General features: G+C 52.7%; 1 long non-coding RNA gene across 1 annotated transcript; it reads left to right on the top strand.

The window, feature by feature from the left end:
* Positions 1-23,493: 23,493 nt before the first annotated feature.
* On the top strand, positions 23,494-24,844 carry LOC136006767 (uncharacterized). The gene is made up of 3 exons (XR_010609255.1): positions 23,494-23,646; positions 23,810-23,904; positions 24,372-24,844. It is a non-coding gene; the product is annotated as an uncharacterized LOC136006767 (long non-coding RNA).
* The last annotated feature ends 46,265 nt before the right edge of the window (positions 24,845-71,109 follow it).

Raw genomic sequence — 71,109 nt, 5'->3', positions numbered from 1 at the left:
CCCACTTGCTTGCCATCAGCCCATGCGCTGGCACAGCACAGCTATGGGGCACCCCATAGGGTCCTTTGTCCTGCAGCACCCTAGGAGGCAGGATGATGCTCATCTCTGGGACACTGCGTAGGGTCCCTTTTCCCTGCAGCACCCAATGGGGCGGGACAATGCTCGCCCTTCAGCCCTAACCATCAAGTGTTGGGCTTCTGCTTCAAGAGGGACCTGCGGTACCCGTCCCATGGCTGATTCTTACGGGATGTCGCGCATCGTCGGAGGCACGGATGCGCAGCGGGGCGCCTGGCCACGGATGCTCAGCATCCAGTTCCCCACAGCCACCGCATTCCCGCACATCTGCGGGGGGTCCCTCATCCCGTATGAAGACAGGCTGAGGAAGTTGGGGCTTTTCAGCCCGGAGAAGAGAAGGCTGCGTGGAGACCTAAGAGCAGCCTTCCAGTACCTGAAGGGGGCCTATAGGGATGCTGGGGAGGGACTCTTTGTCAGGGCCTGTAGTGACAGGACAAGGGGTAATGGGTTAAAACTTAAACAGGGGAAGTTTCAATTGGATATAAGGAGGAAATTCTTTCCTGTTAGGGTGGTGAGACACTGCAATCGCTTGCCCAGGGAGGTTGTGAGTGCTCCATCGCTGGCGGTGTTCAAGGCCAGGTTGGATGAAGCCTTGTGTGGGATGGTTTAGTGAGAGGTGTCCCTGTCCATGGCAGGGGGGTTGGAACTAGATGATCTTAAGGTCCTTTCCAACCCTAACTATTCTATGATTCTATGATCACCCCTCAATGGGTCCTCACAGCCGCTCACTGCTGCGTCGGGCAAAAGTAAGGGGGAGAAGGGATTCCAGCCATCGGGAATAGGCAAGGAGCAGCTCCCATCCCGTCCCCTTCCCCATCCTGGATGCACTGGGAAGAGCGCTCAGGAGAAGGCTGCTTCCAGCTTGACAGCCCTTGAGCCTAAGGCACGCTGCTTTCCTTTGAGAAGCAGCCGCAATGTGGCTCCTTCCCATCCCTCTTCTCCATAGAATGCATTAGAATAGATTAAAATGGAATGGTATGGAATGCAATGCTTATGGATCATGGAGTGGGGTGGGTTGGAAAGGAGCTTGAGATCATCCACTTCCAACCCCTTGCCATGGGCAGGGATGCCTTCCATAGAGCAGCTTGCTCCAAGCTGGCCTGCAGCACTGCAGCCAGGGATGGAGCAGCCAAACCTTCTCCATCCATGCCATCCCAGTGCCCCAGCACCCTCTTAGGGAATCCCTTCCTTATCTCCAGCCTGCAATTCCCTCTCGGAACCCATCAGCCCTTGTCGTATGGCTCCAATCCCTGCTCTTCCACTCCCTCCCAGCTTCACCACGGATTGCTTCATGATGCTCAGAATCATGGACGTGGCTTGGGCCAATGCCGAGACCCACAAGTGTTGGATACGGCAGGTCGTGGTCCATGAATATTATCCGGCTTAGGATCACGGTTAGGGTTAGGTTTAGAATTAGGGTTAGGTTTAGGGTTAGGGTCAGGGTCAGGGTTAGGTACAGGATTAGGTTTAGGGTTATGTGTTAGGTTTAGGGATAGGGTTAGGTTTAGGGTTACGTGTTAAGAGTAGGGATAGGGTTAGGGTTAGGGTTAGGGTTAGCCGTAACCGGAGTTAACCCTAGGGGCGGAGTTAACCCCAGGGTTACGGTTAGGATTACGGTCAGGATTAAGTTAGGGTTATGGTTAGGCTGGGTTAGGATTAGGGTTAGTGTTAGGTCTTAGGGTTAGGGTCAGGGTTACGGTTAGTGGTTATGATTGGGGTTAGGGTTACGGTTAGGGTTAGGGTTAAGGTTAGGGTTGCCTCTAACCGGAGTTAACCCTAGGGGTGGTGTTAACCCCAGGGTTAGGGTTAGGCTTAGGGTTAGCATTAACCCTAATCGGAATTAACCCTAGGGGCGGGTTTAATCCCAGGTTTAGGGTTAGGGTTAGGGTTAGGGTTATGGTTAGGGTTGCCTCTAACCGGAGTTAACCCTAGGGGTTAACTGCCCAAGGTTCCTGCCCAAAAATCCCAAGTGCTGGAGCTCACCCACGTCAGCCCCGGGAGCAGGGTCAGGCCCCACAGCTCTGCTCCTGCCAGCGCTGCCGAGCCCTGCACTCCCTTGATGGTGCCATCAGAGCGCCCCACACACCGCAGCACGGGCTGGGCCGTTGCTCTGGCTCCGGCAGAGGCACAAGTGCCTTTGGAAGCTGCCAGCGAACAACAAGAGCTGAGAAGCGGCTGCAGAAGGGCTCTGCTGTGGGGCTGAAAGCCAAGGGTGGTGCAGGGGAAAGGAGAGACTGCAGAGCCTCAGCCCTTGGGCTTCCTTCAGAGGAGGTGGCGCTGCTGCCCTTGATCCTGGCTGTTCTCCAGCCCTGACCTGCCCTCAGCGGTCTCCAGTGGCCTCTGGCCAGGCCAGCAGCAGAGGCAGGATGTTCTGCACAAATGTCTGCACCTGCTCCTGGGCCTGACTCAGTGCCGAGAGCTCTTCTGCAGCCAAATGCAGATCGTACTTTACAGTCAGACAGCGTGGTGTGGGGTGGAAGGGACCTTAAATCCCCATAGGGATTCAGAGCATCCCACAGGCAGAGCATCCCATAGGTGTTTAGAGCATCCCCCAAGCAGGGCATCCCACAGGGATTCACAGCATCCCACAAGCAGAGCATCCCATAGGGATTCAGAGCATTCCACAGGCAGAGTATCCCATAGGGATTCAGAGCATCCCATAAGCAGAGCATCCCGTAGGGGTTCAGAGCATCCCATAGACATCCACAGCATCCCAGAGGGATTCACAGCATCCCACAAGCAGAGCATCCCATAAGGAATCAGAGCACCCCACAAGGATTCAAGACTACATGCCTTAGTCGTCGTGGGGGACTTTAACTACCCCGATATTTGCTGGAAGACTCACACAGCCAGTCATTCACAGTCTAGGAGGTTCCTCGAGTGCATTGATGATAATTTCTTAATGCAAATGGTGGACGTACCAACTAGGAGAGCAGCGCTGCTAGATTTAGTACTCGCCTACAAGGAGGGTTTGGTCGAAGTGGTGATGGTCAATGGCAGCCTTGGCTGCAGTGACCATGGGATGGTGGAGTTTAGGATCCTGTGTGGGAGGAATAGAATACCTAGCAAAGCCACAGTTCTGGATTTCCGAAGGGCCAACTTTGGCCTCTTCAGTCAACTGCTAAGGGAAGTCTCATGGGAAAGTGTATTAGGCGGTAAAGGGGCTCAAGATAGTTGGTTAGCATTCAAGGACCGCTTCTTCCAAGCTCAGGATCGGAGCGTCCCAATGAGTAGGTAGTCAAGTAAGGGATCTAGGAGACCGGCGTGGTTAAACAAGGAGCTGCTGGGCAAACTCAAGTGGAAAAGGAGAATCTATGGATTATGTAAGGAGGGGCTGGCCGCTTGGGAGGAATATAGGACAGTTGTTAGAGGATGTAGGGAGGCAATTAGGACAGCTAAGGCCTCCTTGGAACTCAGTCTTGCTAGTCGGGTTAAAGACAATAGAAAGGGCTTCTTCAAATACATAGCAAATAAAACTAACACAAGAGGCAATATAGGCCCGCTGCTGAACGAAGTGGGTGCCCTGGAGACAGAGGATATAAAGAAGGCAGAGGTGCTGAATGCCTTCTTTGCCTCTGTCTTTACTCCTGCAGACTCTCGCCGAGGGCCCCGGATTTCTATAGCCCCAGAAGGAGTCAGGACAAAGGAGGAGTTTGCTTTGGTAGATGAGGATTGGGTTAGGGATCAGCTATGCAATCTGGACATCTGTAAATCGATGGGTCCGGATGGAATGCACCCACGGGTGCTGAGGGAGCTGGCGGAGGTCATTGCTAGGCCACTTTCCATCATCTTTGGTAAGTCATGGGAAACGGGAGAGGTGCCTGAGGATTGGCGGATGGCAAAGGTCACACCAATCTATAAGAAGGGCAAGAAGGAGGACCCGGGTAATTATAGACCGGTCAGCCTTACCTCCATCCCTGGAAAGATGATGGAACAACTTATTCTTGACTCCATCACTAGGCATATCAAGGATGAGGGGGTCATTAAGAACAGCCAACATGGTTTTATGAGGGGGAAGTCATGTATGACCAACCTTATAGCCTTCTATGAGGAAGTGACTAGGTGGAGGGATGATGGTAGAGCGGTAGATGTAGTTTTTCTTGATTTCAGTAAGGCATTTGATACTGTCTCCCACAGCATCCTCATAGATAAGCTAAAGAAGTGTGGGCTTGACGATCAAGTAGTGAGGTGGATCGAGAACTGGTTGAAAGGAAGAAGGCAGAGAGTTGTGGTCAATGGCGCAGAATCTAGCTGGAGGTCTGTGACTAGTGGAGTTCCTCAGGGGTCAGTGCTGGGACCGGTGCTGTTTAATATTTTCATCAATGACCTGGATGAGGGAACTGAGTGCACCCTCAGCAAGTTTGCTGATGACACAAAACTGGGAGGAGTGGCTGACACACCAGAGGACTGTGCTGCCATTCAGCGAGACCTGGACAGGCTGGAGAGTTGGGTGGGGAGAAACTTGATGAAATTTAACAAGGGCAAGTGTAGAGTCTTGCATCTGGGGAAGAACAACCCCATGTACCAGTACAGGTTGGGGGTTGACCTGCTGGAAAGTAGCGAAGGGGAAAGGGACCTGGGGGTCCTGGTGGATAGGAGGATGACCATGAGCCAGCAATGTGCTCTTGTGGCCAAGAAGGCAAATGGCATCTTAGGGTGCATTAGAAAGGGAGTGGTTAGTAGGTCAAGAGAGGTTCTCCTCCCCCTCTACTCAGCCTTGGTGAGGCCGCATCTGGAATATTGCGTCCAGTTCTGGGCCCCTCTGTTCAAGAAGGACAGGGAATTGCTTGAAGGAGTCCAGCGCAGAGCCACAAAGATGATTAAGGGAGTGGAACATCTCCCTTATGAGGAGAGGCTGAGGGAGCTGGGTCTCTTTAGCTTGGAGAAGAGGAGACTGAGGGGTGACCTCATCAATGTTTACAAACATGTGAAGGGTAGGTGTCAGAATGATGGAGCGAGGCTTTTTTCAGTGATATCCAGTGATAGGACAAGGGGCAATGGGTGTAAACTGGAGCATAGGAAGTTCCACGTTAACATCAGGAAGAACTTCTTTACTGTAAGAGTGACAGAGCACTGGAACAGGTTGCCAAGGGGGGTTGTGGAGTCTCCTACACTGGAGATATTCAAGGCCCGCCTGGACAAGTTCCTGTGTGATGTACTGTAGGTTACCCTGCTCTTGCAGGGGGGTTGGACTAGATGATCTTTTGAGGTCCCTTAAACCCTTGGGATTCTGTGATTCTGTGATTCAGAGCATCCCACAAGGAAGCAGAGCATGCCAGAGGGATTCAGAGCATCCCACAAGGAGAGCATCCCACAAGGATTAAGAGCATCCCACAAGCAGAGCATGCCAGAGGGATTCAGAGCATCCCACAGGGCTCCAGAGCATCCCACAAAGCAGAGCACCCCACAGAGATTCACAGCATCCCACAACCACAGCATCATACAGAGCTCCAGAGCATCCCATAGGGATTCAGAGCACCCCAAGCGCATCAGAACCCCCCCATCTCCCCATGGAAGCCCCCATTGACACCCCTGACCCACCCCCCTCCCCATGGAGCTCCCCCCATGGAACCTGCCTCTCTATGACATCAGCCCCAGCTCCAAGGGACCTGCATCCAGCACCTGTATCCGCGGGGCAGTTGCACTTTGGGTGCAGTGGTGCTTGCAGCTCCTTGCTTGCAGCTCCTTGCTTGCAGCTCCTTGGTGTCACTCTTAGCGGTGGTGGCAGCGATGGCTTTGCTCCGTGTCATCATCCTGCTGGCCTCGGCCTGGCTGGTGCAAGGCTCCTGGGACAGCTGTGGGTGAGTGGCTCCGGGCTCCAGGGTTCCTGGTATTCCACAGGGAGATGCTGCTGATCCCAGCCACGGTCACACCAATGGGGAGTGGGATTTGAGGAGCCCCACTTGCTTGCCATCAGCCCATGCGGTGGCACAGCACAGCTATGGGGCACCCCATAGGGTCCTTTGTCCTGCAGCACCCTAGGAGGCAGGATGACGCTCATCTCTGGGACACTGCGTAGGGTCCCTTTTCCCTGCAGCACCCAATGGGGCGGGACAATGCTCACCCTTCAGCCCTAACCATCAAGTGTTGAGCTTCTGCTTCAAGAGGGACCTGCGGTACCCGTCCCATGGCTGATTCTTACGGGATGTCGCGCATCGTCGGAGGCACGGATGCGCAGCGGGGCGCCTGGCCACGGATGCTCAGCATCCAGTTCCCCACAGCCACCGCATTCCCGCACATCTGCGGGGGGTCCCTCATCCCGTGTGAAGACAGGCTGAGGAAGTTGGGGCTTTTCAGCGTGGAGAAGAGAAGGCTGCGTGGAGACCTAAGAGCAGCCTTCCAGTACCTGAAGGGGGCCTATAGGGATGCTGGGGAGGGACTCTTTGTCAGGGCCTGTAGTGACAGGACAAGGGGTAATGGGTTAAAACTTAAACAGGGGAAGTTTAAATTGGATATAAGAAGGAAATTCTTTCCTGTTAGGGTGGTGAGACACTGCAATCGCTTGCCCAGGGAGGTTGTGAGTGCTCCATCCCTGGTGGTGTTCAAGGCCAGGTTGGATGAAGCCTTGTGTGGGATGGTTTAGTGAGAGGTGTCCCTGTCCATGGCAGGGGGGTTGGAACTAGATGATCTTAAGGTCCTTTCCAACCCTAACTATTCTATGATTCTATGATCACCCCTCAATGGGTCCTCACAGCCGCTCACTGCTGCGTCGGGCAAAAGTAAGGGGGAGAAGGAATTCCAGCCATCGGGAATAGGCAAGGAGCAGCTCCCATCCCGTCCCCTTCCCCATCCTGGATGCACTGGGAAGAGCGCTCAGGAGAAGGCTGCTTCCAGCTTGACAGCCCTTGAGCCTAAGGCACGCTGCTTTCCTTTGCGAAGCAGCCGCAATGTGGCTCCTTCCCATCCCTCTTCTCCATAGAATGGATTAGAATAGATTAAAATGGAATGGTATGGAATGCAATGGTTATGGATCATGGAGTGGGGTGGCTTGGAAAGGAGCTTGAGATCATCCACTTCCAACCCCTTGCCATGGGCAGGGATGCCTTCCATAGAGCAGCTTGCTCCAAGCTGGCCTGCAGCACTGCAGCCAGGGATGGAGCAGCCAAACCTTCTCCATCCATGCCATCCCAGTGCCCCAGCACCCTCTTAGGGAATCCCTTCCTTATCTCCAGCCTGCAATTCCCTCTCGGAACCCATCAGCCCTTGTCCTATGGCTCCAATCCCTGCTCTTCCACTCCCTCCCAGCTTCACCACGGATTGGTTCATGAGGCTCAGAATCATGGACGTGGCTTGGGCCAATGCCGAGACCCAGAAGTGCTGGATACGGCAGGTTGTGGTCCATGAATATTATACGGCTTAGGATCACGGGTAGGGTTAGGTTCCGAATTTGGGTTAGGTTTAGGGTTAGAGTCAGGGTAAGGGTTAGGTACAGGGTTAGGTGTTAGGGTTAGGTGTTAGGGTTAGGGATAGGGTTAGGGTTAGCGTTAACCGTAACCGGAGTCAACCCTAGGGGTGGAGTTAACACCAGGTTGAGCCTTAGGGTTAGGGTTAGGGTTCCAATTAGGATTAGGTTTAGGTTTAGGGTTAGGGTAAGGTTTAGGGTTAACCTTCACCAGAGTTAACCCTAGGGGCGGAGTTAACCCTAGGATTAGGGTTAGGATTAGGGTTACGGTCAGGATTAAGTTAGGGTTATGGTTAGGCTGGGTTAGGATTAGGGTTAGTGTTAGGTCTTAGGGTTAAGGTCCGGGTTACGGTTAGGGGTTAGGGTTGGGATTAGGGTTACGGTTCGGGTTAGGGTTAAGGTTAGGGTTACCTCTAACCGGAGTTAACCCTAGGGGTGGAGTTAACCCCAGGGTTAGGGTTAGGTTTAGGCTTAGGGTTAGCATTAACCCTAATCGGAATTAACCCTAGGGGCGGGTTTAATCCCAGGCTTAGGGTTAGGGTTAGGGTTAGGCTTAGGGTTAGACTTCAGTTTAGGGTTAGGTTAACCCTAACCGGAGTTAACTAGGGTTGGGGTTAGGGTTAGGGTTACCTCTAACCGGAGTTAACCCTAGGGGTTAACTGCCCAAGGTTCCTGCCCCAAAACCCCAAGTGCTGGAGCTCACCCACCTCTGCCCCAGGAGCAGGGTCAGGCCCCACAGCTCTGCTCCTGCCAGCGCTGCCGAGCCCTGCACTCCCTTGATGGTGCCATCAGAGCGCCCCACACACCGCAGCACGGGCTGGGCCGTTGCTCTGGCTCCGGCAGAGGCACAAGTGCCTTTGGAAGCTGCCAGCGAACAACAAGAGCTGAGAAGCGGCTGCAGAAGGGCTCTGCTGTGGGGCTGAAAGCCAAGGGTGGTGCAGGGGAAAGGAGAGACTGCAGAGCCTCAGCCCTTGGGCTTCCTTCAGAGGAGGTGGCGGTGCTGCCCTTGATCCTGGCTGTTCTCCAGCCCTGACCTGCCCTCAGCGGTCTCCAGTGGCCTCTGGCCAGGCCAGCAGCAGAGACAGGATGTTCTGCACAAATGTCTGCACCTGCTCCTGGGCCTGACTCAGTGCTGAGAGCTCTTCTGCAGCCAAATGCAGATCGTACTTTACAGTCAGACAGCGTGGTGTGGGGTGGAAGGGATCTTAAATCCCCATAGGGATTCAGAGCATCCCACAAGCAGAGCATCCCATAGGGATTCAGAGCATTCCACAGGCAGAGTATCCCATAGGGATTCAGAGCATCCCATAAGCAGAGCATCCCGTAGAGGTTCAGAGCATCCCATAGACATCCAGAGCATCCCAGAGGGATTCACAGCATCCCACAAGCAGAGCATCCCAGAGGGATTCACAGCATCCCACAGTCAGAGCATCCCATAAGGAATCAGAGCATCCCACAAGGATTCAGAGCATCCCACAAGGAAGCAGAGCATGCCAGAGGGATTCAGAGCATCCCACAAGGAGAGCATCCCACAAGGATTCAGAGCATCCCACAAGCAGAGCATGCCAGAGGGATTCAGAGCATCCCACAGGGCTCCAGAGCATGCCACAAAGCAGAGCACCCCACAGAGATTCACAGCATCCCAAAACCACAGCATCATACAGAGCTCCAGAGCATCCCATAGGGATTCAGAGCACCCCAAGCGCATCAGAACCCCCCCATCTCCCCATGGAAGCCCCCATTGACACCCCTGACCCACCCCCCTCCCCATGGAGCTCCCCCCATGGAACCTGCCTCTCTATGACATCAGCCCCAGCTCCAAGGGACCTGCATCCAGCACCCGTATCCCAGGGGCAGTTGCGCTTTGGGTGCAGTGGTGCTTGCAGCTCCTTGCTTGCAGCTCCTTGCTTGCAGCTCCTTGCTTGCAGCTCCTTGGTGTCACTCTTAGTGGTGGTGGCAGCGATGGCTTTGCTCCGTGTCATCATCCTGCTGGCCTCGGCCTGGCTGGTGCAAGGCTCCTGGGACAGCTGTGGGTGAGTGGCACCAGGCTCCGGGGCTCCTGGTATTCCATAGGGAGATGCTGCTGCTCCCATCCACGGTCACACCAATGGGGAGGTGGGATTTGGGGAGCCCAGTTGCCATTACCCCATGCCGTGGCACAGCACTTTCAAGCCTATGTCTTCTTGCCATGGAAGCGCAGCCTGCTTGGGGAAAGCAGGTGGCTGCTTTTCTGTTCCAGAATGGTTGTTTCCACGTGATGTACAAATATAGTCTATTTTTGGCCCAAAGTATTCGATAAATTTTTCTATTAGAGGCTCTAGTCTTTTTCTTGCTTCCAGTTTTACAGGATGCTCTTTCTGTCTTAGTGGTGTGATATTTGTTTTCAGAGGAATAGTTACTGCTTCTGCATCTCCTGATCGTCCCAGTGCTTTGGCAGCCCATACTTGCGGCTATACCCACTTCCTCTGGGAGATCCGGCTCAGTGCCTGGTTTCTGTAACATAAAAACTCGGGCCTTCACAGCCTTTTCATCAGGAACATGTACCTGAATTTTCTTTCTTTAACCCTAATTGATGCATGTCATTTACTCAGTACATCTCTCTCCAATAACAGCATGGGGCACTCGAGCATGCAGAGAAATTGATGGGTCAGCATCTGTTTGCCAATTTCTCAAATGTAAAGGAAGGCCGGGTTCCTGTCCACTCTGTGGCACCAAGGCCCGAAGCTGTTTGTTTGCTTAATTGCCCTTTACAAGTATTTATAACAGAATAAGTAGCTTCTGTTTCTACAAGAAATTTTACCTTCTCATTCCCCAACCTAGCTGTAGCCAGGGGCTCTGCTGGGGAGGGATTCAAATCTTCCCCCGCGCCTCCTCAGTCTTCATCTGAAGTAAGAATTCTCTCTGCCTGTCCCGACGGTCCACTAAACCCCCTGTGTTTATTTTGATTCTGAGGGCATTTTCCGTTGGGGTGCAACCTGTGGAGTCTGTTCACAACCCTTTCCATGTAATCCTTGTTTCCTCTCCTCCTGGGCCACACCCCCCTCTCCTGGTTTCTTGTGGGAAAGCTACAGGCAGCAATTATTTTTGGTGTATTTTTTTTTCCCCCTCAAGAGTCCAGTTTTACTCTGGAGCTTATCTTATGCCCCCACGTATACATGAACAAATTCCCAGTTGAAACCTGACACACTATAACCCACAAAACACAATATTGTATTATATTAATAATTATATTCTATTAATAATATATATATTAATAATCAGGGACTCAAAACACTTCCCAGTATCATTGAACCATTTGAACCATTTCCGAGAACTTGCCGCAGAGCAATATTGGTCCGATGGTGGTAGGTCTCCAAGGCCACATCCATTATTTTTACCAAATCACATTGGTCCTCCCCCTTAAGGTTTGGTATCTTTTTCCTTATGTCTTCCATGGATTGACTTCTTCTTAACTGGCCTAACTCTTATCTTCCTTCCTCTGATTCAGGAGCAATATGAGTATATTTATGCACCACCTCTTTTAATCTTCCCATGAATCCAGAAGGTGATCCATTTACATCTGGCTTTATTTCATATATAGCTTAGACCAGTTCACTGTCTTGGGGACCGCATTCCTAATACCGAATAAAATCCACCTCCGATATTGTTTCAAAGCTTGCCTGTCCCAGTTAGGGCCCCAGTTAGGATTGGGGATAGGTACGTGAAGATTCCCTGTACCTGCTGCTGTGCCTGCTGTTATTTGTCGCTTTAATGAGGTCCGAGCCATATGAATAATTATATTTCTGTGAACACTCTCGAAAGCATGGTGCGTAATCACCAGCCACTTGTTTCCAACTATTCAGATCTATAACGGTAAAGGGGATCTCCATCATGAGCAGACCATCATTACACACAGCTTGACTTAAAGTTGCAATCACAGTTTCCCCTCGTTTTCCCCTCATTTTCCCCTAGTTTGCCCTGCTGTAGGGCTAAATCCTTCAGCCTGCCCCCCCAGTATCTCTGGGGCCTGTGCTGGTGCTTGTGCTTGATTCTCATTTTCAGCACCTTCAACCCCATTATTCACAATACCTCTTCTCCAGGGGGCTGCCATTAAATCCATATCCTTCTCCACATTCCTTAGATGTTTAGTGCCCTATGGTGCACAAAGAGCAACAGCGTTTAAGCAAATTTTACTGTCTTTCTCCAAGGACAATGCTAACAGGTCCTGGAGTGCAAAATTAAATCCACAATCCTTTTGCCATACCAGGTGATATCTCAAAGTGAAAAACATTTCTGCGTAAGCTACTCCATCCTACTTTCCTTCTCGTCTCAAGAATAACATCCAGCATTGATGCCAGTATTTTAGCAGAGTCTCCTGAGTAACCGAACCCCTCAGGGGTCCACCACTTTGTTCCAAAGTCTCCTGAGTGACTGAACCACCTGGGGGTTCAGCGATTTGTTTCCAGTGTTGTGAAATGCAACCTAATGGGGATTTCTTCAAACCCCCCTGTGGAGGCAGTGGTCCTGACCTCCGCCCAGACGGTTGCAAAATGCAACCCAATGGGGCCCTTTTCAGGATCCCCTCTTTGGAGGATCCTGACCTCCACCGCATACCAAAGTCCAGACAACCAAAACCAAACTACCATCGCGTGTTGGGAGAGGCTGGGGGAGCTGGGCTTGTCCAGCCCGGAGAAGGGAAGGCTGATGTGCACCTGAGATCTTGGGAAGGGAAGGCTGTGGGGGACTGGCTGCCTGTACAGGCAAGGAGGATGTGGAGAACACAGTGCCTGGCTCCTCACCATGGTGCCTGGTGGGAGGACAGAAGGCAATGGGGATAGTGACAGAGGGGAGGTTCAGCCAGGACAGAAGGAAACCTTGTTCCCACGGGCTCAGGCAAGCGCTGCATCAGGTCACCCAGAGAGGCTGTGCAGTCTCTGGCCTTGGGGATTTCCAACTCAGACTGAATCAAGCCTTGAACCACTTGCTCTGGCCCTGTTCCTGACGGGTTGGACATGAGACCTCCCTTCCAACCTCTCTTCTCTTAAGATCCTGTGATGATGTTGGGCCCTATTGCTAACTGGAGCAGAGCAGATGTTGATGGGACATGAATCCTCTAGTAGGTGACCATCTCAACTGACATCCTCACCAGCAAAGAGACTCTGACACTTCAGCAACCCGCTCTCTGCAAAGGGAGGAGTCCTGGGCAAGGTTTTCAGGGCACACAGCTTTCTCTGTGCAGGACACAAATGATCTTGTTTTAATGCCTGGAGGCCTGTCAGTCATCAGTTGATGTCTGTGTAAATGAAATATGCACACAAATATACAAGCACATTTCCATCAGCTCAATCACTTGTGTACATTCAAGACCTGGCAATATTTTCCCACCATAACAGAATGAGAAATTCCAGGCAGTGTATTAATGGCAAGAGTAGAAATCTTGATCTCCCTGCTGTACTTGTATTGCACGTACTGTGTCTATAATTTCATCACCCTCATCATTAAGGTTTTTCCTCCACTCCTGATCAAATGGCCATGTCTAAGGACATCTTCCCAGCAGACTATCCGGACATGTGGCCTTCCCATTGCTCTCAGGTTTCCTCCTCCACTTGCTCTTTGGTCATTCAGATCCTCTCAGCTCTGGTTCCTGCTTTGAGCTGCAGGGAGTTGGGAACTGGTCCCTTTTCTCAGAAGTCTCATTAACCCTTTGGTCAACACCTTCATCGTGTTTATGTCTCTCGTTTCATAACTCTCATTTTGAAACTGTTCTGTGCAAAACTCTTATGGAAGGGTGATCACGTTAGACGCTGCTTGGACTTGTCATAAAGCGGAGGAGTTATTATATAGTGTGTAACTTGTGTTTGTAGGCACTGAAGAGAGAGCTTCTCTGTGCCTGGTGCAGCCCAGTTCCCCAAGGAAAGCAGGAGGGAGCTGGTGCAAAGGAGCTGCCCCATCCAGCTGCAGAGCTCAGTGGAGGAGTCGCATGTGAGGTAAAGCGCAGCAAGTGCCAGGGCCACTGAAGGCACAGTCTCTGCACACCCCAGAACACGGCTGCCCAGTGGTGGGGACACATACAATTGGGTAAGTTATAGAACTGTAGTCCTCTTGTCCTACTGCTACTAACCCCTGACTTGGGTTAGGGCTACAGTGACAGTCTGTTGGTTACCTTTGAGCTTTCAACTGCTAATACCTGTGAGCTACTTGCTTAGTTCTTTGTTGAGATTGTTATCATGCCTTACCATTAGGAATGTCCCTGCTTAGAAGCAATTTCTGGAAGCAGATGCAAGGTGCCCACAGGCCAGAATTCTAATGCATTGTTTATCATGCCCCACCAGAAGGGCAGGTTCCCACCCTCAGAGGGGCCCCCTGTTGAGCGAGCATTCATGTTTCGGTGCTAAGTCACACTCCTGCTAAAAAGTCAAGTTATTTCAGCTAAGGCCTAATGGCTTGCTCTCAGTTTCCCCCCTTTTCTTTCAAACAGTGCAAATTCTTTTGCACAGTCCATAGTATGCACACTTGTTGAGCTACCGTATGAACTTTCCACCACGTCCACAAATTAACAACTGTTAATAAAGCCGTAGTCAGTAGTAGCACAAGCACAGGGTGGACCAGTATCTTCAAAAGTTGAGTTGCTGTAGGAGATTGCCATTTTGTCCCTACCAAGAAAATTTCCTACTAGTGGTGCTCTCCGGTTTTCTTGGTGTCGGTGATGATTTCTTTAATTTCTTCTACATTATGCGTAACAGTCCATACTGCTTGGTGAGAAGTTTCATTGGCCTTCCGTATCATCTTCTCGAGGTCTGGGTGATAGAACACTTTCTTTAGCATTTCTATTTTCATCCCAATCTGTAGGGCAGATATATCATGGTGTAACACATAGGTATCGTGTAGTAGTTGATTAGTAGTTACAGGGATGGTATAGTTAAAATCGCATCCAATGATTTTGGTAAGATTACACACACAAAAGTTAGTAGCATTTGTTTCTTCAATACAGCTATCAATTGTTACATTCTCACACACGGTTCTTACACAAGCACATCCTTGTCCAATATAATACACTTGGGATCTTGCATGAGTGACGGGTGATTTAGAAAATGCAAGTACTATCCTCAGTATCGAGACAAAGATCTTTGTTTTCAGTTCTAGGATTTTCACAGGTAAACCCTAAGTGTTCTCTTGAGGTACATGGTTCTGTACTTCCCGTTTGTCAATTTTGGGTCCTAGTGTTAAATCTTGCCCATACATTGTGGCCCATCATCCCGGTGTATCTTCCCTAGAGACAATACAGGAAATATGTCTAATATTTTGGCATGCTCAATTGTCAATACAAAAGCAGTGATTTGTCTTTGAAATGGGTTATACATGAAATTTACTAGTTTCCAGCATGCTTGAAATGTTTTCTTGAACTTTGTGGTAGCATGATTTCTGGCAATAATTGTTTGTACCTGTTGTGCAGAAGTCCTGTTTCTCCTTCCCTAATAATAGCCACTGCAACAGACTGTAACCGAAGTTGTGACTGAATACAGCTTAAGGCTAGGGGCACTTTTCCTCGCAAATTCCCTAGGAAGGTAGTAACACGATATAGGTCCTGGGAAGGTCCTGGGAGGTGTGTTCTGCTAACCCTGTTGTAAGATCACTTACCAGCCGCTGTGTTTCAGCAATGGTAAGGAGAGACGATCTGAGTGGAATTTCTAGATTTCCCAGCTCTGAGGTGACTGTACTTAATTTATTTCCTAAGACTTCTTGATCAGTGGAGTTCAAGACCACGTCTAATCCCTTCTAGGTGTAGTACGGGGTGTTCTAGACTGAATCCAGGTTCCCCATCCTATAAGGCTTTGATTACTAAAGGATTTACATTCTGATTTTATGGTTGAGATATAAGCTTGTAGCTTTACCACCACTTTCTTTAAAGAGTATTTGGGGTCTAGCATGAATTTTTGTTCATTTGATTGCCTTACCACATAAGGTCCTGCAAATGAGAGGTTGTGATATTTGACTGAGCATTCTAAAGGGGAGAAGTGTGTAGGAGAGAAGGGAGTAGGTGTAGCATGTGTGGAGACTTCCACTCTCAGCCTGATTGTTATTCTGTCAAGTCCTTGTTTCCAGTTAAATGCTAGAGTACTTGGTTCGGCAACTGCAAGACCAAGTCGGCAAGTTTCCTTCTGAGAACAGTTAATTAAAATTTGATTTTGATCTGGTCTTATTTGGGATATTGTTATCTCAGGGGTATAGTTTTTAGGCCCCTTAAAGAAAAGTTTAGGATAGAATACGCTTCCATACCTTTGGGCACAGATCAGAATCTGGGTGTTATTTTTCCCAGATATTGTTGTGGGGTATTTCCCCCAGCGAGGTCTTACATGTATCTTACAGGTTTTATCTTGAGTACCGGCTCCAACTGTGTGTTCTCAATAAATTCCCCCTTCCCTCTTTCCCCTGAAGGAAAGGTTCAAATTACATTTTTTAGAGGATTGATCTTCTGGTATTTTAATGTTAATTTGCCTACAGGCTCATCTCTATCTGTGGTTCTCTACTACATATCGTACACAAGATAAAGCACTGTCTTCCTGGATATTAAAAGAGTAGGAACACTGCACTCATGCAAGACATAGATAGGGTACAGTCTGGATTTAGGCTAGGTATCTGGTAAAGATTTGCCATAATGACTGGCCATGCAGTCGATTTTATTTCGAATTGGCATGCCAGAGTGACAGGTTGGGAACACTTCTTGATAAATATCGGCACGAGCTGTCATTTTTCCCGTTCTTTAGAAGTGGTTGTGTGACTGTTTACGATCAGGAGAATATTGGCTGTTTTCGTGACCTCACTCTTGTCATCTATGTAATCAGTCCAATGTTTCTGTTGTACGCAGTGGTCCAACCTAGGGAGTCGTCGTATTCTATATCAAAGCGCTTTTTACATACCCTGGAAGTCTCAGCAGTTCTCCCTGTTCCAAAGGTGAATACGGTCACCTTTATATAAGATCTGATTGTTCCCCAGCCCTGCCACTGCTGCTGGCTCTGTGTGGCAACCGCCCACCACTGAGCTCTCGAACACGTCAGGGAGAGCACTGAGTGATTCAGTCAAATCACAGACGTTCGGGACGGTGTCCTCACTGCTGTCCAGCCCTGCCACTGCTGCTGGCTCCTTGGGGAGCTGCTGGACCTGGGCAGGCTCAGTGGAGACCGGCAGCCGCAGGACAGAGGGCAGCGCACAGGCACGCACAGGAGGCGGCATGGCCGGAGCAGTGAAGCACACTCTGGGCACCTCCGATGCCATGGGCAGCTGGAGAGGGAGCCTCTCTGTTGGGAGAAGCAGAGAGGTGCTGGGGTGAGAGCTTGGCAGGCAGAGGCGGCTGGGGGTTACCTGGAGGGCAGGAGGAGCAGGAGCTGCTGCTGTACCTGCCATGGCAGTTGGTCAGTGTTGCTTGGGCGGGGGCCAACTGCCCCCTCCCTCGGGTTCCGCCCCAGTTCCACCAGTCCTGGCTGCTTCAGCAGCCCCTCAGGCCTTTGGTTTGTCAGACACAGCAGCTGCCCCTCGCAATGCTTTCCTGCCCTGCTGGTGATCTCCTGTCTTAAACGATGGTTTCCCATCCCAGCTGTGGTTTTTGGGAAGGTGAATTTCATGTCCAAGAGGAAGGGATGGGGCCGGCACCTCTGGCTCTGCAATGCTGACGTGCATGCTTCCCAATCTTCCCCAGTGGTGGAAGTGGGAAGGGGACTTGTGGCATTTTTGGGTTGTTTTTTCCTCCCCCCTCTCAGGAGACTGATCCCCCTGGGATGGCATCTTTGCTGCCTCTCGTCACCTTGTCACTGGTGTTTGGGACCCTGGTTGGTGGGACCCACAAGGTATGTTACGAAGACTCTCTTCCCCCTAACTACTAGATCAGCCAGTCTTTAAAGTATTAATAGGTCTTTTAAGTATGTATGTATATATATTTGTATGTACACTGTCATCTGATGCGATAGTAGACTTTTACTGGAAACTTCAACCCAGCCCTGGAACTAGGACTTTTCTTGAGGGTATCTTAGAGCTGTCTGTGAAGGAGAAGGGGTATTGCAGCACAGCAGAAGTAGTGGCAGAATCCCATCCCCTCCAGCATGTCTTTGAAACCCTCGCAATATCCCGCACACCATTACTCGGTATCTCTTGCAGGACTGGCTCCAGGGACATCTGCATCAGTAGGCAAGAGCAGGACTGCAGCAGAAGTAGCATGAGCGCCTGGCAGAGTTTGACTGGGACTAGTAATTGGTAGTGAGGGTGCTAGTGCTTGGTCCAAGTGTGTGGTACGTGACTGTTTGAAGGGTGTGAGACCCCTGTGTAAAACCACATTTGGGGTTCACCAGTGTGTCTGGGTGTCGTGGTTTAAACCCAACCACAAACCTCGTCCACTCACTCCCCCCCTTCTTGCCCTCCCCCTGCTCCTGGAGGGATGGAGAGGAGAATCAAAAAGAATGCAACTCCCACGGGTTGAGATAAGAACAGTGCAGTAACTAAGGTATAACACAAATCACTACTGCTACCACCAATAATAATAGTGCTAAAGGAAATAACAAGAGGAAAGAATACAACACCTCAGTACCAGCTGACTGATAACTCGCCCCACTCCCCCCAGCCGAGCACCAACCGATACCTCCTCCAACCCTGCAGTCCCAACCCTTCCGGGTAACTCCCGGTTACATCCTGGCCATGACGTGCTGTGGTATGGAATACCTCTTTGGCTAGCTTGGGTCAGGTGTCCTGTCTCTGCTTCCTCCCAGCTTCCCCTCCTTCCTAGCAGAGCATGAGGCTCAGAAAGTCTTTGGCCAGACCAAACATTCGAGCAGCAACTGAAAACATGGGCGTTATCAGCACTGTTCCCAGGCCAAAAGATCAAAACACAGCACTGTACTAGCTCCTAAGAAGGAGAAAAATGACTGCTGCTGCTCAACCCAGGACACTGGGATACTCCACTGTCAGGGCAGTAGGATCTCCGTGAAGGTTTCATACAACCCTAAGATAATACTGCACAAGAATTGGGAAAAAACAAATCAAAAAGAAAAAACAAAAAAAACCCAAGCACCAAAATGTAAGACAATGAAGAATCAAAGCTTTTGTGCATCCTTTATAAAAATTCTGAACTCATTTTAAGTTGGTGGCTAAGAAGGAGAAAAAGAACTGTTAGAGCTGAACCCAGAACAACTGGGCAGCAATAATTGGCAAGCTTTCCAGGGATTTATTCCACCACGCTAAGATCCAGGTTCTTCTCTGAAACACATCCAGAAATACATTTATTAGAAAAAAAAGCAACAAAGCCCAACCCCCCCACTTCAGGCCGGATTTAAGCTGGCTTTAAGAATCTCACTAAGTGTGGCCCTGACACCAGAAGCACCTGAAGCTACGGTGCTTTTACAGCAAGAGAGACAACACTTGTAAAGAGAGATGCAAGGCTTCCACCTATGGGTACCCACAGCCCAAACCAGGTACCATCGGAGCAGACAAGAAGGGGATTCTTTTGCTCTGCCTTTAATTTGCTTTATCCAGCTCTAACTGTGTCTTCCCTCTGACTCAAGAGTTTTTCCTTTTTTTCAGGTTGGGTTTTTTTTTGGAGATATCTATGTCACCTTATGGCAAGATGCGACTTAGAAAAGTAATGCAGGCATGCCAGGGAATCCACAAGGCTAAATGAATGCTTACTTTGTTTATGAACACTGGTTTGAGTTTATACACGTGCTGGTAAACAAAGAGAAGCAGAACTGTTGTCAGGATCTAAAACCCCAGGGAGGCGCTGATCTCTTCTCCCTGGGATCTAGGGACAGGACAGCTGGGAGTCAGGGGAGGCTCACAATTCATAGAAGGAAGCATTTCTTCACAGGGAGGGTGTTCAGGGGCTGGCACAGGCTTCCTGGAGAGGTGGTTGGTGCCCCAAGGCTGTCAGTGTTGAAGAGGCGTTTATTTGGACAATGCTTTGACTTTTGGTCAGCCCTGAATTAGTCAGGCAGTTGGACTAGTCGGTGGTTGTAGGTCCCTTCCCAATGAGCTATTCTGTGCTATGCTGTTCTGTGCTGTGCTACGCTCTACTGTGCTGTGCTATGTGGTGCTATACCATGCTATGCCACCCCATGCGATGCTATGCTGTGCTATTCCATGCCATGCCATGCCATCCGATGCTGTGGTATGCTGTGCTATTCTGTGCTGTATTGTGCTGTGCTACAGCACATGTTGGTGTCCTCAACATGAAAAGTACATGAAGCTGTTGGAGCAAGTCCAGAGGAGGGCCGTGAGGATGATCAGGGGCTGGAGCACCTCCTGTATGAAGGCAGGCTGAGAAAGGTGGGGCTGTTGAGCCTGGAGAAGAGAAACTGCATAGTTGTAAGCCCTGTACTTGAGTTCCTCCTTAGGGATGGCAACTTCAGTCATGGCAAGAAGTGCAGAACAAGGTTCTTGTTCTGGAGGTGCAGTAAAGTCAGTGAGGGCCCCAGCTGAGGAGTGTGCCTGGTGATGTCTCCCCATCTTTCTCAGCATGGAGTTATCCATGGAACTTGCCAGGAAAGTTCTGAGTAATTTTTCTTCAGTCTAAAACGATTTGATGTGAAAATTCTCAAAATGCATCTTAACTCTGTATCCTGACTGTGCTGCTGTGCTCTGTTCCCATTGCTTCAGGTACAGAAAGGCAACTGCCTTTGCTTCAGAATTGCGACTGAAAGTGGAGAAAGCAGTTAACAAATGAGCACTGCATTTCAGTTTGGAGTTGAAATCTACTTCTCTGAATCTGAAGTAGCTGTGGCTTGCTAGGTTTTCATTAGAGCTGCATCCCTGGTTTCTCTCCCAGTGGATTTTAGCTTTCTATTGCAACTGTAATCCAAAGAGCACTGGATCAGCTTGGCAGCTGTCCTATTTGCCACCAGCTCTTTGTGATCAATATAGCCCTAAAAAGTGTTTTTCTTGTCTCGGAGCAGGATTTCTAGTGTGATTTTCAAGCACTTGGTGAGGTTGGGCACTAAGCTGTGTGAGTGCATCTTTCTGAGGTGTTACTTCATGGGATTTCTGACCATCTCTGTGAGCAGTTTTCACTGAGAAGTGACCTTAGAGAGCTCTGTATTTATCCGCCGCTGTACAAAATAGCTGTGTGAAAAGACTCTCCTCTTGTTTGCCTGCTTTCAGCTTGCCCACTGCCTTGAGTGTCTTGTTTCTGGGCAGACCTGGCTCCTGACCTGCCAGCTCCTGACTGCTCAGAGGTTTTTGGGTGTCAGTGCCATCCTGCCTCCTCCCTGGCTCCCCATGCTGGCTGCCATGGGCTATGCTTGAGGAAAACCACTGCTATCAGTGAGCTGTCTGGAATGAGGAAGAACACACGAGGGAAGAGAGGCTTAAATGGCAAAGCTGATTCTGGTCGTCTTGTTTGCGGAGCAAGGGAGTACAAATACATTGCTGGAAGTGGCCCGTTCCAGCTCTCCAGTGTGTTGGCAATGATGCTGAGAGCATCCTTTCTCAACGTGACACAAAGAGCTGCCGCTAGTCCCAGCGTCTGCATCAGCAGGCAGCTCTGAAGGGGCCCTGCAGCAGTGTGGGGGCTGCCTCTGGCTCCTCGTGTCTAAAGGATGAGAAAAGTCCAGGCAAGCAGCTACCCTTTTTAGTCTCAATGATATTCAGTACTGAAAGACCATCTCCTTCACGGGGTTTTTCCACAAAACACACCTGAAATAAAAGCATTTACTTGGTATGAGGAACACAGTTCTTTTTGATAATGGATGACCATATCCCTTTCAGTATTTTATAGACAGAGAAGCTGTATAATGATTAGTATTTTTTTCCGGTGTATCTGCTGTTATGGTTCTTACATCTGATAGTAAATATCATGCCTAACGGAAGAGTCTTTGAAACAGATGGTCCACTTGTCTTGCACAGGCACGCTCTACTTGCACTGTTGAACATGCATCCCCAGCTCTCCCAGTCGTTACTCTTAATCCAACATAAAGTCCAGGAGTTCTTCCTCTCCAGAACTGGGCAGTCTCTCGTTTCCAGGTTGTCCCAGTGCTCTGTGGACAGGCTCCTGGCTGTGTGTTGTCTGTGCAGGGGTCCGGCAGGCTCTGTGCTTCATCACGGAGTCGTGTCCTGCACTGAGGTGACTCTTAGTTCCTGTTGTAGCTCAAGCACAGGCCCTCGCTAATGGCTGCAGTCGCTGTGAGTGCTGGGTTTTGTACATACGTTTTTTTGCAGGGGGTTGTCTCTTCTGTGAAACACTTGTGTGGGATTTCTATAGTTCTATAAGGGATAGGGCTCCCTTACATCCGTTACATCTATAAACCCATGTTGGGTTAGGGATAGCGATAGGTGTTAGAATCAGGATTATAGTTAGGGTTAGGGTTTGGGGTTACTGTTAAGGTTAGGGGTTATGGTTAGTGTTAGGGTTATTGTTAGGGGTTAGTGTTAGGGTTGAGATCGGGTGGCGGAGTCATGCTTGTGGTTCTGGCTAACCCTATGTGGCCAGAGTTAGGTTTAGGCTTAGTGTTAGGGGTTAGGGTTAGCGTTAGAGTTAGGGTTACAGTTAGGGGTTGGGGTTACAGTTAGGGATTAGGATTACGGTTAGGGATTAGGGTTAGGTTTAGGGTTAGTGTTAGGGGTTAGGGTTAGGTGTTACGGTTAGGGTTGACCTCAGGTGGCAGAATCACGTTCGTGGGTGTGGCTAATCCAAAGTGGGCAGAGATAGGGGTAGGGTTAGGGTTACGGTTAGGGTTAAGGTGAGTAGGAGGGTTAGTGTGAGGGTTAATGTTAGGTTTAGCATGTGGGTTATGGTTTGGGGTGGGGTGAGGCTTAGGGTTAGCATTAGGATGAGGGTTTGGGTTAGGTTTTGGGTTCGTGTTAGGGTTACCGTGAGGTTTGCTGTTAGGGTTAGGGTGAGGGTTATGTTTATTATTAGGGTTAGGGGTTAGGTTTAGGGTTAGGATTAGAGCTAGGGGATAGAGTTAGGGTTAGTATTAGGGTTTAAGGTCAGAGTTATGGCTATGGTTATGGTTAGATTATGGTTGAGAGTTAGGGGTTAGTGTTCACATTAGTAGTTAGGATTAGGGGGTTAGGGTTTAGGGTTAAGGTTTGGGCTAGGGGTTAGGCTTAGGGCTCCTTTACATATATTAGGGTTAGGGATTATGGTTCAGAGTCTCAGCCAGTCTCATCCCTAAAGTCTGAATCTTAGAGTCTTAGCAATGGTTTTAGGAACAGTCTCAGCACAAGAGTCTCATCTGCAGTGCATCAGTCAGTCCCTTCTCGGAGTCTTAGCCACAGTCTGAGCCACAGCGTCTAAGCTTCAGTCTATTCCCCTAATTCTGTATCCCAGAGTCTTAGCCACAAAATTTCAGCTGCAGGCTCATCCCCAAAGTCTGAATTTTATGGTTTTAGCCACAGTCTCAGTTACAGCCTCAGCTCCAAAGTCTGAATCCCAGAGTCTTAGCTGAAGAGTCTCAGCCACAGTCTGAATTCCAGTCTTCTCCACAGTCTCTGCCCCAGAGTCTGAATTGCATAGTTTTAGCCATGGAGTGTCAGCAACAGTCTCAGCCACAGAGCTTGAGTCCAACAGCATCAGCTCCAAAGTCTGCGGCCCAGAGTCTCAGTCACAATCTTACCCACAGAGTTTCAGCCACAGTTTCAGCCACAGTCTTAGCCACAGAGTCTGAGTCCTAGATTCTCAGCCCCAGTCTCAGCCCTTGAGTTTCAGTCCCCGAGCCTCAGCCCCAAAGTCTGAATCTCCAAGTCTCACCTATCTGAACCAGAGAAAACGCAACAGAAAATCAAAGCCAAGGAATACCCACGGAAAAAACAGCAAGAAATTGCAGAACAAGCAGGGCACTCACCAAACAGCCAGGGATCAGCTTTGGTACAACCAGGGAGCAGCCACAGAACCAGAGCCAGGTAATACAAAGACCAAGCTGTGGCTTATCAGGGTGCTTTTATCCCAGGTGGTGGTTTGCCACTCACCTGCCCCAGCCCATTGAGGGAGGAGCTGCGGGTGGGGCTTGTGGTATATGAGGCACAGTCTTTGCTCAGGGAGCTCATTTGGGGTTCAGCTCTCATCAGGGTGTGTTCTCTGGTGTTAGCTCAGGTTTTTTGGCTTTAGAGCTTTGTGGTTTGTTTCAGGTGGGTTTTTTTGGGGGTAGGCTTGAATTGGTCTTGTTTCAGTGAAGACCTTCAGCTCATGTTAAGGCTTACCAGTGTGTGCATTAGTAAGTGTCTTTGTGTAGAGTTTTTTTTAGGTGCTATATTTGTAAGTGGTGGTGGTGAGGCAAGAAGAAACCTGCAGCTGTTCTCAGGGGGAGGAGTTGTGACAAAGGTAATCTTTGCTTGATGTCCTGGTTAACGGTGTATCATTCCCGTTCTTCTTTGCAGATGAAGAAAAGGTATATGGCTAGAAAAGGAATGTACCGGTGAGTCAAAAAGGGGTTTGTCTCAAGTGTGGCTTTGGACCTCTGCCCTCGTGAAAAGTGAGTAAAAAGGGCATGCCCAGAGAGGGGCAGGAAGGAGTTGTAAGGTCGGTGGGGAAGAAAGGCTGTTAAAGAGGCAGTGTCTTTGGGCAGGTAAAGGGAGCAGGTTATTATTCAGTTTGAGCTTTTATGGCTTTATAAAGCTAAAGCACAGCTGGGGGTCGTGCCTCAGAGTCTCAAATTCAGTAATCTCTCAGGGCATAGCTCCAGGTTGTTTTTACAGCTCTGTTCTTTCAATGTATGTCTGCCCAGAGCTGACTCTGTCCAGCCCCCTTGCCAGTTAAAGTGAGAGGCCATTAACCGGCTGAAGCAGCAGCTCAATGCAAAATAGTTTTTAGTATCGGAAGGCATTTTTTTATTTGAAACGTCAAAGGGTGACGTAACTCAGCGGCAGGAGGGCTTAGCACGGAGAAGGCCGACATTTCGAGCACTGTATCGGCAGACATTCATTTCTATTTATTTCTCAGGTTTCACATCCGCATCGGGAGAGGCGAAGCCGCACAGTTAGAGGGGATGTACGAAGCTAAGAGGGTTTTATACTGGGCTGGCGACTGACACCATAGCCCAGTACGATGGCAGGGTTCACAGTCTTTCTCGCAGCTGCTGTGCAGTCGCCTTTGGTGCCGGATGAGTACTCGCAGGGAGTCGGGGAGGTAAGGAGAATGACTGCAGGGTCAGTCACTTCTCCCCAGAGTGACGGTCACTCGTCTCTACTCTCTCAGGTCTTGCAGGGGAGGGGAGCCCCAGAGCACCACTTGGAAACTTTTTTGGGACTGTGACATGGGAGCTCCGAGCCATGAGGCTGGCTCAAGACCCACACCACTACGGAACCTGAATAGATGGACTCCTTTTTGGAGCCGGAGGGCAGGAGATGAGGTCAGGATGGCAGGCAAGAGTTTGAAAGGTAGCACGGGGGAGAGGGAAAGGGAGGGTGTTTCATCGCAACAATTACAGTTTCAGAGTCGGGCTCACAGCCGGACCGTCACAGCAGTTTCGGCGGTCGGTGTTGGAATCGCACGGTTAGGTCAGACTTCGTTCTGGGGCTCTGCGGGAGCCTCACTGTCTCTGTCCCATCGACCCACTGGCGATTGAGACAGACAGAGCATTCCATCTTGGGAGTGGTCTTCCACGAGAGAGTTTGTCTTTTTGGTGTCACAGAGTCTATAGTGTTCTCTTGGCGTGTGTGTATATGTGTTTGCTTAGGAAATGTTGTGACCATGGCATGTAGTTGTGGGAGGTGGCATGGAGTTGGAGGGCGATGCGTTCGGTGTAAGCTTAGTGCTTTACTTGTGTGTGGGGAGTGTGTTGTAGACTGAAAGAGTTCTCCTTTTTGGATTTTTAGGGGAAAAAAAAAAAAAACCAGCCAGGGGAGGGGTTTATCCTCCCCCAGCTGGGTTTTTTTTCTCGGGTCCTGGCCGGTCTGAGAGGCGATGTTCATCGCCTATGTTTGGGTGCAGGCCGGTGCAGGGACGGGATTTTCTCAGGCAGGGCATTTTCGGTGTTCTCGGGAACATAGTTCCTGAGGAGTTCGGAAGACAGGTTGGGGCTGTTGTCACTCATTAGGGAAGAAATTCTGAGTGTTGGTGTGGCAGTCTAAACTAAATGCAAGGTCGATGTTAATGGGATTGGTTGTAGAATGATAGTGTGGCTTTTAGAGTGTTGCTATTAGTATTAGAAAGCTGGTGTCAGTATGAGAACTTTGGTGTCGGTATTGGAATGTGGTTTTAGTCTCAGAAGGCCGGTCTTAGTCTTAGAATGGAGAATTTAGTCTCAAAAGGTGAACTTAGTCTTAGAGTACCAGTATTAGTCTCAGAATGGTGAACACAGTCTTTGAGTGCTGGTTTATTCTCAGCATGGTGAACTTAGTCTCTGAATGGTGAAGTTAGTTTCCTAATGCAGGTCTTAGTCTCTGAAAGGGGAACTTAGTCTCAGAGTCCTGGTCATAGTGTCAGAGTGGAGAACTTTATGTCAGAAAGATGGTCCTAGTTTCTAAATAGAAAAATTACTTTATGAATGATGGTCTTTGTGAATGGAGAACTTAATGTTTCAATGGAGAAGTTAGTTTGTGAGTGGAGAACTTGGCCTCTGACTGGAGAACTTAAGGCTCCAGTGCAGATCTCGGGACAGCAGGACCCAACATTACTTAGGGCGGCAGTGCCCACCTTGCTTAGGGCGGCAGTGCCCATCATTTTAGGGCTGCAGTCCCCAGCCTTCTTATGTCTGCAGTGCCGGGCCTCCTTCGGGCTGCAGTGCCCAAGTTAACTTAGGGCTGTAGGGCCAGGCCTCCTTAGGGCTGTAGGGTGGGGCTTCCTTAGGGCGGCAGTGCCCACTGTACTTTTAGGTGAAGTGTCCACATTACTTAGGGCTGCAGGGCCAGGCCTCTTTAGGGCTGCAGTGAATACAGTACTAAGGGCTGCAGTGCCCTTAGTACTTTCTGCAGCACTACACTTCGTACTTAGGGTTGCAGTGCCGGGTTTCCTTAGGGGTGCAGTGCCTACCATACTTAGGGCTGCAGTGCCACCTTACTGAGGGCTGCTGTGCCCACCTTACTTTGGGCTGCAGTGCCCACCTTCCTCAGGACAGCAGTGCCCACCATACTTAGGGCTGCAGTGCCCACCATACTTAGGGCTGCAGTGCCCACCATACTTAGGGCTGCAGTGCCCACCATACTTAGGGCTGCAGTGCCCACCATACTTAGGGCTGCAGTGCCCACCATACTTAGGGCTGCAGTGCCCACCATACTTAGGGCTGCAGTGCCCACCATACTTAGGGCTGCAGTTCAAGGCGTTCTTACTGGTGCAGTGCTCAAGTTTACTTAGGGCTGCAGTGCGCAAATTGCTTACGGCTGCAATGCCGACCTTGCTTAGGGCTGCAGTGCCAGGCCTACTTAGGGATACAGTGCCGAATTTATTTAGGGCTGCAGTGCCCACCTTACTTAGGGCTCTAGTGCCGGGCCTCCTAAGGGCTGCAGTGCTGGGCCTCCTTAGGGCTGCAGTGCACACCTTACTTAGGGCTGCAGTACCAGGCCTCCTTAGGGCTGCAGTGGCCAACTTACTTAGGGCTGCATTGCTGAGCCTCATCAGGGCTCCAGTGCTGGGCCTTTTTACGGCTCCAGTGCGGGGCCTGCTTAGGGCTGCAGTGCTCACCTTACTTAGGGCTTCATTGTACACCTTACCTAGGGCTGCAGTGCCCACCTTACTTACGGCTGCAGTGCCCACCTTACTTAGGGCTGCGGTGCCCACCTTAATTAGGGCTGCAGTGCCCAGCTTATTTAGGGCTACAGTGATAGGTCCCCTTAGGGCTGCAGTGCTGGGCTTCCTTAGGGCTGCAATGGGAGGCCTCCTCAGGGCTGCAGTGCTGGGCCTCCTTACGTCTGCAGTTCCCAGCTTACGTAGGGCTGCAGTGCCGGTGTGCTTAGGGCTGCAGTGCCGGTGTGCTTAGGGCTGCAGTGCCGGTGTGCTTAGGGCTGCAGTGCCGGTGTGCTTAGGGCTGCAGTGCCGGGCCTCCTCAGGGCTCCAGTGCCGGACCTCCTCAGGGCTCCAGTGCCCACCTTACTTAGGGCTGCAGTGCTGGGCCTCCTTAGGGCTGCAGGGCCCAGATTACTTAGGACTGCAGCGCCCAGCTTAGGGCTGCAGTGCCCACCTTACTTAGGGCTGCAATGCACACCTTATTTAGGACTACAGTGATGGGTCTTCTTAGGGCTGCAGTGGCCATATTATTTAGGGCTGCAGTGCTGGGCTTCCTTAGGGCTGCCATGGGAGGCCTCCTTAGGTCTCCAGTGCTGGGCCTCCTTACGGCTGCAGTGCCCGCCTTACTTAGGGCTGAAGTGCCCGCCTTAATTATGGCTGCAGTTCCCACCTTACTAAGGGCTGCAGTGCCGACCTTATTTATGGCTTCCGTGATGGGTCTCCTTAGGACTGCACTGCCCACCTTACTTAGGGCTACAGTGCCCACTTTACTTAAGGCTGCAGTGCCCACCTTACTTAGGGCTGCAGTGCCCACCTTACTTAGGGCTGCAGTGCCCACCTTACTTAGGGCTGCAGTGCCCACCTTACTTAGGGCTGCAGTGCCCACCTTACTTAGGGCTGCTGTGCCCACCTTACTTAGGGCTGCTGTACTTGGCCTCCTTAGGGCTGCAATGGGAGGCCTTCTCAGGGCTCCTGTACTGGGCCACCTTAGGGCTGCAGTGCCCACCTTACTTAGGGCTGCAGTGGCCAACTTAGGGCTGCATTGTTGGGCCTCCTTAGGGCTGCAGTACCCACCTTAGTTAGGTCTGAAGTGCCCACCTTACTTAGGGCTGCAGTGCCCAATTTACTTATGGCTGCAGTGCCCACCTTACTTAGGGCTCCAGTGCCTACCTTATTCAGGGCTGCAGTGCACATCTTACTTAGGGCTACAGTTCCCACTATACTTAGGGCTGCAGTGCCCACCTTAGTTAGGGCTGCAGTGCCCAACTTGCTTAGGGCTGCAGTGCCCTACTTGCTTAGGACTGCAGTGCCAACCTTAGTTAAGGCTTCATTGTTCTGCCACCTTAGGGCTGCAGTTCCCACCTTACTTAGGGCTGCAGTGCCCACCTTCCTTAGGGCTGCAGTGCCCAATTTCATCAGGGCTGCAGTTTACGCCTTGCTAAGGGCTGTACTGCCCAACTTACCTAAGGCTGCAGTACTTGGCCTTATTAGGGCTGCAGTGGGAGGACTCCTCAGGGCTCCAGTGCCAGGCCTCATCAGTGCTCCAGTACTTGGCCACCTTAGGGCTGCAGTGCCTATCTTACTTAAGGCTGCAGTGCCCAACTTTCTTAGGGCTGCACTGCCCACCTTACATAGGTCTGCATTGCCCACCTTAGTTAAGGCTGCAGTGCTGGGCCTCCTTAGGGTTGCAGTGCCCTCCTTACTTAGGGCTGCATTGCCCACCATACTTAGGACTGCAGTGCCCACCTTACTTAGTGCTGCAGTGCCCACCTTACTTAAGGATGCAGTGCCAAACTAACTTATGGCTGCAGTGTCCACCTTACTAAGGGCTGCAGTGCTGACCTTATTTACAGCTTCAGTGATGGGTCTTCTTAGGTCTGTAGTGGCCAACTTACTTAGGGCTGCATTGCTGGGTCTCCTTAAGGCTGCATTGCTCAACTTAGTTAGGGCTGCAGTGCTGGGCCTCCTTAGGGCTGCATTGCCCGCCTTACTTAGGGCTGCATTGCCCGCCTTACTTAGGGCTGCAGTGTCCGCCATACTTAGGCCTTCAGTGCCCAGCTTACTTAGGGCTGCAGTGCCCACCTTACTTAGGTCTGCAGTGCGCACCTTACATCGCGCTGCAGTACTTGGCCTCCTTAGGGCTGCAATGAGAGGCCTCCTCAGGGCTCCATTACTGGGCCACCTTCGGGCTGCAGTGCCCAGCATACTTAGGGTTGTAGTGCCCGGCTTACTTAGGGCTGCAGTGCCCACCTTACTTAGGGCTGCAGTGCCCACCTTACTTAGGGCTGCAGTGCCCACCTTACTTAGGGCTGCAGTGCCCACCTTACTTAAGGCAGCAGTGCTAGGCCTCCTTAGGGCTGCAGTGCCCACCTTACTTAGGGCTGCAGTGCCCAACATCCTAAGAGCTGCAGTTTACACTTTACTAAGGGCTGCAGTGCCCACCTTATATAGGGCTGCATTACTTGGCCTACTTAGGGCTACAATGGGAGGGCTTTTCAGGGCTCCAGTACTGGACCTTCTTAGGGCTGCAGTGCTCACCTTACTTAAGGCTGCAGTGCTGGGCCTCCTTAGGGCTGCAGTGCCTACCTTACTTAAGGATGAAGTGCTGACCTTATTTACGGCTTCAGTGATGTGTCTCCTTAGGGCTCCAGTGGCCAACTTACTTAGGGCTGCATTGCTGGGCCTCTTTAGGGCTGCAGTGCCCACCTTACTTAGGGCTGCAGTGCCCACCTTACTTAGGGCTGCAGTGCCCACCTTACTTAGGGCTGCAGTGGCCAACTTAGGGCTGCATTGTTGGGCCTCCTTAGGGCTGCAGTACCCACCTTAGTTAGGTCTGAAGTGCCCACCTTACTTAGGGCTGCAGTGCCCAATTTACTTATGGCTGCAGTGCCCACCTTACTTAGGGCTCCAGTGCCTACCTTATTCAGGGCTGCAGTGCACATCTTACTTAGGGCTACAGTTCCCACTATACTTAGGGCTGCAGTGCCCACCTTAGTTAGGGCTGCAGTGCCCAACTTGCTTAGGGCTGCAGTGCCCTACTTGCTTAGGACTGCAGTGCCAACCTTAGTTAAGGCTTCATTGTTCTGCCACCTTAGGGCTGCAGTTCCCACCTTACTTAGGGCTGCAGTGCCCACCTTCCTTAGGGCTGCAGTGCCCAATTTCATCAGGGCTGCAGTTTACGCCTTGCTAAGGGCTGTACTGCCCAACTTACCTAAGGCTGCAGTACTTGGCCTTATTAGGGCTGCAGTGGGAGGACTCCTCAGGGCTCCAGTGCCAGGCCTCATCAGTGCTCCAGTACTTGGCCACCTTAGGGCTGCAGTGCCTATCTTACTTAAGGCTGCAGTGCCCAACTTTCTTAGGGCTGCACTGCCCACCTTACATAGGTCTGCATTGCCCACCTTAGTTAAGGCTGCAGTGCTGGGCCTCCTTAGGGTTGCAGTGCCCTCCTTACTTAGGGCTGCATTGCCCACCATACTTAGGACTGCAGTGCCCACCTTACTTAGTGCTGCAGTGCCCACCTTACTTAAGGATGCAGTGCCAAACTAACTTATGGCTGCAGTGTCCACCTTACTAAGGGCTGCAGTGCTGACCTTATTTACAGCTTCAGTGATGGGTCTTCTTAGGTCTGTAGTGGCCAACTTACTTAGGGCTGCATTGCTGGGTCTCCTTAAGGCTGCATTGCTCAACTTAGTTAGGGCTGCAGTGCTGGGCCTCCTTAGGGCTGCATTGCCCGCCTTACTTAGGGCTGCATTGCCCGCCTTACTTAGGGCTGCAGTGTCCGCCATACTTAGGCCTTCAGTGCCCAGCTTACTTAGGGCTGCAGTGCCCACCTTACTTAGGTCTGCAGTGCGCACCTTACATCGCGCTGCAGTACTTGGCCTCCTTAGGGCTGCAATGAGAGGCCTCCTCAGGGCTCCATTACTGGGCCACCTTCGGGCTGCAGTGCCCAGCATACTTAGGGTTGTAGTGCCCGGCTTACTTAGGGCTGCAGTGCCCACCTTACTTAGGGCTGCAGTGCCCACCTTACTTAGGGCTGCAGTGCCCACCTTACTTAAGGCAGCAGTGCTAGGCCTCCTTAGGGCTGCAGTGCCCACCTTACTTAGGGCTGCAGTGCCCAACATCCTAAGAGCTGCAGTTTACACTTTACTAAGGGCTGCAGTGCCCACCTTATATAGGGCTGCATTACTTGGCCTACTTAGGGCTACAATGGGAGGGCTTTTCAGGGCTCCAGTACTGGACCTTCTTAGGGCTGCAGTGCTCACCTTACTTAAGGCTGCAGTGCTGGGCCTCCTTAGGGCTGCAGTGCCTACCTTACTTAAGGATGAAGTGCTGACCTTATTTACGGCTTCAGTGATGTGTCTCCTTAGGGCTCCAGTGGCCAACTTACTTAGGGCTGCATTGCTGGGCCTCTTTAGGGCTGCAGTGCCCACCTTACTTAGGGCTGCAGTGCCCACCTTACTTAGGGCTGCAGTGCCCACCTTACTTAGGGCTGCAGTGCCCACCTTACTTAGGGCTGCAGTGCCCACCTTACTTAGGGCTGCACTGCCCACCTTACTTAGGGCTGCACTGCCCAACTTCCTCAGGGCTGCAGTTTACACTTTACTAAGGGCTGCACTGCCCACCTTACATAGGCTGCAGTACTTGGCCTCCTTAGGGCTGCAGTGCCCACCTTGCTTAGGGCTGCAGTGCCCACCTTGCTTAGGGCTGCAGTGCCCACCTTGCTTAGGGCTGCAGTGCCCACCTTGCTTAGGGCTGCAGTACTTGGCCTTCTTAGTGCTGCAGTGCCCTCCTTGCTTAGGGCTGCAGTGCCCATCTTGCTTAGGGTTGCAGTGCTTGGCCTCCTTAGGGCTGCAGTGCCCACCTTGCTTAGGGCTGCAGTGCCCACCTTGTTTAGGGCTTCTGTGCCCAACTGTCTTAGTTTAAACCAATCCACACAGGTCGTCCACTCACCCCCCCCCGATCCTCCCCTTTCCCAGAGGGATGGGGAGGAAAATCAGGAGAATGTAACTCCCACGGGTTGAGATAAGAACAGCCCAGTAACTAAGGTATAACACAAATCACTGCTGCTACCACCAATTATAATATTGATAAGAGAAAATAACAAGAGAATATGATACCACCGCCGAACGTATTCGACCCCCCCCGAAGAGAGAGAGCCTGCCCCTTCCGGGTAACTTCCAGTTCCCTCTCGGGGCATGACGTGCTGTGGTACGGAATACCTCTTTGGCTAGTTTGGGTCAGGTGTCCTGTCTCTGCTTCCTCCCGGCCTCCCTCGTCCCCAGCAGAGCATGAGACTCACAGAGTCCTTGGCCAGAATAAACAATACTTAACAACAATTAAAAACAATCGGTACTATCAGCTCTCTGCCCAGGCTGGAAGTCAAAGCACAGAGCTTGCACCAGTTACTAAGAAGGAGCAAAACGGCTCCTGGTAAACCAGGACAGCACTGCAGCCCTAAGGAGGCCCGGCATTGCAGCCCTGAGGAAGTTGGGCACTGCAGCCCTAAGTAAGGTAGGCACTGCAGCCCTAAGGAAGCCTGGCACTGCATCCCTAAGGAAGCCTGGCACTGCAGCCATAAGGATGTTGGGCACTACAGCCCTAAGTACTAAGGCAGTGCACCACTAAGTACAGTAGGCACTGCAGCCATAAGCAAGGTGGGCACTGCAGCCCTAAAGAGTCCCAGCACTGCAGCCCTAAGGAGAACCATCACTGCTGCCCTAAATTAGGTGGGCACTGCAGCCCTTTGTAAGTTGTGCAGTGAAGCCCTAAGTACTTTGGGCACTGCAAACTTAAGGAGGCCCTGCACTGCAGCCCTAAGTAAGGTGGGCATTGCAGCCCTAAGTAAGATGTGTGCTGCAGCCCTAAGGATGCCCGGCACTGTAGCGCTAAGGAAGCCTTCCACTGCAGCCCTAAGTACGAAGGCAGTGCACCACTAAGTATGGTAGGAACTGCCGCACTAAAAAGGCCCGGCACTGCAGCCCTAAGTAAGTTGGGCACTGCAGCCCTATGTAAGGTGGGCATTGCAGCCCTATGTAAGGTGGACAATGCAGCCCTAAGGAAGATGGGCAATGCAGCCCTAAGGAAGCCTGGCACTGCAGCCCTAAGTACAAAGGCAGTGCAGCACTATGTATGGTAGGGACTGCAGCATTAAGGAGGCCCATCATTGCAGCCCTAAGTAAGTTGGGCACTGCAGCCCTAAGAAAGGTGGGCCCTGCGGCCCTAAGTAAGGTAGGCACTGCAGCCTTAAGGAAGCCCAGCACTGCAGCCATAAGGAAGTTGGGCACTACAACCCTAAGTATGTAGGCAGTGCACCACTAAGTACGGTAGGCACTGCAGCCTAAAGGAGGCCGGCACAGCAGCCCTAAGCAAGGTGGGCACTACAGCTCTAAGCAAGATGGGCACTGCAGCCCTAAGTAAGGTGGGCAGTGGAGCCCTAATGAGGCTCATCATTGCAGCCCTAAGGAGGCCCGGCACTGCAGCCCTGAGAATGTTGGGCACTGCAGCCCTAAGGAGATCCATCAATGTAGCCCTAAATAAGGTGGGCACTGCAGCCCTTTGTAAGTTGTGCAGTGCAGCCCTAAGTACATTGGGCACTGCAACCCTAAGTAGGCCCTGCACTGCATCCCTAAGTAACGTGGGCACTGCAGCCCTAAGGAAGCCCGGCACTGCAATGCTAAGGAAGCCTGGCACTGCAGCCCTAAGTATGAAGGCAGTGCAGCACTAAGTATGGTAGGCACAGCAGCACTAAGGAGACCAGGCACTGTAGCCCTAAGTAAGATGGGCACTGCAGCCCTAAGTAAGGTGGGCATTGCAGCCCAAAGTATGGTAGGCAATGCAGCCCAAAGGAAGCCCGGCACTGCAGCCCTAAGTACGAAGGCAGTGCAGCACTAAGTATGGTAGGCAATGCAACCCTAAAGGAGGCCCAGCACTGCAGCCCTAAGCAAGGTGGGCACTAGAGCCCTAAAGAGTCCCAGCACTGCAGCCCTAAGTAAGGTGTGCACTGCAGCCCTAAATAAGGTGTGCACTGCAGCCCTAAGTATGGTAGGCACTGCAGGCCTAAGGAAGCCCAGCACTGCACCCCTAAGTACGAAGGCAGTGCAGCACTAAGTATGGTAGGCACCGCAGCACTAAGGAGGCCTGGCTCTGCAGCCCAAAGTAAGGTGGGCACTGCAGCCCTAAGTAAAGTTGGGCACTACAAACCTAAGGAGACCCATCACTGTAGGCCTAAATAAGAGGAGCACTGCAGCCTTTAGTAAGGTGGGCACTGCAGCCCTAAGAAAGGTGGGCACTGCAGCCCTAAGAAAGGTGGGCACTGCAGCCCTAAGAAAGGTGGGCACTGCAGCCCTAAGAAAGGTGGGCACTGCAGCCCTAAGGAAGGTGGGCACTGCAGCCCTAAGGAAGGTGGGCACTGCAGCCCTAAGGAAGGTGGGCACTGCAGCCCTAAGAAAGGTGGGCACTGCAGCCCTAAGAAAGGTGGGCACTGCAGCCCTAAGAAAGGTGGGCACTGCAGCCCTAAGAAAGGTGGGCACTGCAGCCCTAAGAAAGGTGGGCACTGCAGCCCTAAGAAAGGTGGGCACTGCAGCCCTAAGAAAGGTGGGCACTGCAGCCCTAAGTAGGGTGTGCACTGCAGCCCTAAGGAGATCCATCACTTTAGCCCTAAATAAGATGGGCACTGCAGCCCTTTGTAAGGTCTGCAGTGCAGCCCTAAGTACATTGGGCACTGCAACCCTAAGGAGGCCCAGCACGCAGCCCTAAGTAAGTTGGGCACTGCAGCCGTAACTAAGGTGGGTACTGCAGCCATAAGGAAATCTGGCACTGCAGCCCTAAGCACGAAGACAGTGCAGCACTACGTATGGTAGGCACCGCAGCATGAAGGAGGCCCGGCTCTGCAGCCCTAAGTAAGGTGGGCACTGCAGCCCTAACTAAAGTGGGCACTACAGCCCTAAGTAAGGTGGGCACTACAGCCCTAAGTAAGGTGAGCACTTCAGCCCTAAATAAAGTTGGGCACTGCAACCCTAAGGATACCCATCACTGTAGCCCTAAGTAAGTTGGGCACTGCAGCACTTAGTAAGGTGTGCACTGCAGCCCCAAGTAAAGCTGGGCGCTGCAACCCTAAGGAGACCCATCACTGTAGCCCTAAATAAGGTGAGCACTGCAGGCCATAGTAAGGTACGCACTGCAGCCCAAAATAAGGTGGGCACTGCAGCCATAAGGAGGCCCGGCATTGCAGTCCTGAGGAAGTTGGGCACTGTAGCCCTAAGTAAGGTGTGCACTACAGCCCTAAGTAAAGTAGGCAGTGCAGCCTTAAGGAAGCCCGGCACTGCAGCCATAAGGAAGTTGGGCACTACAGCCCTAAGTAAGGTCAGCACTGCAGCCCTAAATAAATTTAGCCACTGCAACCCTAAGGATACCCATCACTGTAGCCCTAAATAAGTTGGGCACTGCAGCCCAAAGTAAGGTGGGCACTGCAGCCCTAAGGAGGCCCGGCACTGCAGCCCTAAGTATGGTGTGTACTGCAGCCCTAAGTAAGGTGGGCACTGCGGCCCTTTGTAAGGTGTGAACTGCAGCCCTAAGTAAAGCTGTGCACTGCAACCCTAAGGAGACCCATCACTGCAGCCCCAAGTAAGGTGGGCACTGCATCCCTTATTAAGGTAGGCACTGAAGCCCCAAGTAAGGTGGGCACTGTAGCCCTTATTAAGGTGTGCACTGCAGCCCTAAGTGAAGATGGGTACTGCAACCCTAAGGAGACCCATCACTGTAGCCCTAATTAAGGTGGGCACTGCAGCCCTTATTAAGGTAGGCACTCCAGCCATAAGTAAGGTGGGCACTGCAGCCCTCAGGAGGCCCGGCATTGCAGCCCTGAGGAAGTTGGGCACTGCAGCCCTAAGTAAGGTGGCACTGCAGCCCTAAGTAAGGTGGCACTGCAGCCCTAAGTAAGGTGGCACTGCAGCCCTAAGGGAGCCCGGCACTGCAGCCCTAAGGAAGCCCGGCACTGCAGCCCTAAGGAAGCCCGGCACTGCAGCTCTAAGGAAGCCCGGCAAAGCAGCCATAAGGAAGTTGGGCACTACAGCCCTAAGTAGGAAGGCAATGCACCACTAAGTACGGTAGGCACTGCAGCACTAAGGAGGCCTGACACTGCAGCCCTAAGTAAGGTGGGCATTGCAGCCCTAAGAAAGGCGGGCACTGCAGCCCTAAAGAGTCCCAGCACTGCAGCCCTAAGTAAGGTGTGCACTACAGCCCAAAATAAAGTGTGACGTGCAGCCCTAAGTAAAGTAGGCACTGCAGCCCTAAGGAGATCCATCACTGTAGCCTTAAATAAGGTGGGCACTGCAGCCCTTTGTAAGTTGTGCAGTGCAGCCCTAAGTACATTGGGCACTGCAACCCTAAGGAGGTCCGGCACTGCAGCCCTAAGTAAGGTGGGCATTGCAGCCTTTAGTAAGATGGGTGCTGCAGCCTTAAGGAAGCCCGGCACTGCAGCACAAAGGAAGCCTGGCACTGTAGCCCTAAGTACGAAGGCAGTGCAGCACTAAGTATGGTAGGCACTGCAGCACTAAGGAGGCCCGGCACTGCAGCCCTAAGTAAGTTGGGTACTGCAGCCCTAAGTAAGGAGGGCATTTCAGCCCTAAGTAAGGTGGGCAATTCAGCCCTAAGGAAGCCTGGCACTGTAGCCCTAAATAAGGTGGGCACTGCAGCCCTTTAGTAAGGTGTGCACTGCAGCCCTCAATAAAGTTGGGCACTGCAACCCCAAGGAGACCCATCACTGCAGCCCTAAGTAAGGTGGCCACTGCTGTCCTGAGGAAGGTGGGCACTGCAGCCCAAAGTAAGGTGGGCACAGCAGCCCTCAGTAAGGTGGCACTGCAGCCCTAAGTATGGTAGGCACTGCACCCCTAAGGAAACCCGGCACTGCAACCCTAAGTACGAAGTGTAGTGCTGCAGAAAGTACTAAGGGCACTGCAGCCCTTAGTACTGTATTCACTGCAGCCCTAAAGAGGCCTGGCCCTGCAGCCCTAAGTAATGTGGACACTTCACCTAAAAGTACAGTGGGCACTGCCGCCCTAAGGAAGCCCCACCCTACAGCCCTAAGGAGGCCCGGCCCTACAGCCCTAAGTTAACTTGGGCACTGCAGCCCGAAGGAGGCCCGGCACTGCAGACATAAGAAGGCTGGGGACTGCAGCCCTAAAATGATGGGCACTGCCGCCCTAAGCAAGGTGGGCACTGCCGCCCTAAGTAATGTTGGGTCCTGCTGTCCCGAGATCTGCACTGGAGCCTTAAGTTCTCCAGTCAGAGGCCAAGTTCTCCACTCACAAACTAACTTCTCCATTGAAACATTAAGTTCTCCATTCACAAAGACCATCATTCATAAAGTAATTTTTCTATTTAGAAACTAAGACCATCTTTCTGACAGAAAGTTCTCCACTCTGACACTATGACCAGGACTCTGAGACTAAGTTCCCCTTTCAGAGACTAAGACCTGCATTAGGAAACTAACCCTAGGGTTAACTCCGGTTAGAGGTAACCCTAACCTTAACCCTAACCCGAACCGTAACCCTAATCCCAACCCTAACCCCTAACCGTAACCCGGACCTTAACCCTAAGACCTAACACTAACCCTAATCCTAACCCAGCCTAACCATAACCCTAACTTAATCCTGACCGTAACCCTAATCCTAACCCTAATCCTAGGGTTAACTCCGCCCCTAGGGTTAACTCTGGTGAAGGTTAACCCTAAACCTTACCCTAACCCTAAACCTAAACCTAATCCTAATTGGAACCCTAACCCTAACCCTAAGGCTCAACCTGGTGTTAACTCCACCCCTAGGGTTGACTCCGGTTACGGTTAACGCTAACCCTAACCCTATCCCTAACCCTAACACCTAACCCTAACACCTAACCCTGTACCTAACCCTTACCCTGACTCTAACCCTAAACCTAACCCAAATTCGGAACCTAACCCTACCCGTGATCCTAAGCCGTATAATATTCATGGACCACAACCTGCCGTATCCAGCACTTCTGGGTCTCGGCATTGGCCCAAGCCACGTCCATGATTCTGAGCCTCATGAACCAATCCGTGGTGAAGCTGGGAGGGAGTGGAAGAGCAGGGATTGGAGCCATAGGACAAGGGCTGATGGGTTCCGAGAGGGAATTGCAGGCTGGAGATAAGGAAGGGATTCCCTAAGAGGGTGCTGGGGCACTGGGATGGCATGGATGGAGAAGGTTTGGCTGCTCCATCCCTGGCTGCAGTGCTGCAGGCCAGCTTGGAGCAAGCTGCTCTATGGAAGGCATCCCTGCCCATGGCAAGGGGTTGGAAGTGGATGATCTCAAGCTCCTTTCCAAGCCACCCCACTCCATGATCCATAAGCATTGCATTCCATTCCATACCATTCCATTTTAATCTATTCTAATCCATTCTATGGAGAAGAGGGATGGGAAGGAGCCACATTGCGGCTGCTTCGCAAAGGAAAGCAGCGTGCCTTAGGCTCAAGGGCTGTCAAGCTGGAAGCAGCCTTCTCCTGAGCGCTCTTCCCAGTGCATCCAGGATGGGGAAGGGGACGGGATGGGAGCTGCTCCTTGCCTATTCCCGATGGCTGGAATTCCTTCTCCCCCTTACTTTTGCCCGACGCAGCAGTGAGCGGCTGTGAGGACCCATTGAGGGGTGATCATAGAATCATAGAATAGTTAGGGTTGGAAAGGACCTTAAGATCATCTAGTTCCAACCCCCCTGCCATGGACAGGGACACCTCTCACTAAACCATCCCACACAAGGCTTCATCCAACCTGGCCTTGAACACCACCAGGGATGGAGCACTCACAACCTCCCTGGGCAAGCGATTGCAGTGTCTCACCACCCTAACAGGAAAGAATTTCCTTCTTATATCCAATTTAAACTTCCCCTGTTTAAGTTTTAACCCATTACCCCTTGTCCTGTCACTACAGGCCCTGACAAAGAGTCCCTCCCCAGCATCCCTATAGGCCCCCTTCAGGTACTGGAAGGCTGCTCTTAGGTCTCCACGCAGCCTTCTCTTCTCCACGCTGAAAAGCCCCAACTTCCTCAGCCTGTCTTCACACGGGATGAGGGACCCCCCGCAGATGTGCGGGAATGCGGTGGCTGTGGGGAACTGGATGCTGAGCATCCGTGGCCAGGCGCCCCGCTGCGCATCCGTGCCTCCGACGATGCGCGACATCCCGTAAGAATCAGCCATGGGACGGGTACCGCAGGTCCCTCTTGAAGCAGAAGCTCAACACTTGATGGTTAGGGCTGAAGGGTGAGCATTGTCCCGCCCCATTGGGTGCTGCAGGGAAAAGGGACCCTACGCAGTGTCCCAGAGATGAGCGTCATCCTGCCTCCTAGGGTGCTGCAGGACAAAGGACCCTATGGGGTGCCCCATAGCTGTGCTGTGCCACCGCATGGGCTGATGGCAAGCAAGTGGGGCTCCTCAAATCCCACTCCCCATTGGTGTGACCGTGGCTGGGAGCAGCAGCATCTCCCTGTGGAATACCAGGAACCCTGGAGCCCGGAGCCACTCACCCACAGCTGTCCCAGGAGCCTTGCACCAGCCAGGCCGAGGCCAGCAGGATGATGACACGGAGCAAAGCCATCGCTGCCACCACCGCTAAGAGTGACACCAAGGAGCTGCAAGCAAGGAGCTGCAAGCAAGGAGCTGCAAGCACCACTGCACCCAAAGTGCAACTGCCCCGCGGATACAGGTGCTGGATGCAGGTCCCTTGGAGCTGGGGCTGATGTCATAGAGAGGCAGGTTCCATGGGGGGAGCTCCATGGGGAGGGGGGTGGGTCAGGGGTGTCAATGGGGGCTTCCATGGGGAGATGGGGGGGTTCTGATGCGCTTGGGGTGCTCTGAATCCCTATGGGATGCTCTGGAGCTCTGTATGATGCTGTGGTTGTGGGATGCTGTGAATCTCTGTGGGGTGCTCTGCTTTGTGGGATGCTCTGGAGCCCTGTGGGATGCTCTGAATCCCTCTGGCATGCTCTGCTTGTGGGATGCTCTTAATCCTTGTGGGATGCTCTCCTTGTGGGATGCTCTGAATCCCTCTGGCATGCTCTGCTTCCTTGTGGGATGCTCTGAATCACAGAATCACAGAATCCCAAGGGTTTAAGGGACCTCAAAAGATCATCTAGTCCAACCCCCCTGCAAGAGCAGGGTAACCTACAGTACATCACACAGGAACTTGTCCAGGCGGGCCTTGAATATCTCCAGTGTAGGAGACTCCACAACCCCCCTTGGCAACCTGTTCCAGTGCTCTGTCACTCTTACAGTAAAGAAGTTCTTCCTGATGTTAACGTGGAACTTCCTATGCTCCAGTTTACACCCATTGCCCCTTGTCCTATCACTGGATATCACTGAAAAAAGCCTCGCTCCATCATTCTGACACCTACCCTTCACATGTTTGTAAACATTGATGAGGTCACCCCTCAGTCTCCTCTTCTCCAAGCTAAAGAGACCCAGCTCCCTCAGCCTCTCCTCATAAGGGAGATGTTCCACTCCCTTAATCATCTTTGTGGCTCTGCGCTGGACTCCTTCAAGCAATTCCCTGTCCTTCTTGAACAGAGGGGCCCAGAACTGGACGCAATATTCCAGATGCGGCCTCACCAAGGCTGAGTAGAGGGGGAGGAGAACCTCTCTTGACCTACTAACCACTCCCTTTCTAATGCACCCTAAGATGCCATTTGCCTTCTTGGCCACAAGAGCACATTGCTGGCTCATGGTCATCCTCCTATCCACCAGGACCCCCAGGTCCCTTTCCCCTTCGCTACTTTCCATCACGTTCTATCACCCAGACCTCGAGAAGATGATACGGAAGGCCAATGAAACTTCTCACCAAGCAGTATGGACTGTTACGCATAATGTAGAAGAAATTAAAGAAATCATCACCGACACCAAGAAAACCGGAGAGCACCACTAGTAGGAAATTTTCTTGGTAGGGACAAAATGGCAATCTCCTACAGCAACTCAACTTTTGAAGATACTGGTCCACCCTGTGCTTGTGCTACTACTGACTACGGCTTTATTAACAGTTGTTAATTTGTGGACGTGGTGGAAAGTTCATACGGTAGCTCAACAAGTGTGCATACTATGGACTGTGCAAAAGAATTTGCACTGTTTGAAAGAAAAGGGGGGAAACTGAGAGCAAGCCATTAGGCCTTAGCTGAAATAACTTGACTTTTTAGCAGGAGTGTGACTTAGCACCGAAACATGAATGCTCGCTCAACAGGGGGCCCCTCTGAGGGTGGGAACCTGCCCTTCTGGTGGGGCATGATAAACAATGCATTAGAATTCTGGCCTGTGGGCACCTTGCATCTGCTTCCAGAAATTGCTTCTAAGCAGGGACATTCCTAATGGTAAGGCATGATAACAATCTCAACAAAGAACTAAGCAAGTAGCTCACAGGTATTAGCAGTTGAAAGCTCAAAGGTAACCAACAGACTGTCACTGTAGCCCTAACCCAAGTCAGGGGTTAGTAGCAGTAGGACAAGAGGACTACAGTTCTATAACTTACCCAATTGTATGTGTCCCCACCACTGGGCAGCCGTGTTCTGGGGTGTGCAGAGACTGTGCCTTCAGTGGCCCTGGCACTTGCTGCGCTTTACCTCACATGCGACTCCTCCACTGAGCTCTGCAGCTGGATGGGGCAGCTCCTTTGCACCAGCTCCCTCCTGCTTTCCTTGGGGAACTGGGCTGCACCAGGCACAGAGAAGCTCTCTCTTCAGTGCCTACAAACACAAGTTACACACTATATAATAACTCCTCCGCTTTATGACAAGTCCAAGCAGCGTCTAACGTGATCACCCTTCCATAAGAGTTTTGCACAGAACAGTTTCAAAATGAGAGTTATGAAACGAGAGACATAAACACGATGAAGGTGTTGACCAAAGGGTTAATGAGACTTCTGAGAAAAGGGACCAGTTCCCAACTCCCTGCAGCTCAAAGCAGGAACCAGAGCTGAGAGGATCTGAATGACCAAAGAGCAAGTGGAGGAGGAAACCTGAGAGCAATGGGAAGGCCACATGTCCGGATAGTCTGCTGGGAAGATGTCCTTAGACATGGCCATTTGATCAGGAGTGGAGGAAAAACCTTAATGATGAGGGTGATGAAATTATAGACACAGTACGTGTAATACAAGTACAGCAGGGAGATCAAGATTTCTACTCTTGCCATTAATACACTGCCTGGAATTTCTCATTCTGTTATGGTGGGAAAATATTGCCAGGTCTTGAATGTACACAAGTGATTGAGCTGATGGAAATGTGCTTGTATATTTGTGTGCATATTTCATTTACACAGACATCAACTGATGACTGACAGGCCTCCAGGCATTAAAACAAGATCATTTGTGTCCTGCACAGAGAAAGCTGTGTGCCCTGAAAACCTTGCCCAGGACTCCTCCCTTTGCAGAGAGCGGGTTGCTGAAGTGTCAGAGTCTCTTTGCTGGTGAGGATGTCAGTTGAGATGGTCACCTACTAGAGGATTCATGTCCCATCAACATCTGCTCTGCTCCAGTTAGCAATAGGGCCCAACATCATCACAGGATCTTAAGAGAAGAGAGGTTGGAAGGGAGGTCTCATGTCCAACCCGTCAGGAACAGGGCCAGAGCAAGTGGTTCAAGGCTTGATTCAGTCTGAGTTGGAAATCCCCAAGGCCAGAGACTGCACAGCCTCTCTGGGTGACCTGATGCAGCGCTTGCCTGAGCCCGTGGGAACAAGGTTTCCTTCTGTCCTGGCTGAACCTCCCCTCTGTCACTATCCCCATTGCCTTCTGTCCTCCCACCAGGCACCATGGTGAGGAGCCAGGCACTGTGTTCTCCACATCCTCCTTGCCTGTACAGGCAGCCAGTCCCCCACAGCCTTCCCTTCCCAAGATCTCAGGTGCACATCAGCCTTCCCTTCTCCGGGCTGGACAAGCCCAGCTCCCCCAGCCTCTCCCAACACGCGATGGTAGTTTGGTTTTGGTTGTCTGGACTTTGGTATGCGGTGGAGGTCAGGATCCTCCAAAGAGGGGATCCTGAAAAGGGCCCCATTGGGTTGCATTTTGCAACCGTCTGGGTGGAGGTCAGGACCACTGCCTCCACAGGGGGGTTTGAAGAAATCCCCATTGGGTTGCATTTCACAACACTGGAAACAAATCGCTGAACCCCCAGGTGGTTCGGTGACTCAGGAGACTTTGGAACAAAGTGGTGGACCCCTGAGGGGTTTGGTTACTCAGGAGACTCTGCTAAAATACTGTCATCAAAGCTAGATGTTGTTCTTGAGACGAGAAGGAAATTGGGATGAAGTAGCTTACGCAGAAATGTTTTTCACTTTGAGATATCACCTGGTATGGCAAAAGGATTGTGGATTTAATTTTGCACTCCAGGACCTGTTAGCATTGTCCTTGGAGAAAGACAGTAAAATTTGCTTAAACGCTGTTGCTCTTTGTGCACCATAGGGCACTAAACATCTAAGGAATGTGGAGAAGGATATGGATTTAATGGCAGCCCCCTGGAGAAGAGGTATTGTGAATAATGGGGTTGAAGGTGCTGAAAATGAGAATCAAGCACAAGCACCAGCACAGGCCCCAGAGATACTGGGGGGGCAGGCTGAAGGATTTAGCCCTACAGCAGGGCAAACTAGGGGAAAATGAGGGGAAAACGAGGGGAAACTGTGATTGCAACTTTAAGTCAAGCTGTGTGTAATGATGGTCTGCTCATGATGGAGATCCCCTTTACCGTTATAGATCTGAATAGTTGGAAACAAGTGGCTGGTGATTACGCACCATGCTTTCGAGATTGTTCACAGAAATATAATTATTCATATGGCTCGGACCTCATTAAAGCGACAAATAACAGCAGGCACAGCAGCAGGTACAGGGAATCTTCACGTACCTATCCCCAATCCTAACTGGGGCCCTAACTGGGACAGGCAAGCTTTGAAACAGTATCGGAGGTGGATTTTATTCGGTATTAGGAATGCGGTCCCCAAGACAGTGAACTGGTCTAAGCTATATATGAAATAAAGCCAGATGTAAATGGATCACCTTCTGGATTCATGGGAAGATTAAAAGAGGTGGTGCATAAATATACTCATATTGATCCTGAATAAGAGGAAGGAAGATAAGAGTTAGGCCAGTTAACAAGAAGTCAATCCATGGAAGACATAAGGAAAAAGATACCAAACCTTAAGGGGGAGGACCAATGTGATTTGGTAAAAATAATGGATGTGGCCTTGGAGACCTACCACCATTGGACCAATATTGCTCTGCGGCAAGTTCTCGGAAATGGTTCAAATGGTTCAATGATACTGGGAAGTGTTTTGAGTCCCTAATTATTAATATATATATTATTAATAGAATATAATTATTAATATAATACAATATTGTGTTTTGTGGGTTATAGTGTGTCAGGTTTCAACTGGGAATTTGTTCATGTATACGTGGGGGCATAAGATAAGCTCCAGAGTAAAACTGGACTCTTGAGGGGGAAAAAAAAATACACCAAAAATAATTGCTGCCTGTAGCTTTCCCACAAGAAACCAGGAGAGGGGGGTGTGGCCCAGGAGGAGAGGAAACAAGGATTACATGGAAAGGGTTGTGAACAGACTCCACAGGTTGCACCCCAACGGAAAATGCCCTCAGAATTAAAATAAACACAGGGGGTTTAGTGGACCGTCGGGACAGGCAGAGAGAATTCTTACTTCAGATGAAGACTGAGGAGGCGCGGGGGAAGATTTGAATCCCTCCCCAGCAGAGCCCCTGGCTACAGCTAGGTTGGGGAATGAGAAGGTAAAATTTCTTGTAGAAACAGAAGCTACTTATTCTGTTATAAATACTTGTAAAGGGCAATTAAGCAAACAAACAGCTTCGGGCCTTGGTGCCACAGAGTGGACAGGAACCCGGCCTTCCTTTACATTTGAGAAATTGGCAAACAGATGCTGACCCATCAATTTCTCTGCATGCTCGAGTGCCCCATGCTGTTATTGGAGAGAGATGTACTGAGTAAATGACATGCATCAATTAGGGTTAAAGAAAGAAAATTCAGGTACATGTTCCTGATGAAAAGGCTGTGAAGGCCCGAGTTTTTATGTTACAGAAACCAGGCACTGAGCCGGATCTCCCAGAGGAAGTGGGTATAGCCGCAAGTATGGGCTGCCAAAGCACTGGGACGATCAGGAGATGCAGAAGCAGTAACTATTCCTCTGAAAACAAATATCACACCACTAAGACAGAAAGAGCATCCTGTAAAACTGGAAGCAAGAAAAAGACTAGAGCCTCTAATAGAAAAATTTATCGAATACTTTGGGCCAAAAATAGACTATATTTGTACATCACGTGGAAACAACCATTCTGGAACAGAAAAGCAGCCACCTGCTTTCCCCAAGCAGGCTGCGCTTCCATGGCAAGAAGACATAGGCTTGAAAGTGCTGTGCCACGGCATGGGGTAATGGCAACTGGGCTCCCCAAATCCCACCTCCCCATTGGTGTGACCGTGGCTGGGAGCAGCAGCATCTCCCTATGGAATACCAGGAGCCCCGGAGCCTGGTGCCACTCACCCACAGCTGTCCCAGGAGCCTTGCACCAGCCAGGCCGAGGCCAGCAGGATGATGACATGGAGCAAAGACATCGCTGCCACCACCACTAAGAGTGACACCAAGGAGCTGCAAGCAAGGAGCTGCAAGCAAGGAGCTGCAAGCAAGGAGCTGCAAGCACCACTGCACCCAAAGCGCAACTGCCCCTGGGATACGGGTGCTGGATGCAGGTCCCTTGGAGCTGGGGCTGATGTCATAGAGAGGCAGGTTCCATGGGGGGAGCTCCATGGGGAGGGGGGTGGGTCAGGGGTGTCGATGGGGGCTTCCATGGGGAGATGGGGGGGTTCTGATGCGCTTGGGGTGCTCTGAATCCCTATGGGATGCTCTGGAGCTCTGTATGATGCTGTGGTTTTGGGATGCTGTGAATCTCTGTGGGGTGCTCTGCTTTGTGGCATGCTCTGGAGCCCTGTGGGATGCTCTGAATCCCTCTGGCATGCTCTGCTTGTGGGATGCTCTGAATCCTTGTGGGATGCTCTCCTTGTGGGATGCTCTGAATCCCTCTGGCATGCTCTGCTTCCTTGTGGGATGCTCTGAATCCTTGTGGGATGCTCTGATTCCTTATGGGATGCTCTGACTGTGGGATGCTGTGAATCCCTCTGGGATGCTCTGCTTGTGGGATGCTGTGAATCCCTCTGGGATGCTCTGGATGTCTATGGGATGCTCTGAACCTCTACGGGATGCTCTGCTTATGGGATGCTCTGAATCCCTATGGGATACTCTGCCTGTGGAATGCTCTGAATCCCTATGGGATGCTCTGCTTGTGGGATGCTGTGAATCCCTGTGGGATGCCCTGCTTGGGGGATGCTCTGAACACCTATGGGATGCTCTACCTGTGGGATGCTCTGAATCCCTATGGGGATTTAAGATCCCTTCCACCCCACACCACGCTGTCTGACTGTAAAGTACGATCTGCATTTGGCTGCAGAAGTGCTCTCAGCACTGAGTCAGGCCCAGGAGCAGGTGCAGACATTTGTGCAGAACATCCTGTCTCTGCTGCTGGCCTGGCCAGAGGCCACTGGAGACCGCTGAGGGCAGGTCAGGGCTGGAGAACAGCCAGGATCAAGGGCAGCAGCGCCACCTCCTCTGAAGGAAGCCCAAGGGCTGAGGCTCTGCAGTCTCTCCTTTCCCCTGCACCACCCTTGGCTTTCAGCCTCACAGCAGAGCCCTTCTGCAGCCGCTTCTCAGCTCTTGTTGTTCACTGGCAGCTTCCAAAGGCACTTGTGCCTCTGCCGGAGCCAGAGCAACGGCCCAGCCCGTGCTGCGGTGTGTGGGGCGCTCTGATGGCACCATCAAGGGAGTGCAGGGCTCGGCAGCGCTGGCAGGAGCAGAGCTGTGGGGCCTGACCCTGCTCATGGGGCAGCTTCCAAAGGCACTTGTGCCTCTGCCGGAGCCAGAGCAACGGCCCAGCCCGTGCTGCGGTGTGTGGGGCGCTCTGATGGCACCATCAAGGGAGTGCAGGGCTCGGCAGCGCTGGCAGGAGCAGAGCTGTGGAGCCTGACCCTGCTCATGGGGCAGAGGTGGGTGAGCTCCAGCACTTGGGGTTTTGGGGCAGGAACCTTGGGCAGTTAACCCCTAGGGTTAACTCCGGTTAGAGGTAACCCTAACCCTAACCCCAACCCTAGTTAACTCCGGTTAGGGTTAACCTAACCCTAAACTGAAGTCTAACCCTAAGCCTAAGCCTAACCCTAACCCTAAGCCTGGGATTAAACCCGCCCCTAGGGTTAATTCCGATTAGGGTTAATGCTAACCCTAAGCCTAAACCTAACCCTAACCCTGGGGTTAACTCCACCCCTAGGGTTAACTCCGGTTAGAGGTAACCCTAACCTTAACCCTAACCCGAACCGTAACCCTAATCCCAACCCTAACCCCTAACCGTAACCCGGACCTTAACCCTAAGACCTAACACTAACCCTAATCCTAACCCAGCCTAACCATAACCCTAACTTAATCCTGACCGTAACCCTAATCCTAACCCTAATCCTAGGGTTAACTCCGCCCCTAGGGTTAACTCTGGTGAAGGTTAACCCTAAACCTTACCCTAACCCTAAACCTAAACCTAATCCTAATTGGAACCCTAACCCTAACCCTAAGGCTCAACCTGGTGTTAACTCCACCCCTAGGGTTGACTCCGGTTACGGTTAACGCTAACCCTAACCCTATCCCTAACCCTAACACCTAACCCTAACACCTAACCCTGTACCTAACAATTACCCTGACTCTAACCCTAAACCTAACCCTAATTCGGAACCTAACCCTACCCGTGATCCTAAGCCGTATAATATTCATGGACCACAACCTGCCGTATCCAGCACTTCTGGGTCTCGGCATTGGCCCAAGCCACGTCCATGATTCTGAGCCTCATGAACCAATCCGTGGTGAAGCTGGGAGGGAGTGGAAGAGCAGGGATTGGAGCCATAGGACAAGGGCTGATGGGTTCCGAGAGGGAATTGCAGGCTGGAGATAAGGAAGGGATTCCCTAAGAGGGTGCTGGGGCACTGGGATGGCATGGATGGAGAAGGTTTGGCTGCTCCATCCCTGGCTGCAGTGCTGCAGGCCAGCTTGGAGCAAGCTGCTCTATGGAAGGCATCCCTGCCCATGGCAAGGGGTTGGAAGTGGATGATCTCAAGCTCCTTTCCAACCCACCCCACTCCATGATCCATAACCATTGCATTCCATTCCATACCATTCCATTTTAATCTATTCTAATCCATTCTATGGAGAAGAGGGATGGGAAGGAGCCACATTGCGGCTGCTTCGCAAAGGAAAGCAGCGTGCCTTAGGCTCAAGGGCTGTCAAGCTGGAAGCAGCCTTCTCCTGAGCGCTCTTCCCAGTGCATCCAGGATGGAGAAGGGGACGGGATGGGAGCTGCTCCTTGCCTATTCCCGATGGCTGGAATCCCTTCTCCCCCTTACTTTTGCCCGACGCAGCAGTGAGCGGCTGTGAGGACCCATTGAGGGGTGATCATAGAATCATAGAATAGTTAGGGTTGGAAAGGACCTTAAGATCATCTAGTTCCAACCCCCCTGCCATGGACAGGGACACCTCTCACTAAACCATCCCACACAAGGCTTCATCCAACCTGGCCTTGAACACCACCAGGGATGGAGCACTCACAACCTCCCTGGGCAAGCGATGTCAGTGTCTCACCACCCTAACAGGAAAGAATTTCCTTCTTATATCCAATTTAAACTTCCCCTGTTTAAGTTTTAACCCATTACCCCTTGTCCTGTCACTACAGGCCCTGACAAAGAGTCCCTCCCCAGCATCCCTATAGGCCCCCTTCAGGTACTGGAAGGCTGCTCTTAGGTCTGCACGCAGCCTTCTCTTCTCCAGGCTGAAAAGCCCCAACTTCCTCAGCCTGTCTTCACACGGGATGAGGGACCCCCCGCAGATGTGCGGGAATGCGGTGGCTGTGGGGAACTGGATGCTGAGCATCCGTGGCCAGGCGCCCCGCTGCGCATCCGTGCCTCCGACGATGCGCGACATCCCGTAAGAATCAGCCATGGGACGGGTACCGCAGGTCCCTCTTGAAGCAGAAGCTCAACACTTGATGGTTAGGGCTGAAGGGTGAGCATTGTCCCGCCCCATTGGGTGCTGCAGGGAAAAGGGACCCTACGCAGTGTCCCAGAGATGAGCGTCATCCTGCCTCCTAGGGTGCTGCAGGACAAAGGACCCTATGGGGTGCCCCATAGCTGTGCTGTGCCACCGCATGGGCTGATGGCAAGCAAGTGGGGCTCCTCAAATCCCACTCCCCATTGGTGTGACCGTGGCTGGGAGCAGCAGCATCTCCCTGTGGAATACCAGGAACCCTGGAGCCCGGAGCCACTCACCCACAGCTGTCCCAGGAGCCTTGCACCAGCCAGGCCGAGGCCAGCAGGATGATGACACGGAGCAAAGCCATCGCTGCCACCACCGCTAAGAGTGACACCAAGGAGCTGCAAGCAAGGAGCTGCAAGCAAGGAGCTGCAAGCAAGGAGCTGCAAGCACCACTGCACCCAAAGCGCAACTGCCCCTGGGATACGGGTGCTGGATGCAGGTCCCTTGGAGCTGGGGCTGATGTCATAGAGAGGCAGGTTCCATGGGGGGAGCTCCATGGGGAGGGGGGTGGGTCAGGGGTGTCGATGGGGGCTTCCATGGGGAGATGGGGGGGTTCTGATGCGCTTGGGGTGCTCTGAATCCCTATGGGATGCTCTGGAGCTCTGTATGATGCTGTGGTTTTGGGATGCTGTGAATCTCTGTGGGGTGCTCTGCTTTGTGGCATGCTCTGGAGCCCTGTGGGATGCTCTGAATCCCTCTGGCATGCTCTGCTTGTGGGATGCTCTGAATCCTTGTGGGATGCTCTCCTTGTGGGATGCTCTGAATCCCTCTGGCATGCTCTGCTTCCTTGTGGGATGCTCTGAATCCTTGTGGGATGCTCTGATTCCTTATGGGATGCTCTGACTGTGGGATGCTGTGAATCCCTCTGGGATGCTCTGCTTGTGGGATGCTGTGAATCCCTCTGGGATGCTCTGGATGTCTATGGGATGCTCTGAACCTCTACGGGATGCTCTGCTTATGGGATGCTCTGAATCCCTATGGGATACTCTGCCTGTGGAATGCTCTGAATCCCTATGGGATGCTCTGCTTGTGGGATGCTGTGAATCCCTGTGGGATGCCCTGCTTGGGGGATGCTCTGAACACCTATGGGATGCTCTACCTGTGGGATGCTCTGAATCCCTATGGGGATTTAAGATCCCTTCCACCCCACACCACGCTGTCTGACTGTAAAGTACGATCTGCATTTGGCTGCAGAAGTGCTCTCAGCACTGAGTCAGGCCCAGGAGCAGGTGCAGACATTTGTGCAGAACATCCTGTCTCTGCTGCTGGCCTGGCCAGAGGCCACTGGAGACCGCTGAGGGCAGGTCAGGGCTGGAGAACAGCCAGGATCAAGGGCAGCAGCGCCACCTCCTCTGAAGGAAGCCCAAGGGCTGAGGCTCTGCAGTCTCTCCTTTCCCCTGCACCACCCTTGGCTTTCAGCCTCACAGCAGAGCCCTTCTGCAGCCGCTTCTCAGCTCTTGTTGTTCACTGGCAGCTTCCAAAGGCACTTGTGCCTCTGCCGGAGCCAGAGCAACGGCCCAGCCCGTGCTGCGGTGTGTGGGGCGCTCTGATGGCACCATCAAGGGAGTGCAGGGCTCGGCAGCGCTGGCAGGAGCAGAGCTGTGGGGCCTGACCCTGCTCATGGGGCAGCTTCCAAAGGCACTTGTGCCTCTGCCGGAGCCAGAGCAACGGCCCAGCCCGTGCTGCGGTGTGTGGGGCGCTCTGATGGCACCATCAAGGGAGTGCAGGGCTCGGCAGCGCTGGCAGGAGCAGAGCTGTGGAGCCTGACCCTGCTCATGGGGCAGAGGTGGGTGAGCTCCAGCACTTGGGGTTTTGGGGCAGGAACCTTGGGCAGTTAACCCCTAGGGTTAACTCCGGTTAGAGGTAACCCTAACCCTAACCCCAACCCTAGTTAACTCCGGTTAGGGTTAACCTAACCCTAAACTGAAGTCTAACCCTAAGCCTAAGCCTAACCCTAACCCTAAGCCTGGGATTAAACCCGCCCCTAGGGTTAATTCCGATTAGGGTTAATGCTAACCCTAAGCCTAAACCTAACCCTAACCCTGGGGTTAACTCCACCCCTAGGGTTAACTCCGGTTAGAGGTAACCCTAACCTTAACCCTAACCCGAACCGTAACCCTAATCCCAACCCTAACCCCTAACCGTAACCCGGACCTTAACCCTAAGACCTAACACTAACCCTAATCCTAACCCAGCCTAACCATAACCCTAACTTAATCCTGACCGTAACCCTAATCCTAACCCTAATCCTAGGGTTAACTCCGCCCCTAGGGTTAACTCTGGTGAAGGTTAACCCTAAACCTTACCCTAACCCTAAACCTAAACCTAATCCTAATTGGAACCCTAACCCTAACCCTAAGGCTCAACCTGGTGTTAACTCCACCCCTAGGGTTGACTCCGGTTACGGTTAACGCTAACCCTAACCCTATCCCTAACCCTAACACCTAACCCTAACACCTAACCCTGTACCTAACAATTACCCTGACTCTAACCCTAAACCTAACCCTAATTCGGAACCTAACCCTACCCGTGATCCTAAGCCGTATAATATTCATGGACCACAACCTGCCGTATCCAGCACTTCTGGGTCTCGGCATTGGCCCAAGCCACGTCCATGATTCTGAGCCTCATGAACCAATCCGTGGTGAAGCTGGGAGGGAGTGGAAGAGCAGGGATTGGAGCCATAGGACAAGGGCTGATGGGTTCCGAGAGGGAATTGCAGGCTGGAGATAAGGAAGGGATTCCCTAAGAGGGTGCTGGGGCACTGGGATGGCATGGATGGAGAAGGTTTGGCTGCTCCATCCCTGGCTGCAGTGCTGCAGGCCAGCTTGGAGCAAGCTGCTCTATGGAAGGCATCCCTGCCCATGGCAAGGGGTTGGAAGTGGATGATCTCAAGCTCCTTTCCAACCCACCCCACTCCATGATCCATAACCATTGCATTCCATTCCATACCATTCCATTTTAATCTATTCTAATCCATTCTATGGAGAAGAGGGATGGGAAGGAGCCACATTGCGGCTGCTTCGCAAAGGAAAGCAGCGTGCCTTAGGCTCAAGGGCTGTCAAGCTGGAAGCAGCCTTCTCCTGAGCGCTCTTCCCAGTGCATCCAGGATGGAGAAGGGGACGGGATGGGAGCTGCTCCTTGCCTATTCCCGATGGCTGGAATCCCTTCTCCCCCTTACTTTTGCCCGACGCAGCAGTGAGCGGCTGTGAGGACCCATTGAGGGGTGATCATAGAATCATAGAATAGTTAGGGTTGGAAAGGACCTTAAGATCATCTAGTTCCAACCCCCCTGCCATGGACAGGGACACCTCTCACTAAACCATCCCACACAAGGCTTCATCCAACCTGGCCTTGAACACCACCAGGGATGGAGCACTCACAACCTCCCTGGGCAAGCGATGTCAGTGTCTCACCACCCTAACAGGAAAGAATTTCCTTCTTATATCCAATTTAAACTTCCCCTGTTTAAGTTTTAACCCATTACCCCTTGTCCTGTCACTACAGGCCCTGACAAAGAGTCCCTCCCCAGCATCCCTATAGGCCCCCTTCAGGTACTGGAAGGCTGCTCTTAGGTCTGCACGCAGCCTTCTCTTCTCCAGGCTGAAAAGCCCCAACTTCCTCAGCCTGTCTTCACACGGGATGAGGGACCCCCCGCAGATGTGCGGGAATGCGGTGGCTGTGGGGAACTGGATGCTGAGCATCCGTGGCCAGGCGCCCCGCTGCGCATCCGTGCCTCCGACGATGCGCGACATCCCGTAAGAATCAGCCATGGGACGGGTACCGCAGGTCCCTCTTGAAGCAGAAGCTCAACACTTGATGGTTAGGGCTGAAGGGTGAGCATTGTCCCGCCCCATTGGGTGCTGCAGGGAAAAGGGACCCTACGCAGTGTCCCAGAGATGAGCGTCATCCTGCCTCCTAGGGTGCTGCAGGACAAAGGACCCTATGGGGTGCCCCATAGCTGTGCTGTGCCACCGCATGGGCTGATGGCAAGCAAGTGGGGCTCCTCAAATCCCACTCCCCATTGGTGTGACCGTGGCTGGGAGCAGCAGCATCTCCCTGTGGAATACCAGGAACCCTGGAGCCCGGAGCCACTCACCCACAGCTGTCCCAGGAGCCTTGCACCAGCCAGGCCGAGGCCAGCAGGATGATGACACGGAGCAAAGCCATCGCTGCCACCACCGCTAAGAGTGACACCAAGGAGCTGCAAGCAAGGAGCTGCAAGCAAGGAGCTGCAAGCACCACTGCACCCAAAGTGCAACTGCCCCGCGGATACAGGTGCTGGATGCAGGTCCCTTGGAGCTGGGGCTGATGTCATAGAGAGGCAGGTTCCATGGGGGGAGCTCCATGGGGAGGGGGGTGGGTCAGGGGTGTCAATGGGGGCTTCCATGGGGAGATGGGGGGGTTCTGATGCGCTTGGGGTGCTCTGAATCCCTATGGGATGCTCTGGAGCTCTGTATGATGCTGTGGTTGTGGGATGCTGTGAATCTCTGTGGGGTGCTCTGCTTTGTGGGATGCTCTGGAGCCCTGTGGGATGCTCTGAATCCCTCTGGCATGCTCTGCTTGTGGGATGCTCTTAATCCTTGTGGGATGCTCTCCTTGTGGGATGCTCTGAATCCCTCTGGCATGCTCTGCTTCCTTGTGGGATGCTCTGAATCACAGAATCACAGAATCCCAAGGGTTTAAGGGACCTCAAAAGATCATCTAGTCCAACCCCCCTGCAAGAGCAGGGTAACCTACAGTACATCACACAGGAACTTGTCCAGGCGGGCCTTGAATATCTCCAGTGTAGGAGACTCCACAACCCCCCTTGGCAACCTGTTCCAGTGCTCTGTCACTCTTACAGTAAAGAAGTTCTTCCTGATGTTAACGTGGAACTTCCTATGCTCCAGTTTACACCCATTGCCCCTTGTCCTATCACTGGATATCACTGAAAAAAGCCTCGCTCCATCATTCTGACACCTACCCTTCACATGTTTGTAAACATTGATGAGGTCACCCCTCAGTCTCCTCTTCTCCAAGCTAAAGAGACCCAGCTCCCTCAGCCTCTCCTCATAAGGGAGATGTTCCACTCCCTTAATCATCTTTGTGGCTCTGCGCTGGACTCCTTCAAGCAATTCCCTGTCCTTCTTGAACAGAGGGGCCCAGAACTGGACGCAATATTCCAGATGCGGCCTCACCAAGGCTGAGTAGAGGGGGAGGAGAACCTCTCTTGACCTACTAACCACTCCCTTTCTAATGCACCCTAAGATGCCATTTGCCTTCTTGGCCACAAGAGCACATTGCTGGCTCATGGTCATCCTCCTATCCACCAGGACCCCCAGGTCCCTTTCCCCTTCGCTACTTTCCAGCAGGTCAACCCCCAACCTGTACTGGTACATGGGGTTGTTCTTCCCCAGATGCAAGACTCTACACTTGCCCTTGTTAAATTTCATCAAGTTTCTCCCCACCCAACTCTCCAGCCTGTCCAGGTCTCGCTGAATGGCAGCACAGTCCTCTGGTGTGTCAGCCACTCCTCCCAGTTTTGTGTCATCAGCAAACTTGCTGAGGGTGCACTCAGTTCCCTCATCCAGGTCATTGATGAAAATATTAAACAGCACCGGTCCCAGCACTGACCCCTGAGGAACTCCACTAGTCACAGACCTCCAGCTAGATTCTGCGCCATTGACCACAACTCTCTGCCTTCTTCCTTTCAACCAGTTCTCGATCCACCTCACTACTTGATCGTCAAGCCCACACTTCTTTAGCTTATCTATGAGGATGCTGTGGGAGACAGTATCAAATGCCTTACTGAAATCAAGAAAAACTACATCTACCGCTCTACCATCATCCCTCCACCTAGTCACTTCCTCATAGAAGGCTATAAGGTTGGTCATACATGACTTCCCCCTCATAAAACCATGTTGGCTGTTCTTAATGACCCCCTCATCCTTGATATGCCTAGTGATGGAGTCAAGAATAAGTTGTTCCATCATCTTTCCAGGGATGGAGGTAAGGCTGACCGGTCTATAATTACCCGGGTCCTCCTTCTTGCCCTTCTTATAGATTGGTGTGACCTTTGCCATCCGCCAATCCTCAGGCACCTCTCCCGTTTCCCATGACTTACCAAAGATGATGGAAAGTGGCCTAGCAATGACCTCCGCCAGCTCCCTCAGCACCCGTGGGTGCATTCCATCCGGACCCATCGATTTACAGATGTCCAGATTGCATAGCTGATCCCTAACCCAATCCTCATCTACCAAAGCAAACTCCTCCTTTGTCCTGACTCCTTCTGGGGCTATAGAAATCCGGGGCCCTCGGCGAGAGTCTGCAGGAGTAAAGACAGAGGCAAAGAAGGCATTCAGCACCTCTGCCTTCTTTATATCCTCTGTCTCCAGGGCACCCACTTCGTTCAGCAGTGGGCCTATATTGCCTCTTGTGTTAGTTTTATTTGCTATGTATTTGAAGAAGCCCTTTCTATTGTCTTTAACCCGACTAGCAAGACTGAGTTCCAAGGAGGCCTTAGCTGTCCTAATTGCCTCCCTACATCCTCTAACAACTGTCCTATATTCCTCCCAAGCGGCCAGCCCCTCCTTACATAATCCATAGATTCTCCTTTTCCACTTGAGTTTGCCCAGCAGCTCCTTGTTTAACCACGCCGGTCTCCTAGATCCCTTACTTGACTACCTACTCATTGGGACGCTCCGATCCTGAGCTTGGAAGAAGCGGTCCTTGAATGCTAACCAACTATCTTGAGCCCCTTTACCGCCTAGTACACTTTCCCATGAGACTTCCCTTAGCAGTTGACTGAAGAGGCCAAAGTTGGCCCTTCGGAAATCCAGAACTGTGGCTTTGCTAGGTATTCTATTCCTCCCACACAGGATCCTAAACTCCACCATCCCATGGTCACTGCAGCCAAGGCTGCCATTGACCATCACCACTTCGACCAAACCCTCCTTGTAGGCGAGTACTAAATCTAGCAGCGCTGCTCTCCTAGTTGGTACGTCCACCATTTGCATTAAGAAATTATCATCAATGCACTCGAGGAACCTCCTAGACTGTGAATGACTGGCTGTGTGAGTCTTCCAGCAAATATCGGGGTAGTTAAAGTCCCCCACGACGACTAAGGCATGTAGTCTTGAATCCTTGTGGGGTGCTCTGATTCCTTATGGGATGCTCTGCTTGTGGGATGCTGTGAATCCCTCTGGGATGCTGTGGATGTCTATGGGATGCTCTGAACCCCTACGGGATGCTCTGCTTATGGGATGCTCTGAATCCCTATGGGATACTCTGCCTGTGGAATGCTCTGAATCCCTATGGGATGCTCTGCTTGTGGGATGCTGTGAATCCCTGTGGGATGCCCTGCTTGGGGGATGCTCTCAACACCTATGGGATGCTCTGCCTGTGGGATGCTCTGAATCCCTATGGGCATTTAAGGTCCCTTCCACCCCACACCACGCTGGCTGACTGTAAAGTACGATCTGCATTTGGCTGCAGAAGAGCTCTCGGCACTGAGTCAGGCCCAGGAGCAGGTGCAGACATTTGTGCAGAACATCCTGCCTCTGCTGCTGGCCTGGCCAGAGGCCACTGGAGACCGCTGAGGGCAGGTCAGGGCTGGAGAACAGCCAGGATCAAGGGCAGCAGCGCCACCTCCTCTGAAGGAAGCCCAAGGGCTGAGGCTCTGCAGTCTCTCCTTTCCCCTGCACCACCCTTGGCTTTCAGCCCCACAGCAGAGCCCTTCTGCAGCCGCTTCTCAGCTCTTGTTGTTCGCTGGCAGCTTCCAAAGGCACTTGTGCCTCTGCCGGAGCCAGAGCAACGGCCCAGCCCGTGCTGCGGTGTGTGGGGCGCTCTGATGGCACCATCAAGGGAGTGCAGGGCTCGGCAGCGCTGGCAGGAGCAGAGCTGTGGGGCCTGACCCTGCTCCTGGGGCTGACGTGGGTGAGCTCCAGCACTTGGGATTTTTGGGCAGGAACCTTGGGCAGTTAACCCCTAGGGTTAACTCCGGTTAGAGGCAACCCTAACCATAACCCTAACCCTACCCTAACCCTAAACCTGGGATTAAACCCGCCCCTAGGGTTAATTCCGATTAGGGTTAATGCTAACCCTAAGCCTAACCCTAACCCTGGGGTTAACACCACCCCTAGGGTTAACTCCGGTTAGAGGCAACCCTAACCTTAACCCTAACCCTAACCGTAACCCTAACCCCAATCATAACCACTAACCGTAACCCTGACCCTAACCCTAAGACCTAACACTAACCCTAATCCTAACCCAGCCTAACCATAACCCTAACTTAATCCTGACCGTAATCCTAACCGTAACCCTGGGGTTAACTCCGCCCCTAGGGTTAACTCCGGTTACGGCTAACCCTAACCCTAACCCTAACCCTATCCCTACTCTTAACACGTAACCCTAAACCTAACCCTATCCCTAAACCTAACACATAACCCTAAACCTAATCCTGTACCTAACCCTGACCCTGACCCTAACCCTAAACCTAACCCTAATTCTAAACCTAACCCTAACCGTGATCCTAAGCCGGATAATATTCATGGACCACGACCTGCCGTATCCAACACTTGTGGGTCTCGGCATTGGCCCAAGCCACGTCCATGATTCTGAGCATCATGAAGCAATCCGTGGTGAAGCTGGGAGGGAGTGGAAGAGCAGGGATTGGAGCCATACGACAAGGGCTGATGGGTTCCGAGAGGGAATTGCAGGATGGAGATAAGGAAGGGATTCCCTAAGAGGGTGCTGGGGCACTGGGATGGCATGGATGGAGAAGGTTTGGATGCTCCATCCCTGGCAGTGCTGCAGGCCAGCTTGGAGCAAGCTGCTCTATGGAAGGCATCCCTGCCCATGGCAAGGGGTTGGAAGTGGATGATCTCAAGCTCCTTTCCAACCCACCCCACTCCATGATCCATAACCATTGCATTCCATACCATTCCATTTTAATCTATTCTAATGCATTCTATGGAGAAGAGGGATGGGAAGGAGCCACATTGCGGCTGCTTCGCAAAGGAAAGCAGCGTGCCTTAGGCTCAAGGGCTGTCAAGCTGGAAGCAGCCTTCTCCTGAGCGCTCTTCCCAGTGCATCCAGGATGGGGAAGGGGACGGGATGGGAGCTGCTCCTTGCCTATTCCCGATGGCTGGAATCCCTTCTCCCCCTTACTTTTGCCCGACGCAGCAGTGAGCGGCTGTGAGGACCCATTGAGGGGTGATCATAGAATCATAGAATAGTTAGGGTTGGAAAGGACCTTAAGATCATCTAGTTCCAACCCCCCTGCCATGGACAGGGACACCTCTCACTAAACCATCCCACACAAGGCTTCATCCAACCTGGCCTTGAACACCGCCAGCGATGGAGCACTCACAACCTCCCTGGGCAAGCGATTGCAGTGTCTCACCACCCTAACAGGAAAGAATTTCCTCCTTATATCCAATTTAAATTTCCCCTGTTTAAGTTTTAACCCATTACCCCTTGTCCTGTCACCACAGGCCCTGACAAAGAGTCCCTCCCCAGCATCCCTATAGGCCCCCTTCAGGTACTGGAAGGCTGCTCTTAGGTCTCCACGCAGCCTTCTCTTCTCCGGGCTGAAAAGCCCCAGCTTCCTCAGCCTGTCTTCATACGGGATGAGGGAACACCCGCAGATGTGCGGGAATGCGGTGGCTGTGGGGAACTGGATGCTGAGCATCCGTGGCCAGGCGCCCCGCTGCGCATCCGTGCCTCCGACGATGCGCGACATCCCGTAAGAATCAGCCATGGGACGGGTACCGCAGGTCCCTCTTGAAGCAGAAGCCCAACACTTGATGGTTAGGGCTGAAGGGCGAGCATTGTCCCGCCCCATTGGGTGCTGCAGGGAAAAGGGACCCTACGCAGTGTCCCAGAGATGAGCATCATCCTGCCTCCTAGGGTGCTGCAGGACAAAGGACCCTATGGGGTGCCCCATAGCTGTGCTGTGCCAGCGCATGGGCTGATGGCAAGCAAGTGGGGCTCCTCAAATCCCACTCCCCATTGGTGTGACCGTGGCTGGGAGCAGCAGCATCTCCCTGTGGAATACCAGGAACCCTGGAGCCCGGAGCCACTCACCCACAGCTGTCCCAGGAGCCTTGCACCAGCCAGGCCGAGGCCAGCAGGATGATGACACGGAGCAAAGCCATCGCTGCCACCACCGCTAAGAGTGACACCAAGGAGGTGACACCAAGGAGCTGCAAGCAAGGAGCTGCAGGCAAGGAGCTGCAAGCACCACTGCACCCAAAGTGCAACTGCCCCGGGGATACGGGTGCTGGATGCAGGTCCCTTGGAGCTGGGGCTGATGTCATAGAGAGGCAGGTTCCATTGGGGGAGCTCCATGGGGATGGGCTTGGGTCAGGGGTGTCGATGGGGGCTTCCATGGGGAGATGGGGGGGTTCTGATGCGCTTGGGGTGCTCTGAATCCCTATGGGATGCTCTGGAGCTCTGTATGATGCTGTGGTTGTGGGATGCTGTGAAATTCTGTGGGGTGCTCTGCTTTGTGGGATGCTCTGGAGCCCTGTGGGATGCTCTGAATCCCTCTGGCATGCTCTGCTTGTGGGATGCTCTGAATCCTTGTGGGATGCTCTGAATCCTTGTGGGATGCTCTCCTTGTGGGATGCTCTGAATCCCTATGGCATGCTCTGCTTGCGGGATGCTGTGAATCCTTGTGGGATGCTCTGATTCCTTTTGGGATGCTCTGACTGTGGGATGCTGTGAATCCCTCTGGGATGCTCTGAATCCCTATGGGATGCTCTGCTTGTGGGATGCTGTGAATCCCTGTGGGATGCCATGCTTGGGAGATGCTCTGAACACCTATGGGATGCTCTGCCTGTGGGATGCTCTGAATCCCTATGGGGATTTAAGGTCCCTTCCACCACACACCACGCTGGCTGACTGTAAAGTACGATCTGCATTTGGCTGCAGAAGTGCTCTCAGCACTGAGTCAGGCCCAGGAGCAGGTGCAGACATTTGTGCAGAACATCCTGCCTCTGCTGCTGGCCTGGCCAGAGGCCACTGGAGACCGCTGAGGGCAGGTGAGGCCTGTAGAACAGCCAGGATCAAGGGCAGCAGCGCCACCTCCTCTGAAGGAAGCCCAAGGGCTGAGGCTCTGCAGTCTCTCCTTTCCCCGGCACACCCTTGGCTTTCAGCCCCACAGCAGAGCCCTTCTGCAGCCGCTTCTCAGCTCTTGTTGTTCGCTGGCAGCTTCCAAAGGCACTTGTGCCTCTGCCGGAGCCAGAGCAACGGCCCAGCCCGTGCTGCACTGTGTGGGGCGCTCTGATGGCACCATCAAGGGAGTGCAGGGCTCGGCAGCGCTGGCAGGAGCAGAGCTGTGAGGCCTGACCCTGCTCCCGGGGCAGACGTGGCTGAGCTCCAGCACTTGGGGTTTTTGGGCAGGAACCTTGGGCAGTTAACCCCTAGGGTTAACTCCGGTTAGAGGTAACCCTAACCTTAACCCTAACCCTAGTTAACTCCGGTTAGGTTTAACCTAACCCTAAATTTAAGTCCAACACTAAGCCTAAGCCTAACCCTAACCCTAACACTAAGCCTGGGATTAATCCCGCCCCTAGGGTTAAATCCGATTAGGGTTAATGCTAACCCTAAGCCTAAACCTAACCCTAACCCTGGGGTTAACTCCACCCCTAGGGTTAACTCCGGTTAGAGGTAACCCTAACCCTAACTATAACCCAAACCCCAACCCTAACCCCTAACCGTAACCCTGACCCTAACCCTAAAACCTAACACTAACCCTAATCCTAACCCAGCCTAACCATAACCCTAACTTAATCCTGACCGTAATCCTAACCCGAACCCTGGGGTTAACTCCACCCCTGGGGTTAACTCCACCCCTAGTGTTAACCCTGGTGAAGGTTAACCCTAAACCTAACCCTAAACCTAACCCTAATCCTTACCCTAAACCTAATCCTAACTGTAACCCTAACCCTAACCCTAAGGCTCTACGTGGTGTTAACTCTACCCCCAGGGTTAACTCCGGTTATGGTTAACGCTAACCCTAACCCTATCCCTAACCCTAACACTTAACCCTAAACCTAACCCTATCCCTAAACCTACCACCTAACCCTAAACCTAACCCTGTACCTAACCCTGACCCTGACCCTAACCCTAAACCTAACCCTAATTCGGAACCTAACCCTACCCGTGATCCTAAGCCGGATAATATTCATGGACCACGACCTGCCATATCCAACACTTGTGGGTCTCGGCATTGGCCCAAGCCACGTCCATGATTCTGAGCATCATGAACCAATCCGTGGTGAAGCTGGGAGGGAGTGGAAGAGCAGGGATTGGAGCCATAGGACAAGGGCTGATGGGTTCCGAGAGGGAATTGCAGGCTGGAGATAAGGAAGGGATTCCCTAAGAGGGTGCTGGGGCACTGGGATGGCATGGATGGAGAAGGTTTGGCTGCTCCATCCCTGGCTGCAGTGCTGCAGGCCAGCTTGGAGCAAGCTGCTCTATGGAAGGCATCCCTGCCCATGGCAAGGGGTTGGAAGTGGATGATCTCAAGCTCCTTTCCAACCCACCCCACTCCATGATCCATAACCATTGCATTCCATACCATTCCATTTTAATCTATTCTAATCCATTCTATGGAGAAGAGGGATGGGAAGGAGCCACACTGCGGCTGCTTCGCAAAGGAAAGCAGCGTGCCTTAGGCTCAAGGGCTGTCAAGCTGGAAGCAGCCTTCTCCTGAGCGCTCTTCCCAGTGCATCCAGGATGGGGAAGGGGACGGGATGGGAGCTGCTCCTTGCCTATTCCCGATGGCTGGAATCCCTTCTCCCCCTTACTTTTGCCCGACGCAGCAGTGAGCGGCTGTGAGGACCCATTGAGGGGTGATCATAGAATCATAGAATAGTTAGGGTTGGAAAGGACCTTAAGATCATCTAGTTCCAACCCCCCTGCCATGGACAGGGACACCTCTCACTAAACCATCCCACACAAGGCTTCATCCAACCTGGCCTTGAACACCGCCAGCGATGGAGCACTCACAACCTCCCTGGGCAAGCGATTGCAGTGTCTCACCACCCTAACAGGAAAGAATTTCCTCCTTATATCCAATTGAAACTTCCCCTGTTTAAGTTTTAACCCATTACCCCTTGTCCTGTCACTACAGGCCCTGACAAAGAGTCCCTCCCCAGCATCCCTATAGGCCCCCTTCAGGTACTGGAAGGCTGCTCTTAGGTCTCCACGCAGCCTTCTCTTCTCTGGGCTGAAAAGCCCCAACTTCCTCAGCCTGTCTTCATACGGGATGAGGGACCCCCCGCAGATGTGCGGGAATGCGGTGGCTGTGGGGAACTGGATGCTGAGCATCCGTGGCCAGGCGCCCCGCTGCGCATCCGTGCCTCCGACGATGCGCGACATCCCGTAAGAATCAGCCATGGGACGGGTACCGCAGGTCCCTCTTGAAGCAGAAGCCCAACACTTGATGGTTAGGGCTGAAGGGCGAGCATTGTCCCGCCCCATTGGGTGCTGCAGGGAAAAGGGACCCTACGCAGTGTCCCAGAGATGAGCATCATCCTGCCTCCTAGGGTGCTGCAGGACAAAGGACCCTATGGGGTGCCCCATAGCTGTGCTGTGCCAGCGCATGGGCTGATGGCAAGCAAGTGGGGCTCCTCAAATCCCACCTCCCCATTGGTGTGACCGTGGCTGGGAGCAGCAGCATCTCCCTATGGAATACCAGGAACCCTGGAGCCACTCACCCACAGCTGTCCCAGGAGCCTTGCACCAGCCAGGCCGAGGCCAGCAGGATGATGACACGGAGCAAAGCCATCGCTGCCACCACCGCTAAGAGTGACACCAAGGAGGTGACACCAAGGAGCTGCAAGCAAGGAGCTGCAGGCAAGGAGCTGCAAGCACCACTGCACCCAAAGTGCAACTGCCCCGGGGATCCGGGTGCTGGATGCAGGTCCCTTGGAGCTGGGGCTGATGTCATAGAGAGGCAGGTTCCATGGGGGGAGCTCCATGGGGATGGGCTTGGGTCAGGGGTGTCGATGGGGGCTTCCATGGGGAGATGGGGGGGTTCTGATGCGCTTGGGGTGCTCTGAATCCCTATGGGATGCTCTGGAGCTCTGTATGATGCTGTGGTTGTGGGATGCTGTGAATCTCTCTGGGGTGCTCTGCTTTGTGGGATGCTCTGGAGCCCTGTGGGATGCTCTGAATCCCTCTGGCATGCTCTGCTTGTGGGATGCTCTGAATCCTTGTGGGATGCTCTGAATCCTTGTGGGATGCTCTCCTTGTGGGATGCTCTGAATCCCTATGGCATGCTCTGCTTGCGGGATGCTGTGAATCCTTGTGGGATGCTCTGATTCCTTATGGGATGCTCTGACTGTGGGATGCTGTGAATCCCTCTGGGATGCTCTGAATCCCTATGGGATGCTCTGCTTGTGGGATGCTGTGAATCCCTGTGGGATGCCATGCTTGGGAGATGCTCTGAACACCTATGGGATGCTCTGCCTGTGGGATGCTCTGAATCCCTATGGGGATTTAAGGTCCCTTCCACCCCACACCACGCTGTCTGACTGTAAAGTACGATCTGCATTTGGCTGCAGAAGAGCTCTCGGCACTGAGTCAGGCCCAGGAGCAGGTGCAGACATTTGTGCAGAACATCCTGTCTCTGCTGCTGGCCTGGCCAGAGGCCACTGGAGACCGCTGAGGGCAGGTGAAGCCTGGAGAACAGCCAGGATCAAGGGCAGCAGCGCCACCTCCTCTGAAGGAAGCCCAAGGGCTGAGGTTCTGCAGTCTCTCCTTTCCCCGGCACCACCCTTGGCTTTCAGCCCCACAGCAGAGCCCTTCTGCAGCCGCTTCTCAGCTCTTGTTGTTCGCTGGCAGCTTCCAAAGGCACTTGTGCCCCTGCCGGAGCCAGAGCAACGGCCCAGCCCGTGCTGCGGTGTGTGGGGCGCTCTGATGGCACCATCAAGGGAGTGCAGGGCTCGGCAGCGCTGGCAGGAGCAGAGCTGTGAGGCCTGACCCTGCTCCCGGGGCAGACGTGGCTGAGCTCCAGCACTTGGGGTTTTTGGGCAGGAACCTTGGGCAGTTAACCCCTAGGGTTAACTCCGGTTAGAGGTAACCCTAACCTTAACCCTAACCCTAGTTAACTCCGGTTAGGTTTAACCTAACCCTAAATTTAAGTCCAACACTAAGCCTAAGCCTAACCCTAACCCTAACACTAAGCCTGGGATTAATCCCGCCCCTAGGGTTAAATCCGATTAGGGTTAATGCTAACCCTAAGCCTAAACCTAACCCTAACCCTGGGGTTAACTCCACCCCTAGGGTTAACTCCGGTTAGAGGTAACCCTAACCCTAACTATAACCCAAACCCCAACCCTAACCCCTAACCGTAACCCTGACCCTAACCCTAAAACCTAACACTAACCCTAATCCTAACCCAGCCTAACCATAACCCTAACTTAATCCTGACCGTAATCCTAACCCGAACCCTGGGGTTAACTCCACCCCTGGGGTTAACTCCACCCCTAGTGTTAACCCTGGTGAAGGTTAACCCTAAACCTAACCCTAAACCTAACCCTAATCCTTACCCTAAACCTAATCCTAACTGTAACCCTAACCCTAACCCTAAGGCTCTACGTGGTGTTAACTCTACCCCCAGGGTTAACTCCGGTTATGGTTAACGCTAACCCTAACCCTATCCCTAACCCTAACACTTAACCCTAAACCTAACCCTATCCCTAAACCTACCACCTAACCCTAAACCTAACCCTGTACCTAACCCTGACCCTGACCCTAACCCTAAACCTAACCCTAATTCGGAACCTAACCCTACCCGTGATCCTAAGCCGGATAATATTCATGGACCACGACCTGCCATATCCAACACTTGTGGGTCTCGGCATTGGCCCAAGCCACGTCCATGATTCTGAGCATCATGAACCAATCCGTGGTGAAGCTGGGAGGGAGTGGAAGAGCAGGGATTGGAGCCATAGGACAAGGGCTGATGGGTTCCGAGAGGGAATTGCAGGCTGGAGATAAGGAAGGGATTCCCTAAGAGGGTTCTGGGGCACTGGGATGGCATGGATGGAGAAGGTTTGGCTGCTCCATCCCTGGCTGCAGTGCTGCAGGCCAGCTTGGAGCAAGCTGCTCTATGGAAGGCATCCCTGCCCATGGCAAGGGGTTGGAAGTGGATGATCTCAAGCTCCTTTCCAACCCACCCCACTCCATGATCCATAACCATTGCATTCCATACCATTCCATTTTAATCTATTCTAATCCATTCTATGGAGAAGAGGGATGGGAAGGAGCCACACTGCGGCTGCTTCGCAAAGGAAAGCAGCGTGCCTTAGGCTCAAGGGCTGTCAAGCTGGAAGCAGCCTTCTCCTGAGCGCTCTTCCCAGTGCATCCAGGATGGGGAAGGGGACGGGATGGGAGCTGCTCCTTGCCTATTCCCGATGGCTGGAATCCCTTCTCCCCCTTACTTTTGCCCGACGCAGCAGTGAGCGGCTGTGAGGACCCATTGAGGGGTGATCATAGAATCATAGAATAGTTAGGGTTGGAAAGGACCTTAAGATCATCTAGTTCCAACCCCCCTGCCATGGACAGGGACACCTCTCACTAAACCATCCCACACAAGGCTTCATCCAACCTGGCCTTGAACACCGCCAGCGATGGAGCACTCACAACCTCCCTGGGCAAGCGATTGCAGTGTCTCACCACCCTAACAGGAAAGAATTTCCTCCTTATATCCAATTGAAACTTCCCCTGTTTAAGTTTTAACCCATTACCCCTTGTCCTGTCACTACAGGCCCTGACAAAGAGTCCCTCCCCAGCATCCCTATAGGCCCCCTTCAGGTACTGGAAGGCTGCTCTTAGGTCTCCACGCAGCCTTCTCTTCTCTGGGCTGAAAAGCCCCAACTTCCTCAGCCTGTCTTCATACGGGATGAGGGACCCCCCGCAGATGTGCGGGAATGCGGTGGCTGTGGGGAACTGGATGCTGAGCATCCGTGGCCAGGCGCCCCGCTGCGCATCCGTGCCTCCGACGATGCGCGACATCCCGTAAGAATCAGCCATGGGACAGGTACCGCAGGTCCCTCTTGAAGCAGAAGCCCAACACTTGATGGTTAGGGCTGAAGGGCGAGCATTGTCCCGCCCCATTGGGTGCTGCAGGGAAAAGGGACCCTACGCAGTGTCCCAGAGATGAGCATCATCCTGCCTCCTAGGGTGCTGCAGGACAAAGGACCCTATGGGGTGCCCCATAGCTGTGCTGTGCCAGCGCATGGGCTGATGGCAAGCAAGTGGGGCTCCTCAAATCCCACCTCCCCATTGGTGTGACCGTGGCTGGGAGCAGCAGCATCTCCCTATGGAATACCAGGAACCCTGGAGCCACTCACCCACAGCTGTCCCAGGAGCCTTGCACCAGCCAGGCCGAGGCCAGCAGGATGATGACACGGAGCAAAGCCATCGCTGCCACCACCGCTAAGAGTGACACCAAGGAGGTGACACCAAGGAGCTGCAAGCAAGGAGCTGCAGGCAAGGAGCTGCAAGCACCACTGCACCCAAAGTGCAACTGCCCCGGGGATCCGGGTGCTGGATGCAGGTCCCTTGGAGCTGGGGCTGATGTCATAGAGAGGCAGGTTCCATGGGGGGAGCTCCATGGGGATGGGCTTGGGTCAGGGGTGTCGATGGGGGCTTCCATGGGGAGATGGGGGGGTTCTGATGCGCTTGGGGTGCTCTGAATCCCTATGGGATGCTCTGGAGCTCTGTATGATGCTGTGGTTGTGGGATGCTGTGAATCTCTCTGGGGTGCTCTGCTTTGTGGGATGCTCTGGAGCCCTGTGGGATGCTCTGAATCCCTCTGGCATGCTCTGCTTGTGGGATGCTCTGAATCCTTGTGGGATGCTCTGAATCCTTGTGGGATGCTCTCCTTGTGGGATGCTCTGAATCCCTATGGCATGCTCTGCTTGCGGGATGCTGTGAATCCTTGTGGGATGCTCTGATTCCTTATGGGATGCTCTGACTGTGGGATGCTGTGAATCCCTCTGGGATGCTCTGAATCCCTATGGGATGCTCTGCTTGTGGGATGCTGTGAATCCCTGTGGGATGCCATGCTTGGGAGATGCTCTGAACACCTATGGGATGCTCTGCCTGTGGGATGCTCTGAATCCCTATGGGGATTTAAGGTCCCTTCCACCCCACACCACGCTGTCTGACTGTAAAGTACGATCTGCATTTGGCTGCAGAAGAGCTCTCAGCACTGAGTCAGGCCCAGGAGCAGGTGCAGACATTTGTGCAGAACATCCTGTCTCTGCTGCTGGCCTGGCCAGAGGCCACTGGAGACCGCTGAGGGCAGGTGAAGCCTGGAGAACAGCCAGGATCAAGGGCAGCAGCGCCACCTCCTCTGAAGGAAGCCCAAGGGCTGAGGTTCTGCAGTCTCTCCTTTCCCCGGCACCACCCTTGGCTTTCAGCCCCACAGCAGAGCCCTTCTGCAGCCGCTTCTCAGCTCTTGTTGTTCGCTGGCAGCTTCCAAAGGCACTTGTGCCCCTGCCGGAGCCAGAGCAACGGCCCAGCCCGTGCTGCGGTGTGTGGGGCGCTCTGATGGCACCATCAAGGGAGTGCAGGGCTCGGCAGCGCTGGCAGGAGCAGAGCTGTGAGGCCTGACCCTGCTCCCGGGGCAGACGTGGCTGAGCTCCAGCACTTGGGGTTTTTGGGCAGGAACCTTGGGCAGTTAACCCCTAGGGTTAACTCCGGTTAGAGGTAACCCTAACCTTAACCCTAACCCTAGTTAACTCCGGTTAGGTTTAACCTAACCCTAAATTTAAGTCCAACACTAAGCCTAAGCCTAACCCTAACCCTAACACTAAGCCTGGGATTAATCCCGCCCCTAGGGTTAAATCCGATTAGGGTTAATGCTAACCCTAAGCCTAAACCTAACCCTAACCCTGGGGTTAACTCCACCCCTAGGGTTAACTCCGGTTAGAGGTAACCCTAACCCTAACTATAACCCAAACCCCAACCCTAACCCCTAACCGTAACCCTGACCCTAACCCTAAAACCTAACACTAACCCTAATCCTAACCCAGCCTAACCATAACCCTAACTTAATCCTGACCGTAATCCTAACCCGAACCCTAGGGTTAACTCCACCCCTGGGGTTAACTCCACCCCTAGTGTTAACCCTTTTGAAGGTTAACCCTAAACCTAACCCTAAACCTAACCCTAATCCTTACCCTAAACCTAATCCTAACTGTAACCCTAACCCTAACCCTAAGGCTCTACGTGGTGTTAACTCTACCCCCAGGGTTAACTCCGGTTAACGCTAACCCTAACCCTATCCCTAACCCTAACACTTAACCCTAAACCTAACCCTATCCCTAAACCTACCACCTAACCCTAAACCTAACCCTGTACCTAACCCTGACCCTGACCCTAACCCTAAACCTAACCCTAATTCGGAACCTAACCCTACCCGTGATCCTAAGCCGGATAATATTCATGGACCACGACCTGCCATATCCAACACTTGTGGGTCTCGGCATTGGCCCAAGCCACGTCCATGATTCTGAGCATCATGAACCAATCCGTGGTGAAGCTGGGAGGGAGTGGAAGAGCAGGGATTGGAGCCATAGGACAAGGGCTGATGGGTTCCGAGAGGGAATTGCAGGCTGGAGATAAGGAAGGGATTCCCTAAGAGGGTGCTGGGGCACTGGGATGGCATGGATGGAGAAGGTTTGGCTGCTCCATCCCTGGCTGCAGTGCTGCAGGCCAGCTTGGAGCAAGCTGCTCTATGGAAGGCATCCCTGCCCATGGCAAGGGGTTGGAAGTGGATGATCTCAAGCTCCTTTCCAAGCCACCCCACTCCATGATCCATAACCATTGCATTCCATACCATTCCATTTTAATCTATTCTAATCCATTCTATGGAGAAGAGGGATGGGAAGGAGCCACACTGCGGCTGCTTCGCAAAGGAAAGCAGCGTGCCTTAGGCTCAAGGGCTGTCAAGCTGGAAGCAGCCTTCTCCTGAGCGCTCTTCCCAGTGCATCCAGGATGGGGAAGGGGACGGGATGGGAGCTGCTCCTTGCCTATTCCCGATGGCTGGAATCCCTTCTCCCCCTTACTTTTGCCCGACGCAGCAGTGAGCGGCTGTGAGGACCCATTGAGGGGTGATCATAGAATCATAGAATAGTTAGGGTTGGAAAGGACCTTAAGATCATCTAGTTCCAACCCCCCTGCCATGGACAGGGACACCTCTCACTAAACCATCCCACACAAGGCTTCATCCAGCCTGGCCTTGAACACCGCCAGCGATGGAGCACTCACAACCTCCCTGGGCAAGCGATTGCAGTGTCTCACCACCCTAACAGGAAAGAATTTCCTCCTTATATCCAATTGAAACTTCCCCTGTTTAAGTTTTAACCCATTACCCCTTGTCCTGTCACTACAGGCCCTGACAAAGAGTCCCTCCCCAGCATCCCTATAGGCCCCCTTCAGGTACTGGAAGGCTGCTCTTAGGTCTCCACGCAGCCTTCTCTTCTCTGGGCTGAAAAGCCCCAACTTCCTCAGCCTGTCTTCATACGGGATGAGGGACCCCCCGCAGATGTGCGGGAATGCGGTGGCTGTGGGGAACTGGATGCTGAGCATCCGTGGCCAGGCGCCCCGCTGCGCATCCGTGCCTCCGACGATGCGCGACATCCCGTAAGAATCAGCCATGGGACGGGTACCGCAGGTCCCTCTTGAAGCAGAAGCCCAACACTTGATGGTTAGGGCTGAAGGGCGAGCATTGTCCCGCCCCATTGGGTGCTGCAGGGAAAAGGGACCCTACGCAGTGTCCCAGAGATGAGCATCATCCTGCCTCCTAGGGTGCTGCAGGACAAAGGACCCTATGGGGTGCCCCATAGCTGTGCTGTGCCAGCGCATGGGCTGATGGCAAGCAAGTGGGGCTCCTCAAATCCCACCTCCCCATTGGTGTGACCGTGGCTGGGAGCAGCAGCATCTCCCTATGGAATACCAGGAACCCTGGAGCCACTCACCCACAGCTGTCCCAGGAGCCTTGCACCAGCCAGGCCGAGGCCAGCAGGATGATGACACGGAGCAAAGCCATCGCTGCCACCACCGCTAAGAGTGACACCAAGGAGGTGACACCAAGGAGCTGCAAGCAAGGAGCTGCAGGCAAGGAGCTGCAAGCACCACTGCACCCAAAGTGCAACTGCCCCGGGGATCCGGGTGCTGGATGCAGGTCCCTTGGAGCTGGGGCTGATGTCATAGAGAGGCAGGTTCCATGGGGGGAGCTCCATGGGGATGGGCTTGGGTCAGGGGTGTCGATGGGGGCTTCCATGGGGAGATGGGGGGGTTCTGATGCGCTTGGGGTGCTCTGAATCCCTATGGGATGCTCTGGAGCTCTGTATGATGCTGTGGTTGTGGGATGCTGTGAATCTCTCTGGGGTGCTCTGCTTTGTGGGATGCTCTGGAGCCCTGTGGGATGCTCTGAATCCCTCTGGCATGCTCTGCTTGTGGGATGCTCTGAATCCTTGTGGGATGCTCTGAATCCTTGTGGGATGCTCTCCTTGTGGGATGCTCTGAATCCCTATGGCATGCTCTGCTTGCGGGATGCTGTGAATCCTTGTGGGATGCTCTGATTCCTTATGGGATGCTCTGACTGTGGGATGCTGTGAATCCCTCTGGGATGCTCTGAATCCCTATGGGATGCTCTGCTTGTGGGATGCTGTGAATCCCTGTGGGATGCCATGCTTGGGAGATGCTCTGAACACCTATGGGATGCTCTGCCTGTGGGATGCTCTGAATCCCTATGGGGATTTAAGGTCCCTTCCACCCCACACCACGCTGTCTGACTGTAAAGTACGATCTGCATTTGGCTGCAGAAGAGCT

Source organism: Lathamus discolor, unplaced genomic scaffold (genome assembly GCF_037157495.1).
Source record: "Lathamus discolor isolate bLatDis1 unplaced genomic scaffold, bLatDis1.hap1 Scaffold_66, whole genome shotgun sequence".
In the NCBI taxonomy this organism is placed as follows: Eukaryota; Metazoa; Chordata; class Aves; order Psittaciformes; family Psittacidae; genus Lathamus; species Lathamus discolor.
This window is presented reverse-complemented; position numbering and strand designations above follow the sequence as displayed.